Source organism: Diceros bicornis, chromosome 29 (genome assembly GCF_020826845.1).
Source record: "Diceros bicornis minor isolate mBicDic1 chromosome 29, mDicBic1.mat.cur, whole genome shotgun sequence".
Taxonomy (NCBI): Eukaryota; Metazoa; Chordata; class Mammalia; order Perissodactyla; family Rhinocerotidae; genus Diceros; species Diceros bicornis.
Genome location: NC_080768.1, coordinates 7,599,774 through 7,671,862, shown reverse-complemented (window position 1 = coordinate 7,671,862; position 72,089 = coordinate 7,599,774). Strand labels below are relative to the sequence as shown.

The 72,089-nt window shown below is 38.9% G+C and overlaps 1 protein-coding gene across 1 annotated transcript; it reads right to left on the bottom strand.

Moving 5' to 3' along the window:
* Positions 1–39,478: 39,478 nt before the first annotated feature.
* LOC131393904 (thiamine transporter 2-like) lies at positions 39,479–60,834 on the bottom strand. Its single transcript, XM_058524915.1, is given in 7 exon segments — positions 39,479–42,019; positions 42,807–42,948; positions 44,289–44,481; positions 46,028–46,223; positions 46,225–46,857; positions 48,565–48,716; positions 60,758–60,834. Coding segments are annotated over 6 exon segments (1,491 nt in total). The 5' UTR covers positions 48,715–48,716; positions 60,758–60,834; the 3' UTR covers positions 39,479–41,842.
* Between the last annotated feature and the right edge of the window lie 11,255 nt (positions 60,835–72,089).

Genomic DNA, 72,089 nt, shown 5'->3' with positions numbered 1-72,089 from the left:
TAGCATACCAAAGAAGCCTAATTAGTATGTTCCTCTTTATAAGAAGAGAGGAAAAATTTCTTTGAGAATCCCAGGGGCCCTCTGAATATTCTCAAATAAAAAAGTCAAAAGAAAGACTATATTTAGGATATGAATTTTGGCGAGCTTGTCAAAGATATCAAAATTTTTTAAAACACTTGGTCAAACAAGATCAAGGCGTTGCTGATCTTGTTGCCTTGAAACAAGGGTTGCTGTGAAACAATGCTTAGTTATCCATTTAACCAAAGTGAGACTCACTCAAAAGTAAGGAAAACATTTTCTAATCTCTTTCTCAAAAGCAGACTAAAAGTCCAGGACAATTATCCTTTTAAGAGAGAGAAACGGTCCAGCCTGGTGGCATCATGTTTAAGTTCGTGCACTCCACTTTGGTGGCCTGGGGTTCACGAGTTCAGATCCCAGGGACGGACATACACAACATTCATTAAGCCATGCTACGGTGACATCTCATATATAAAATGGAGGAAGATTGACACAGATGCTAGCTCAGAGATAATATTCCTCAGCAAAAAGAGGAGGATTGGCAATGGATGTTGGCTCGCAGCCAGTCTTTCTCACAAAAAAAAAAAAAACAAGAAAGAAAGGGAAAACCAAATTCTAATTTTTGTACCAGCTTACATCTGATATTAAAACTTATTCACTTAAATTTATTTTCATCCTAGTCAACTTGACCATACATAAAAATCTTTCTTAGGGTTCCTCTTCAAAAAATTTTCTATAACTATTTTTTGCATTCAGAATTTGTTCCATGACTTTTGTTTTATTTTCTCCCCCCTCCTAAAACTTTGGGACAAATTTACATTGTGAAGAAAAGAAAATTATTTCCATTATTTATACCTTCTTTACTGAAAATATACATATTTCTTTGAATACAAAGATATTTTCCTTGTTAATTTTTATTAGCTTTAATCTCTTATATTAATTAGTATCTTTGACCCTGATAGATCTTGATATTTAGTGAAAATTAAGAAGTAAGTAATTATAAACTGTCTTTGACATTAACATTCTGTGGCTTGGCAAATTTATAAATACTTTTTATAAGTTCTAGAAACATGCTACTTCTCAGTACAATTTTATTTTTTTTATTTTTATTTTTTTTTTTGTGAGGAGATCAGCCCTGAGCTAACATCCGCCAATCCTCCTCTTTTTTTTTTGCTGAGGAAGACGGCCCTGGGCTAACATCTGTGCCTATCTTCCTCCACTTTATATGGGACGCCGCCACAGCATGGCTTACCAAGCAGTGCGTCGGTGCGCGCCCGGGATCCGAACCAGCGAACCCCGGGCCGCCGCAGCGGAGCGCGCGCACTTAACCGCTTGCGCCACCGGGCCGGCCCCCCTTCTCAGTACAATTTTAATAGAATTCAAGACATATTTTTTAAGAGACCCAAATACTTTTAGTTTCTCTGTAATAAGAAGCCAAATGTAGATAAATTTACATATATTTAGTGATTATGTTTCAGTATTTTACCATATTTGAAAATGTCCTAGATATTCAGTGAATTTTTATCATTTAATTTCACCTAGCAAAACCTCACTTTCAAGTTATCAGAGTGATTTTAGAAGTTATCTTAAATATACATCCCATAACAGCAATTATTTTAAAAGGTTAACTCAACATTTTTTTTCATATCTATTTAGTTCAGTCATTCCCAATAATTATTTAGATTGCCTACAAAACTTCATGAGATATTAAGCAAAATTAGCCATCATTTTAACATACCGTTTTTTGCTAACCAGTTTTGTAATAGAGATAACATCAGCTTATTTGACCAAAGAATGTAGAATACAGGCTTCGTGTCTGCATCATGTCCTATGCTGATAACTCTGAAAACATGTTCATTATAATCAAACCAACAAACTTAAATAAGCTTTTATTTACCACAGATTTTTTCATATCATGTTAACTTGAAAGATATTTGGGTTAGTTTCTACTACATTTAGAAATAATTTACATGAGCACTTACTTTAAGGCAATTAAATAGAGCTCTTTAGAAACTATACCATCTTGAGGTAAAAATATCACACATATATTATATACATATAGACACATATACACAGAGACTTCACAGCTGAATTGTTTTAAAATTACTGCCATGAATCAGGTACAGTAAAACAAAGCTCCCTGGTTATGAATGCAAATTTTGTTTTAAGCCTCTGCTATTAATATTTGTGGAGAAGACACACAAGATGCTAGATTTTTGGTGCTAGGTGCTCTTATGCCTGATTTTCTTGCCTTTTTTTCCTTTTTTCTCCTTCAGTCAGGAATTGGTGATGGGCTAGATAACAGTTTCCAGAGAGGTGAGGCCATAATCCTTTCTGAGATAAAGGAACTGGGTGGAATTTGAATTGCCTCTAAAGCTGCTTGTATTTTTTGCCAGGGTTTGTGAGGTGAGAACAATTGTTCTACCTGTCCAACTTTATCACCCTAATTTGCTTTTTTCCCTCCGGGTGCTTAGTTTTATTTTAACTTAGGGAAGAAGGCCTGGAAAGAAAATTCCTATCAGGCTCTGAATATCAGCTTCCAGTTTGGATGAATTTTGCATTGTAAGTTGCTAAATCCTTTCAAATACCTGTCAGGTTTCACTCAAGACAGACAGTAACTATCTGGTGTTATTGAACAGTTCCAGTAATTTTTAATGCAGCAGTTTGCCGGAAAATCTTGCAGTTCATTAACTCTGGTAGTAGATTATGGGGGTGTCTATAAAGTCATGGCCTAATATCTTTTCCTTTAGGTACCTTTCATACAATTTTTTATTAACTTTTTGCAACAAAACTTTCAATAATGTTATTTTGGAATTTTGAATTCTTTGCTTTTTAAGTGCACTTTTTAAAGGATCTTGCTAATTGTAATGTTCCTTGCAAAGGCCAATGTAATTCCACTGAAGCTGGACCCCTAGCCACAAATGGAGTGTAACGCACATTTCTGTCTGACCATCTCTGGCCAAGAAATGGGGTGCAAATGCCTCATGTCTAACTATATTTTGGAACCTCAACCTGATGGTTATTAAGCTAAGACCTCAGGATATGAAACAAGCTTGGTAAGCTTTTTTTGTTTCTGTTCTTTGTAAATATTTACAGTTTCCAGAAGCTTTAGTTTGAGCAATTGTGTCAGAAGTTGGCTAGTGCAGCTCTCTAAAAATTTGTCTGTCGTCTGGCTCTTAAAAAGGAGCCCCACAGTGGCCATTGTAATTTTAAATTTTCTGTAGTTATGTTGCCAGCCATTTATGGCTATCCTTATTTCGTTAAGCACTTGCAAGTTTCAGCATAAAGCCAGCTGGTTTTCCAACATGAGGCCAGAAGGGAATTGGTCAGCTCTTAGCAGCTTGATTTCCCATTTTTCTCTTAGTTTCATTTTACTATAAAGTCTGAAAAATCTCTAGGGACAGTATAAGGAGCTGGTATTCCTTTTCTTCAGAACTTGTTTAAGTTCAGACTCTCATTTCTCTATCAAGCAGTTTGTTCAGACATTATAAACACAATTCTTTCCAATTTAAAGCCAAACTAAACAGGTCAGCCTGCCCCGTTCACTCCAAAGTTCTCCCCAGGCTCCCCTGGCCTAGGAAACTCCCCCAGGTTTCACTTTCCAGGGAATTCCCCACTAGGCTCCTCTTACCTAGGGTATATACCAGTACCCCCTTAGGACACCTAATCTTAAGGTTTTAAGCAGCTCATATAAATTCTGGACCATTGACATAAATTAAGGAGGTCTGGGTTTCAGGAGAATTCACCAGGGTCACCTGAAGAATGCAGTGGTCCAGGGGGGATCAAAGGGCCCCTATTAGTACCAAAGGTCAGTTCAGTGTACATTCCAGGTAGTCTCTGGTGGGTTTCTCTGAAGTCCTTCCATGATTATGACAAGAAATGTTGACACAAATAATCCATAATCAACCTATAAATGAAAATTGGGGTGAGTTTATTATGAGCCAGATCTGAAGACTAGCCTGGGGGCTTCTTTCCCCAAGGAAAGAAGGACACAAAACAAGTGGGGTGTACAGAGTGGTTATATACCATCTTGGGACAAAGAACATACATCACATATGATAGGAATGTCCCATTTACAAGTGTCATGAGATGCTTAGCTGGTACAGCAGATCAGTGGTCAGCACGTCAGTGGTCACAAGGTGAGCACAGCATATCTGTAATTAATCCTTAGTTCCCAGGAAGAGATGCTTATCCTTAAAGAAATGTTAATAAGGGAGGAAGTTAGATCCCTGTCTTCAGGGGCATCATTCTTGTCTTTGGGACATAGTAAATATTTAAAGCAGATGTACAACGCATGTTCAACAGGCCATGCCATGATCTTTTCAGAAAACAAGGTCAGGCCAAATTAGTTTTAAATCAGATGGTTTCCTCATATACTTTAAAATAACCTATTGCTTTTCATTTATTTATTAACATCCAATTGTTCCAGTATCATTTGTTGAAAAGACTATTCTTTCTCCATTAAATTACCTTTGCTCCTCTGACAAAGAACAGTTTAATCCATTTGTTTGGGTCTATTTCTAAGCTCTCTATTCTGTTCTATTGATCTATTAGTCTAGTGCTTGGAAAATACCATGCTGTCTTCATTACTGCAGCTTTATAGTAAGTCTTGAAATCAGATACTGTCATTTCTCAAACTTTGTTCTTTTAGTATTGTGTTGACTTTTCTGGGTCTTTTGCCTTTCCATATAAATTTTAGAAGGATTTTTTTAGTATCTACTAAATAGCTTGCTGTCATTTTCATGTGATCAAATTCCTCATCACCTCTCCTCAATGTCTGATCATCCTGGCCTGCCTTTAGCAAGAATCCTGTCATGTCAGTTAAGCCAGATCCGTCCACCCCCTGGTGTTTCTTCTTAGTTATTTTCCATCCACTGACCCCCACCCTGCTCCTTGGCTATAAATTCCCTATCTCTCTCCTGGACTGAAAATCCTGCTGTAGTAGTTCTTCTTGAATAATGTCTTCTTTATTGTTTAAATGTGTCATGGAACATGTTTCTTTAACAACTTTATTGATCTTTTCCAAGAACCAGCCTTGGGTTCCATAGATTTTCCCTGTTTTTCTATTTCAATTTGATTAATTTTTGTTTAATTTTTATTATTTCTTTTCTTCTGCTTGCTCTTATAGTGGAAACATTATGTATCTTAAGTTTTTCTTCTTTTTAATATATGCATTTAATCATATAAAATTTTCTCTAAGCACTGCTTTTGCTGCATCCCACAAATTTTGGTAAATTGAATTTTCATTTTCACTTAGTTCAAAATATTGCTTTAATTTCTCTTGAGACTTCTTCCTTGACCCAGGGGTTATTTAGAACTGTGTTCTTTAATTTCCAAATATTTGGGGATTTTCCAGTTATCTCTTCAATATCGTTAATTCTTTGTAGTCTGATAGCAGACATTATATGATTTCTATTCTTTTAAATTTGTTAAGATGTGTTTTATGACCAAAAATGTGGTCTCTCTTTGTAAATGCTATATGTGAGCTTGAAAAGAATGTGCTGTTGTTGGATAAAGAATTCTATTTTGTCAATTAGACCTAGTTTTTTATAGTGCTGTTCAGGTCAACTGTGTCCTGACTGATTTTCTGCCCTTTGGATCTGTCAGTTACTGAGTGAGGGGTGTTTAAGTCTCCAAATATAATAGGAGTTTTATCTATTTCTTCTTGTAATTCTATCAGCTTTTGTGTCATGTATTTTGACACTCTAGTTTTAGGTTCATATACATTAAGGATTGTTATGTCTTCCTGGAGAATTGACCTCTTCATCATTATATGATGCCTCTCTTTATCCGTAATACTTTTTCTTGCTCTGAAGGCTGCTGTACTGGAAATTAATGAAGTGACTACAACTTACTTTTGATTAGTGTTAGCATGTGCAATCATGTGTCACTTAACGATGGTAATACCTTCCGAGAAATGTGTCATTACATGAGTACATCATTGTAAGGACATCATAGAGTGCACTTGCACAAACCTAGATGGTATAGCCTACTATACACCGAGGCTATAGGATACTAATCTTATAGGACCACCATCGAATATGCAGTCCGTCATTGACCGAAACCATATGGCATATGACTGTATATTTTTCTCCATGCTTTACTTTTAATCCATGTTACCCTTATATTTAAATTGGGTTTCCTGTGGACAATGTAGACTTGAGTCTTATTTTTTGGTCCACCCCAACAGTCTTTGCCTTTTAATTTGTATACTGAAACCTTTGATGGTAAAGTGATTATTGATATTTGTGAATATTTTTTAATTTTTTGTTTATTGCAGTAACATTGGTTTATAACACTGTATAATTTTCAGGTGTACATCATTATACTTCTATTTCTGCATGTATTACATCATGTTCTCATGTTCACCACCCAAATACTAACTACAATCCATCACCACACACATGTGCCTAATTATCCCTTTCGCCCTCATGCCTCCCCCCTTCCCCTAATATCTACTACATTTGTTACTGTTTTCTATTTATTACATTTCTCTTTTGTTTCTTCCCCCCTCGTTTTTTGCTTTCTATTATTTTAATTGAGAATTTTATATGATTTCATTTTATACCCTCTCTTATCATACCAATTATATGTCTTTTTTCTACTTGTTAGTGTTACTTAGTTTTATCAATATACATTTTTAACTAATATAAGTACACCTTCAAATAACATCATACTGCTTCCCATGTAGTCAAGTACCTTATAGCAGAGTATTCCCAATTCCTTCTTATAGTCCTTATGACATTTCTGTCATCCATTTCATTCATCTATGCTTTGTAATCAGGCAATTCATTGTTGTTATTGTTATTTTTAACAAACTGTTATGTGTTAGACCAATTGAGAATAAGAGAAATGAAAGATCTTATTTAACCTTCATGTATTTCTTCTCTACATTCTTCCTTTCTTTAGGTAGATCCAAGTTTCTGATCTATATAATTTTCCTTCTTTCTGACACTCTTTCTAATATTTCTTGAAGTGTCTGACTACTGGTAAAAACTTCCCTCAGTTTGTGTTTGTCTCAGAAAGTTATTTCCTTTTCACTTTTGAAGGATAAATTTGCTAAGTACAGAATTCTAAGTTAGTGGTTTCTTCTTTCATCACTTTAAATATTCCATCCCACTCTCCTCTTGCTCACATGGCTTCTGATTCCACTCTAATTCTTATCCCTGCTCCTCCATGAGTAAGATGTTTTATTTTCCATTGGCTTCTTACAAGATTTTCTCTTTGTCTTTATTTTTTTGTTGTTTGAATGTATGCTTAGGTGTAAATTTTTTTGATTGTTTATCCTGCTTGGCATTCTCTCAGCTTTGCAGATGTGTGATTTAATATTTTCATTAATTTTGGAAAATTCTTGTCCATCATTACTTCCTTTTATTCTTTTACTCTTTTCTCTCTTTTTGGTATTACCATTAAGTATAAATACATATTTTGTGGAATCGTATCATATTTCTTGGACTTTTTTCCCAGTATTTTTCATCTTCGAATTCTAGTTTTAGAAGTTTCTTAAGATCACTGATTCTTTCCTTGGATGGCTCCAGTTTACTGATGAACCCATTAAAGACATTCTTGATTTCTGTTACAATGTTTTTTATTTCTATCATTTCCTTTTTCCCTCTCAATTTTTGATTGCGGTAAAATACACATAACATAAAATTTTATATCTTAACCATTTTCAAGTTTTCAGTTCAGTAGTATTAATTACATTCATATTGTGTAACCGTCACCACCATCCATCTCCAAATCTCTTTTCATCTTGCAACACTGAAACTGTGTACCCATTAAACAATATCTTCCCATGACCCCCGACCCAACTTTTTAATTTATTCTTAGTTTCTCTCTCTCTCTGCTTTCATTACTCATATGTTCTTGCATATTGTCAACTCATCCCTTTAGAACCTTTAGCATATAAATCATAGTTATTTTAGACTCAAGGTCTCCTAATTCCAAAATCTCTGCCATATCTGAGTCTAGTTCTCATACCTGCTTTGTCTCTTCAGAATTTGCTTTTTCTTGCTTTAGCATACTTTGTAATTTTTTTTTATTTAATGCCATACACAATGTATGGGGTAATAGCTACTGAGGTAAATAGGCCTCTAGTGGGAGGTTTTATATTAATCTGGCTTGGAGGTGGGCTGTGTGTGTTGTTTGCTGTAGCTGTAGGTGCCAGAAGCTTCTGTTTTCTCTAATGTCTTTGTTTTTGTCACCACTGTTCTCTTTGAGTTCTAGAAAAGCTCCTTTTTAAATAGAGTCTATGCTCTCAGCTTTTTCTAGCTGTAACTCACTGTTATTATATTGAAGCCCTGTTTGCATGGTGGTAAAGTGTGGAGGAGAGGAAACATTCTATAATCTTAGGATTAAACCTGTCTTTTCCTGGCCTGTGTTCTTGCAGTGTTACCTTCACAAGTATTTCTTAGTTTCTTCACCCAACTCAGTTGAGACAGGAAGGCTAGATGGAGCTGGGCTAAGGACAACGCCCTTCTCCCAGGAGGGACATGGCTCTGGTAAAGTCGTTTTGCCCAGAAAGTAAGCTCTTGTTATAGACAATTCTCTGGACATATTTCACATGATTACTCTTTGTTTCTCCTTGCCAGAGCCACTGGGCTTAATTTTTGGCTCTTTACCAAGATAGCCTGGCGGATTTCCTGGAGTTAAAACCAGGACAGTGTGCAGTTTCCCTTAGATGCTCAATGGTGCTCAGTATTTTCTCAGTCACAATTTACCATACGCAGCCTCTGGCAATTTGTCAAAATTAGCACAAGTGTTGCTACCAGTTTATGGCTCCTGAGGCTTCTACTCTAGGTTACTACATCTCAGCTGTGCCTCTCTCCAAATTTGCGGGTGGTGGTTTGCTCTGTGATCTCAGTTCTCTGAAAGGTCCAAGAAAAAGTGTTAATTTTTCCTTCATTCAACATTTTTCTTAATTTATGGGTGGGACGGGTGACTTCCAGATTTTTTGCACGTAGCAGCTGAAACTAGAAGTCTCAGATACATCTTAAGGACCCAACAAGTTACGTATTTGTTTTCTCCTCCACAAAGAAGATATTGGATTTTTTTTACAAGTTTGGTTTTTGAGCATCTATATTTGAATTTCTTTTGTATATTTTTCTGTGAAAAGCCACTTTCTATTTATTCTCATCAGAATTTGTCAGTTTTTCTGACTCCAAATCATATAGACAACCTTGAATACAGGCTATGTTTACTATGAGGCTCTTCAACAAATATGACTAAAGCCAGCCTGTGACAGGCTGAAAGCCCTTGGATCAGACACCATGGGGCTCTGATTTGTCTGCTGTGAGAACACCTCACCCCACCCAGGTCCCTCTCTCCCCACTGCACAGAGCAGACCCAGAGCTGGGCAGAGTCCTCTGATGTAGGACCTTTCCGAAGGGCAACCTTTGCTCTGGGTTCCCCAGTAAGAATGCTGAGATGTTCTGCACTGCAGTCTGAGGCTCTTCCTACCCACATCCACCTCACCTTTTTACAGGTGTCAGACTCACAACATGGTGGAAGTCTTTCCCTGCCCAATCTTACTCCTTCCCCCTTCATCCTCCATAGGCATTTCTCACATTAAATGTCTTTTCTTCTAATTCCTTCTATATCTGCTCCTTGGAGATATATATGGTCTTCATCCCACAGACTTTCTGTTCCAGAAACATGCTGAGATCCCTTGGCATTCATGACCTCCCCACATCCTACACCATTTCTCTTTGACATGATATGTTTATTTCTTTCCATGTCTTGATCTCACAGGGGTCCTGTGAGTGGCGAACTTTACCCCAATTGCCTATACCACTATTTCAACAAGAAGCTCAGACTGAAATTTACCCGGAGCAATGTAATGCTAGTTGAACTGAAACAGAACTGAAAGTACCTTCACCCAAATCAGAGAAGATCTCAGAGCTCATCTAATCCAATTCTTGTATCAGATGGGGAAATAAATGAAGTGACTTGGGCTAGGTTACAAACAACTCTTCCTAAAAGGTCTTGTCCATACAATAATCCACTCTCCTCCTGAGCAGTCTTGCTGACACTTCTGATGTCCCAACACCTGCCCCTTGTGCTGACTCTGGCGAATGCTCACCAATGCATGCCGGCTTTTGCTCAGCTTCAGCAATCAACAGCAGCACTCTGCCCATAAATAGAGCTGCTCCTCTCCTGCCTGGTTGCTATTCCCATACACCTGTTTCTGCATCTCTTCAACAACCCTTGCACCATGAGGAAACTTGTCCTGCTCTTAACCATTTTTCTTCTACTCTACAAAGGTCCTCCAGGTAGAAACAGACTCTCAGTGAGAAATATATGCAGTTGCAGAGGATGGGAGGTGAAGAAAAATCTTGACTAAGAATAAACATCCTGTGGGGCTCAGCAACATTCTTTTTATTTTTTTTTTGTGAGGAAGATTAGCCTTTAGCCAGCATCTGATGCCAATTCCCCTCTTTTTGCTGAGGAAATTGGCCCTGAGTTAACATCTGTGCCCATCTTCCTCTACTTTATGTGGGACACCTGCCACAGCATGGCTTGATAAGCGGTGAGTATGTCCATGCTCAGGATCCGAACCTGCAAAACGCGGGCTACCACGGCAGAGCATGCGGACTTAACCACTACACTACTGGGCCGGCCCCAGAGCAATCTTCTTAATCTCTTTACCCTGATTGAGACCATGAGTAAAATGCAGTAAAAGGCAGTCCTCACATACTCCTATTGCAGCAAGGCATGATAGCTCAAAATCCATAGGGATCTAAATGTCATTGGGGTTTCACTCACCATACTTACTACATTGCAGGAATATACAATTATTTATTGTTGATTTTGTAGAAAGAGATACCTTCTCCCCTTGATGGCCCCCATCTGCCTCCCTCTGAACAGCATTGATCTGCAAAGAAGGGGAGCTTATTCACCTGCCTAAATCGTATGACACCTTTTCATATTAAGTCAGGGGATTATAATTAAGAGGAATACAATGATTTCAGTAGGTAAAAGATAAATTTATTGATAACACAAATAGCAGGGGCCTTTGGAGTCTGCTGAGGAATTTTCAAAATTAGATGGAGATGTTAGCAGTATGCTGACTCCTATGTCAATCTATGTACCTATAAGTATACAATTTTATACTATTAGATTTGGAATGGACATGAGAGATCTAGTCTACTTCCTTCATTTTAAAAGCTGAGTCAAAGCTCTACAGAACTGTAAGGGAAAATAAGTTTCCCAGAGCCAATCTAGCTGTGCTGGAATTAAACCAATTGTTCTGACTCATAGACACCCCCATCCTCTCCCCAAGCTCCTCGGTAGTTTCCCTAGGCCCCAAGGGATGTCCAGCTTGCCCTCTTTGACCCCTTCTAGAGTGTGTCCCTGCAGTGGCCCAGATGAGTTATTTCTTTTTCTGAGTTTCATGTTTAGCTTAACTCTTTCTACCTTGTTCTTTCTTCCTGGGACATTTCCCATGGACACTTCTATGAAATTCTGCTATCAGCCTATTCCAGCTCTGTCAAAATATAATAGTCATTTATTTATCACAACACAGGTTCCCCTCAAACTCTGATCACAAGATTAAGGACCTATTGAGAAAGAAAGCCTGATTCCAGGGTCCCTCCAGAAACAGGGGGATGTCTTGTGGAGCTGGTTGCCACTGCCCACACCTGCCTGATGATGGCAGGGTCATATTGTCCTCTACAGTCCAATTCTGAGAAAGGCCCTCAGGACAATGGTGATGTGGAGGAGAGGTGGAAGGGGAGGCAGGTGATCATGCATCACAGTGATTGCCCTCCTCTCATCTCCTGCTGCTCCACCTTCTGGTACTTGTGCTTTTTACACAACTCCAGACCCTTGAAATGCCCACAAAGCTGGAGGATGGATGCACAGGTGGGAAATTGGTTATATATGAAAGAGACTCAGTGTAATTTGATCTACCCTAGAATGTATTTATTGCTCAGTGAACAGATTGAATTCAGAACCTGTGTTCTCTTTTACATTCTATTTACTCAGACTGTAAGACACAAAAACTGGGGTTTGGTCTTAGCATTGACACTAAGTTGTTGTAACCTCAGTTGAGTCACTTCCCTTCTCTGGGCCTCAATTCCCATCTCTCAATAGAGTATTATGAGAGCTTTCTTGAAACTGACAATCCAGCATTTTAAGGTCTGTACTCTCTTTCTGGTCCATTCTGCTTCTACCCTAAGTTTCATTGTCTCTGAGCTCACATAGGGTCCTCCTGTTCTTCTTCTAACTCCAGGCTGTAAAGCAGCTGGTTCCAATGATGTCAGAAGTCATATATCTCTTACCACGCTCCACCTAATCACCGAGCATAATGAATATTTAAGCTCACCTCACTCCTGTCTTCATTGCCTTCGACTCTGACCACAGGGTGTGCTTTTGAATGGAGATCGCAGTACTGTGGACGTCCCAACCGTGAGTCTCTTCAATATTCTGCCAAGTACATTGTTTTGTGAATATGCTTTATATCCTCACCTGTGCCTTGATCAAGGAACCCTCACAGCTAGGCATTGGAAAAAGGAGGCTTTTTTTTTTTTTTTTGCCCGGACAAAGGAAAACCATAGAGCCCCAGGTCAAGGATAAGCAGCCCATTTGAGTTGTCCTGCCCCTTCTGCTCTGTGGACAGTGGACAGATAGGGAGGGAGAGACACCGTTGCTCAGGTGCAATAAGGACCTTGGGCCTGGATCTCCACAAAAGGGGCCATGTGTAGCCTTCGCTGTGCACATGAGACCCTCCATTCCCAGAGTTCTTCTGACACCTTCCACAAATGTGGTCACTGCCAATTAAGGAGGCACCTGACTGCAGGACCTCCTCAAGCAAAGTTCTCAAAGGAGGCTCTTTTGATCCGCCATCCACCTTTACCTTCCACCGTTAACCACGCTTCTGGGCTCTCCTGGCTGAAAAATGCAACAAATTTGGTATGTGAGGCAGTTGCAGGTTTAAATAACTACATTCAACTTCAGAGAGCACTCCCTGAGACGTCGAGTATCTAACTCCACATCTCCTGCTTACTGCTCTGGGCCAAGTGCCAAAAGATCAGGATTCTGTCTCCTCCCCTCTCCTCTCCTCAAACCTACTCTGCCATTGTCTAGACCAGTCCATCCAATCATGGACTCAACAGTTAATTACCTATCACATGTGTACTTCTGTTACTAAATGAGCATATAATAGTGAGCATGGGACATAAACATTGTCCCCCTGCTCAGGGAACTTAGAATTCACCTGAGAAGACCAAGTTACTAAAAAGAAAATGTAGCTACAACTTGGGACAGATATTATTAAAAAATAAAACAAAAATTGCATATTTTTGGACAAGAGCTCTGGTGCACTTAACCACATGAGGAGGACAGGGACCAATTTCCCTGACATCATGACATTTAGGTTGACAGCCGAAAGTTCAAAGAGGTCATTCATGGGAAGAAAAGTATCCCATACAGAGGGAACAGTGTGAGTGAAAGCACCAAGATAGCTTCAGGACCTGAAGGGACCAGAGAGGTCATGGTTGGGAGAGTGAGGGCACCAGGGAACAGCATGAGTTGGAAGAGGTTGTCCAGAGTCAGAGCATGATCGCTTTGTAGACCACAGTAAGTGGCTTGGTTGGATTTAATCAAAAAGTAATCGCAAACAGTTGTAGGGATTTTAAGAAGAGCTGTGACATGAATCAATTAATATTTTGTTAAAAAATTAAGCTGGAAGAGAATCAGATGGTGGCATCAATCAGCTGGGAAACTGGAGGAGGGTGGGTGTGTTGAGAAAGCATATCAATTGTTCTTGATACTATCTGTTTTCTTTTCTGATTAAAAGTTCTGCCCAGCAGTTATATATGTCTTGTCAATTAAAATGGATAATAAACCAATATTAAGTGCAATTTTTTTGGCATATACTATAATTTAAAACATAGACCTCTGGGGAGAAAAACAAAAGAGATGCTATGTGATAAGAATGTAGGGTTGACCCAACTGGATATCTGTTGCAGGGTGACATCCAGCAGATGGCAGCAGAGAGCGGTGCAGCCACTGTCCTGAAAACTGGGGAAGAAAGGAGAGTAGTAAAACATTTGACTTGCCTTTCCTGTCCAAACTGTATTTCAGGGAAACCAAATGGTTTGGGAGGAAAAGCTTACAATTAGTCCAGCTAATAAATGAAGGAGGAGAGATAGAATGAGAATACTACTATTTTTCAACACCTAGGGAAAGAATGGTCTAGCCAATGAACGTCAATATCCACTAAAATGAACAAGCATGACTACCTGATAAAATTTGTTTCCTAATAGATATACACAATACCACCTAGGAGCCGTTAAACCGCATTGTGTCCTTTTGGCTAAAAACAGTACGAGCAGCCTAGGGGTAGCCATCACTCAGCATCAACAAGTGGTCAATCTTGTTTCATCAACTGAAAACCTCCCCCACTCCCAGTTATTTCCAAGAGTACTCAACATGCTGTAAAACTTCATCAGAAAACAGTTTGGAACATATAATTCAGAGAAAAGGACTCTTTTTTTAAAAATGTAACCATAGTGCTATTACCACACCCGGAAAAAATCCACACTAATTCCTTACTATAATTTAAGAGTCAATCAGTGACCAAATGACCTTGATTGCTTCACAAGTGCTTTTGTCAAAGTCAGTTTCTTAGAACCAAGATACTAAAAGGTCCACACACTGGATTTGGTTGTTTGCCTCCAAGGCCTCTTGTATGGATGGAGTTATGTACTTCTCTTCCACCTATAAAATAGTGTACTGAATATATTAGTAAAACTGGCAAAAGTTAATGACAAATAGAAAATATTAAGGGCAGTGATGGGAGAAAATATCCTACAAAGGAACCCCTTTCAGGTTTTCAGCACATTTCTCAGCAGAAACCTTACAGGCTAGGAGAGAGTGGAATGATATATTCAAAATGTTGAAAGACAAAAACTTTCAGCCAAGAATACTCTATCCAGGGAAACTATCCTTCAGATATGATGGAGAAATAAAATCTTTCCCAGATAAGCAAAAGCTGAGGGAGTTCATCACCACAAGATGAAGGAGGAAGTTTGGTGGAAAGGAAAGTAGTCCAGGAAAGAAAGGGAATCCCGAGACAACAGGAAGAGATACTGGAAAAAAGTGAAGGTGGCCAACTGTCTCCATGTTTTCTTAGCTACACCTAGCTGAGGGATTAGGCATCAGGTGTAAGAGTTAAAATGGCAATAAAGTATCAGAGTGAAGTGGGTGGAACATATTTGCATGTGAGAAGTTTCTAAAGGAAGCATCAAGTTGAGTGACTGAGAAGGAGATGGAGAAAACTAGAGCCATCTCTGCAAAAAAGCACACACAACTATGTCACTATTTTCTTTAAATCTCTCTAATGATGTCCTTATTCTCTTCACTCATTCATTCGTTCACTCATTCAACCAATACCCAGTAAACATCTGCAATGCCCCCGGTATTGATCTAGATACAGGAGATCTGGTAATGAACAAAATTCCACATCCTTTTGTAGCTCATGTTCTAACTGGGGAGACAGACAATAAGCAAGATATCTAAGTAAATTATGTGATATAGTAGAAAGTGATAAATGGTATGGAATAAAAAAAAGCCAGAAGGGAATACAAACTGTCAGGCAGGGGTTACATTCTGGGTGCGGGAGTTAGAGAAGGCCTCGCTGAGTGAAGACAATGGAGAAAGTGGGCCCTCCGTATGTTGTATTGGATGGAAGGTGGGCTGACCACCAAGGAGAGGAAGCACCTGCTTGGCATATTTGAGGACTAGCAAGAGGAGGCCAGTGTGGCTGCAGTGTAGGGAACTAGGGGTGTGGGTCACCTATGAGGCCAGAGGGGTAGCAGGGTCAGATAATGAACTCAGAGGTCAGAGGAAGATTTGGGCTTTCACTTTTAATTTGGAGTTTGTTTGTTTCTTTGTTTTCCTGTGCTTATAAGGAGGATTATATTGACAATATTGGGAGCAATGGGTCAATATCAGACCTGGGCTTTCCTGGGGAAATGACCTTGCAACTCTCTTCAGGTTTGTGAGATGAAAATGCCGTGCATGTATTATTTTCTGTCCTTTTAAGCCAAGTAAAAGTCACACTGGACAAAGGCCTATGTATCATGCGACTCTGATTGCCAATGTAAGTCTGTGACCACTGCTGGTGGCTTAGACGTATGTTTATTATGTCAATTCTAAGTTTTCATTTTTCGTTTGAACACTCGTAAACATTAGCAACTGCACATCCATTTCTGTATCCTTAGTCCCTCGCTGGAATCCCATCTGAGTATTTCTAATCATTTCATTGCACTGCATTTCAAAACCCTCAGCTTCATCCTCAGTCGTATTTGCCTCCAGGTTCCTGATTGTAGTTAACACCCACCATTCACCCAATCACACACGTGCCTCTCTTAGTTCAGACGTTCATCCCTTTCTGGGGGCCACTGCACAACCACACCCTGGGTTGTTCATCTGTTCTTCTCACTGCACCCTCTTCACTGCCTCCAAGGTCAGTTCCTCTGGGATCATGAGGCTAGCTTGCTGCTGGGTAGAGGATAGAGGAGGCAGTAAGGCAGAAGCAGAACACTTATTGCAATAAGCCAGGTGAGAGATGAGAGTGGCTGGGCCATGGAGGTGATAAGGGGTTAAGTTCTGAATCAGGTAAGATGGGAGCCAACTAGATTTGGTGACACATTGGATATGGGATATGAGAGCAAGAGGTGAGTCAAGGATGACACCGTCTCCTGGCACAAAGCCCCAGATCCACAGCGTGGCTCCTAAAGCCTAATGCACTCTGACATCCACTCTCCTCCTGACTCCCTGAGTCCCAGGCACAATGGCCTTTCATTCCTCAAGTGCCACATGACCCTTCTCCCTGACATTCCTTGGCACAAGGTGACCTTTTGCTGTGAATTTCTTCTATGCTGCCACGCTTCTTCATTTGACCTACTCGCCTTCAGAGGAAATTTTAATGTCCTGGCAAAACCACAGTCAAGTAACGCAGGATTATCAAATATCTAACTCCCCACACTACAAGGTGACTTCAGGAGTGCAGAGTAGATCTGTACCCTTCTCTGCCATGCTGCAGTGCCCACACATGTTATGCATCATACTCACTCAGTGAGTGTTTGTGAGTGGATGAAGGAACAGAGATGGAAGAGTCATTGAGGCAGAGGGAAATTGAGGAGGGGTCTCCAAGCCCTTCCCTGTCCTGTGTCCCTCTCCCCATAGGCTGGGCTGACTCCCTGTCTATGGTCTTCATGAGTGTTCCCAACTTGGCTAATCCAATCTGAGGAATTTTTTTCATTGAGAGAAGTTAGACACCATATTAACTTATCCTATCACTTCCAAACCTAAGTACCATGCTTTGCCTGTGTATTTCTAATATTCAGGACTGCAGTGGGAGTACTTTATGTGACTATAATGGAAAGAACAGGTAGGCTGTGGTAACCATCCCAAAGATATAAGGGGTAAAAAGCACAGATGGAATCACAGTTTATAATAAGGGGCAACTAGATAGGCCTTACTTCCCCCACCTACCCTATAGCTAATAATCCTATAGTCTACCTCCAATTTTACCCAGATCTTCAAGCACAGGGAGCTTCCCCAGCAACATCTGCTTTTCAAGAGTAACCCACTAACAAAAATAAATCTGAATAGTCAGGCCCCGGGTCTTCCTGTTGTTGTATGGAATATTGTCAGCTAGAAGATAATGGGAGGAGACCTCCATATGCAAATGGAGATATTTACTCCAAATGACAGTATAGAATACTCTACTCATCATCAGTAAGACTGCAGTCCTGAAGGAGATTGGAGTAGGGTCTAAGGACAACCTTAGTTCGGCCAATTGAAGTGACCCTAAACCTTGTGTAACAGGGAATTCCCTCTCTTAGGGCTTTGGGAAGAGGGGCTGATGGTGCTCCAGTTGGAATGCAGTTTCTTTGATGGACAGAATAGGAAATGGAGCCCCAGACAGTAGGGCCCTGCTGGTCTGCCCCTTTTCTAAAACAAATTATCATCCATCTATTCCTTCAAAACCAGCTCCCCCAAGCCTCCTGAGCCATGAGAAATAGGGCATGGAACGTGGCATGGAATGGGTTAGGATGGGCTGGATATCAACCATTGCTTCATTGCTTCATTGTGTGCCTTTGTTTCAGAATTTAGTCTTCTATTACACAAACTTGATCACTTTTCATTTCTGCTACACATATTCCAAGGAGCAAAGAGCAAATTTAGGGAAATTACGCACAGCAGTTACAAGGAAAATGGCATTTTTATTATAACTTTCGTTTTTCACCTAAGATGACATCTTTGAGATCTCTATATGCAAGCATTAAATGGCTATATACTATTTATTGTATGGATGTGCCATTCTTATTTTATCACTTCTCTATTGACAAAGAAGTTACTACCATTACTTTGACAATACAAATAATAGTGCAATAAGCATTTTAGTTCAATCATTTTTTTTTTTTTACTGAAGAAGATTCACTCTGCACTAACATCCATGGCCAATCGTCCTCTTTTTTTTTTTTTTTTTTGCTTGAGGAAGATTAGCCCTGAGCTAACATCTGTGCCAATCTTCCTCTACTTTGTATGTGGGACGTCGCCAAAGCACAGCTGGTGAGTGATGTAGATCCACGCGCCGGATCTGCAACTATGAACCGGGCTGCTGAAGCAGAGTGTGCAGAGCTTTAACCACTTGGCCATGGGGCCGGACCCTCAACCATCTTTAAGAAAATGTATAAAGTACTGAGAATTGACATTGTTAAGTTCTAGAGTACATGTATTTAAAATCTTAACCTGTACAAAGTACCCTTTAAAAAGAGGATATCTCTTTATACTCCCATCAACAGTATATTAAAATATCTGTTTCTCCACATCCTTTATAACCTCTAATATTATTAAAAGTTAAATAATTCTTTTCACTCTGTTGAGTGAAAAATAGTCACTTGTTTCTATGCTAGGAATATCCTTGATCACTGTAATTGAGCATTTTTTCATTTATTCATCATTTTTTCCCTTCTGTAAACTTTAATAATTTTGTTGGGTTACAAGTTCATTCTTATCTATGTATATGTGCTCTTTTTCTCTATGGGACATTTCACCTTATGTATTCTTTCCTTCATTGATTCCCTTCCCTCTTTCTGGAATGCCTACTGTTTAAACCCTAGTTATCCTAGGGTTGTCTTCCAATCTATTATCTTTCACCTGTAATTTCCACAACTTTCTCTTTTTGCATTATACTTTTCACATATATTTTTAGATCACCAATTTCTCCTTCAGTAGTACCCTTCCGTTTTTCACTTTTTTTGAATTTGCAAGTTAAGATATTAGATTTTTATTTTTAAATATTCCTATTTTTGCAAATAATCTTTCTCTTCCTCATAGTATGACTTTCTCATGTGATCCAGTTCTCATTTTATTGACCAAAGTGTGTCTTCTGAAATTTCATTAAGAATAGACACAAATTACCTTAAAAAAATTCTCTGCATTTTCTCCATTGAAATGGCACCTATTCCAGTTCCGTTTAGTCTCTCCTACTTTTTTAAAGTGCTGATTCCCCTACACGTCTAGTAAGTTTGTACTGGCTGCTAAACCCTACTTTCCCAAGCAGACCAGCTAGGGAGGTCTTCTTGTGGGGTAGGTAAGCGAGTGCTGATGGGAAAGGATGAGCGTGTTCCAGGGACAGAACCCACCTGTTGTTATCTTAGAATTTTGTGTCGAATGTCTCTACTCAAAAGAAGTTTCAGGGATATCTTAATAGATTTGTAGCGAGGAAATAGTGGAATTCACATAAACTTTCTATGAAATATTTAGAAGTGGTGATTATTTTTAGTCTCAAGTTAATTATTAGTAAACTGTTTGTAACTCAGTTTACAAAATTTTGAGCCCATCATTCTCTGTACATCTTTCTTTAGCTCTCATGAGCTAAGAATCTTTTCTGTTCATCACACTGAAAAATACACATTGTTTCCTCTTTTTTGTATCTATATGACATGATGGATGCTAAATAAATTCATTGTGGCAACCATTTCACTATATATGTAAAATGAACCATTATGCTGTACACCTTAAACTTAAACAGTGCTGTATGTCCATTTTATCTCAATAAAACTGCAAAAAAGAGAATCCTTTCTGATGTCAATTATGTCTCAATAAAACCAGAAAAAAAAATTAAAGAGGATGCTATGAACCAAAAAAAAAAAAAAGTCCTTTCTGATATTGTTACGTATGGGCATCTGGGATAAAATCAAGATTCCAGAGCTCAGAGTAATAAAACTAGCTATATAGACCTCTTTCTAGAATGCTACCTTTACAGTCTTCTTTCTGAATAAATCTGTTACATACTTAGTTCACACATGGCACACTCACACGAGGCTGACACCCAGGGATAGTGAAGGTATGATGAAGCTAGTACGTACAAAACCAGAAGCATTGCCAATTTATGTAACCTCTTTGTGAAGCAATTTTTAAATATGTATGTAAGAGATAAAATACTTGTACTGATTGACTCAGTTATTTTGATTCTCAGAAATTACTCTTCAATGAGTATAAAGTTCTAGTTATGTAAGACAGAAATGTTACTGGCACATGGGATTCTTGTTGTCCCCCAGGATAGAAATCAAGAGAGACAACGAACAGGAGTAGAAAAGCAAAAGTTTATTAGCTTGTGCCAAAGGGAGGCCCAAGGGAGCTGTGGGGAAAGGAAAGGGGCAGATGACCAGCTCATTGAGGAGCGGGATTTTAGGGCTTTTTATTAAGCAAAGCCTGGGCAGGAGCCTTGTCATGATATATAGAGGTGGGTTTTTTCTTTCATTTGCTCTGTCATTCGACATGCCACCACATGTGTTACATGTATCATTAGCATGCCAGCTCTCTAGTCTTGGGTGTAATTTTTACAATGGTAATGGGCTAGGGTCACCTTCAGACAACTGCTGGGTGCTAGGGTGCGTGCATAAGCCCAGGAAACTCCTGAGGTTGCGGAGGATTTTGGATCTTGATGGTCTCTATATGATTCTCAAAGCTTGCAGATTGGTTAGGATCCTTATCTTGTTAGACCAGGGGCCTTGTAGAGGACTTTATTTTCTTAGGCTGGTTTCTGTCTCAAACAGGTTCTAGAGATCTGCTGTATAACATTGTGCCTATAGTTAACAATACTGTAATATGCGTTTAAGAATTTTTCAGGGGAAATTTCAAGTTAAGTATTCTTACATTTTTTAAATTAAAAATAAAAAGATAAGAACAAAATTATCCTCAGTATATAAAAATTAAAAATAGAATTCAACTGGGGGGCTGGCCTGGTGATGTAGTGGTTAAGTTCACGTGCTCCGCTTTGGTGGCCCGGGGTTCGGGGGTTCGGATCCCCGGCGCGGCCTGAAGCACCACTCATCAAGCCCTGCTGTGGTGGCGTCCCATATACAAAATAGAGGAAGATGGGCACAGATGTTAGCTCAAAGCTAGTCTTCCTCAGCAAAAAAGAGGAAGATTGACAGAGGTTAGCTCAGGGTCAATCTTCCTCACAAAAAAAAAAGAGGAAAATTAAATTAAAAATTAAAAGTAAAATTATCCTCAGGAAATAAAAATATTTTCAGAAACTTTTTGAAAAAACTGAAATGTTCAAACTGAAGCAATACCTTAGCAAACTATGGTATATCTACTTAGAGGGATGTTCCACATCCCTTAAGTTAATAAACATAAAAGAAAATAAAAATCATAAAAATGCATAATATAAAAATTTCAAGGTAATTTTCTGTCTTGGAAATTACAGGACAAAATTTTCATATATTTGATATAAAATTAATTGTGAAAAATATGTCCAAAAGAAAAAAGATTTTAGGTGCCAATATTAAGATTTTTAAAGATTAAATAATCTTTAAAAATACACTGTGGAGTTGTCATATTACTCTTAAATTTTAAATATACATTTAAAAAATTGATATTCCTAAGGATAAGTATATATGCTTATATAAACAGAGACAAACTTCGATCCTAGGCAAAGACATTCTATAGTAGATTTAAGTTGGAACTTCCTGGGCACTAAGATTATAAGACATTAATGCATGTTACCCAGAGAGACTTTGGAACCTCCTTTAGGATTCATAAGAAAAGGTAAAAACTGATTTTTTTCTACAACTCTATGGTAATTTTTGCAGTTCTGCTTGAAAACAAGGGAATGAGCATGATGGCCTCTCATGGTCAGTTCTGAGCCAGCAACTCTACTACTTATACCTGTGTTGTCGTTTTCACAGAAGCCTGCTTAGTGCAGGACCCTGAGCGATGATGAGGCTTTATGGACACCAGTTGTACCCCTGGTGGGAAGAGATCCTTTAGCCAGCAGGTTGTTTCGGGTCATTACAGAGCCAGTCATAACACACCTGACTGCCTTACTTTCTGCTCTCCATGCCAACCATCCACACACAGTGTCCTCCCCTCCCAATGCACCCCTAGAAGCCTCCATGAGCTTTGATCTCTCTGACTTATCCATTCTCCAGAGCTTCCCTGTCGTCAGGAAGTTTACTTCCTCCTCAATGCCAAGGTCTGCTGGAGCAGGGAGGAGGCGGGGGGCAGGATCAGTCAATCATAACCCCATTTGGCCTCCTATGACTTTAATAATGGCCTCACCCCGTCATTTCTTCCTGTCCACACATTTGGTGGTCACTATAGACCTGTAGGCTTGGCCTGCTTTGACCCAGCTTACTCTTCTCTCTTTGTTCATAGTACATGACCTCACTGGACCCAAGGAATCTCTTAGAAATCAGAACAAAAATTAAAATTAATATGCCCAATCACTGCTTTTGCCCTCCTCCCTCCCCCTTTCGCCTCTCGTAACCACCAGTCTAATCTCTGTGTCTATGAGTTTGTTTGCTGTTGTTGTTTTTATCTTCTACTAATGAGTGAAATCATATGGTATTTGACTTTCTCTGTCTGACTTATTTCACTTAGCACAATATCCTCAAGGTCCATCCATGTTGTCACAAATGGCAAATTCCATTGTGTACATATACCATGTCTTCTTTATCCATTCATTCGTTGATGGGAACATAGGTTGTTTCCAAGTCTGGTCTATTGTGAATAATGCTGCAAGGAACATAGAGGTGCAAAAATCTTTATGCATTCATATCTTCTTATTCTTTGGATAAATACCCAAAAGTGCAATACCTGGATCATATGGTAGTTCTATTCCTAGTTTTTTGAGGAATCTCCATACTGTTTTCCATAGTGGCTGTGCAAATTTACATTCCCCCCAGAAGTGTATGAGAGTTCACTTTGCTCCATATCCTATCCAACACTTGTTATTTCACTTCTTGTTAATTTTAGTCATTCTGACAGGTGTGAGGTGGTATCTCACTATAGTTTTGATTTCCATTTCCCTACTAGTTAGTGATATCGGACATCTTTTCATGCGCCTATCGGCCATCTGTATGTCTTCTTTGGAAAAATGTCTGTTCAGATCCTTTGTCCATTTTTAATTGGGTTGTTTGCTTCTTTGTTGTTGAGTAGTATGAGTTCTTTATATATATTGAATATTTACCCTTTATCAGATATATGGTTTGCAAATATCTTCTCCCAATTGATGTTGTCTTTCGTCTTGTTGATGGATTCTTTTTCTGTGCAGAAACTTTTTAGTTTGATGTAGTCCCATTTGTTTATTTTTTCTTTTGTTTCCCTTGTCTGAGTAGACATGGTATTCAAAAAGATTCTGTTAAGACCTATGTTGAAGAGCATGCTCTCTATGTTTTCTTCTAGAAGTATGTGTACGGTGATAGACGGTAATTAGTCTTTGTGGGGTAAACATGATGTAGTCATTAAAAAAATCAAAATATAATGATGTCAACCTGAAATTTATATAATGTTATAAACAATGTTACCTTAATTAAATAAAATTAGTGTGTAAATGAAGGGAAACTGAGTTCATTAACACAGCATCTGCCTCTTTCTTGATAGACCAAAAAAAAAAAATCCCTGGAGTCAGTTGAGTAACATTAACATTACCTACAAGGACAAAAGAGAGAGGAATTGACGCTGGCTGCGGATAAACAACATTGAGCCCCGCTATGAGGCAGAGGGTGCTTCCCTCAGAGGGGTCTGATTAAATGGCTCTGTTAGGTCTAAATGCATCAGAGGGTGCTGTGGAGAAGCACGTGGCCAGTCCTTTTATGATTTTAGGAGAGCAGGAAAGTGTCAGAGAATCTGTTCTCTCCCTTGCGTCTGCTTTCTGTGGACGCCATCTCTGCCTCCACTTGACTCATCATTTCTCTTAGACCTCTGAGAACTCCCTTTGAGAATGCATTGCTACTTCCTACTTGTCTATCCAAGGCACCTATAATGGGCATCTGACCTAGACCATGTGGTGATCAGGTGACCTATCCAGGACCCTAACCCAGCTCACTTCAAGCCAGAAAACTCAAAGTGTTGCCTTTTTTATGTGACGCGCCATTGACCTTTCTAAGAGAACACACATTTGTTTCTCAGAGTATTTCCTGGCTGAAACCTCAGAGAGACAGGCACTGGTTGTGACAAGGATAACAAGCTCCTCAACAAGCTGTGAAGAAGGATGATCTCCCTAGTCTATGAATCCTACACGACTATGTAAGTGTGTGTGTGAGAGGAGGAAAGAGCACTTACTGGGAATGTGGAATATTGGGTTCTAGTCCCAACTCCAACAGTAATTGTGTTGACATTTGTGTAAGTCAGTCATGATGAGCTTAATAGTAGAAATGTCCTTCTAAGCTCTTTTTGACAATAAATTAGTTGTATTTGTATGAATGAAGAATTCATCCTGGGAAATAAGTAGCACGACCACAGTTTCCAAAGACAAATTAAACAGACGTCATCGACAAGACCTATTTCCATAAATTACCCAAGAACCTCAGTAGAAAAAGGAGATGTGATTGTAGGATCTTGGCATGCTGTTATGTGGTGAATTGTGTTGAGCCTGGGAGAGAAAGAAGACCTGTGAGATAAATGAGATAAGAATTTGGTGTAGGACTATGGGAGAATGATAAATTATTGCCCCAACTTCTCCCTGGCTTTGCCAAGGGTCTGGTGAATTATTGATAGCTGTACAGGGAGGCATAATATGGAGGATTATAGGAAGAACCTAAGGAATTGAGTGAGGATAGTGGAAAGAAAGCCCCAAAGGAGTTTCCAGGGCTAAGAGGAAAGGAGGCTGGTTTTACTGATTAGTCACTTTTTGTTTTTATTTGAAGCTACAGGATTAAAAGCAGAAGATAGACACTGGAGAAAGAAACCATGTGGATTCTAGGATGAGAGGAAGTCAGTGGGAAGATAAATCCAAGAGTACATTGTGGTAAGAATCCTTAGCCAAAGAATAAAAGCAACTGCCTCAAGCCAAAGTCAGGTGGTGAGGAACCCATTTTATTATTTCACTTGGTCTAAACCCAAGGTCTGTGTTGATGTAATTCACATGGCTGAGATTCAAGCACTGGATGTAAGCTTCTGAACAATAGAGAATCTGGTCTTATAGACAATCAAAACACTCCTCCATGGTTTTTTTGGAGAATGTGAAATAATTCCACTGGAAGAGTGAAGGCTGAAAATTCTGTTTATTTCTCTGGGCATAAAAAGGAGAACAAGAAGCTCTGTATTTGGTGAAATGGACATATGGTGAGGTAAGAAATGCTTCAATAAAGGTGAAGAGCCAGTTGGGACTGAGGAAATGTAAATACAAATAAAAATATGACTTTCAGATGGGAAAGGTGAATTTAACCAACCACTATATGCTTTTCACAGGTAAATGTGATTTCTGGAACCAGCAGAATGGCAAAGACATAGAGTTTTAACGCTGAAGGACACAGTCATGCTTTTTGTCCTCAGCATGATGAGCATCATTTTTAACAAGAACACATGAAAATGAGTTTCAACATGGCAAATTTAAAGAAAGAAATTAGCATCTGGTATTCCTTTTCTCAAAGAAAAGGCAATGTAGTATAGAAAAAAAGTAAGTTTTACGATATTTTTGAGAATAGCATTTGGATAACATATTTTCTGATTCCTTGAATATTTTACAATGATTTTCACTTATACCCATGAAAGATAATCAGCCATGGAACCAAATCCTTGCAACACAGTTTTCCTCTTAAACTTTCAAAGGCACTATTCCTCATCTAGCATTTAGCGTAGTGTAAGAAATACAGCAGGCAGGTCTGCTTTGGTTCTTTCATAGGACGCCTAATTTTTGTAGGTTTCTCCTTTTATTTTGTTTAGGCTTGAAACACTTCATTAAGGCATATTTAACTAGAATTTTCATTTTATTTGTTTTATCTGAAAATTGCTAAGACTGATTGGCTTATTCTGATAATTTTCTAATTCCTAAAATATTTTACAATTGTAATTTAACCTTGTTTATTTCTAACAATTTTTTAATTTTAATGTGATAAGGAGAGTTAACATGATATCTATCCTCTTGACAAATTTTAAGTGTACAATACAGCTTCATTGACTATAGGTACAACGTTGTACAGAGGATCTCTAGAGTTTACTCACCTTACTTAACTGAAACTTTGCACCTATTAATTGATATCTCCCTATTTCCCTCTCCGCAGCCTCTGGTAACCGCCATTCAACATTATTTCTTCTTTGAACATTTTCTGTCTTATTTTCAGGAATACCACGGCCTTTAGGTTGACTCTCCTTCCTCTGACTATCATCTCACCTTCTCCAGCAGCTTTCATGCCTGTGTTTTTTTCCTTCTCAGTCTGTAATGCCAATTCAAGTTTGATCCTCACATGATTAATCCAACTTCCACAGTATCAACTTTTCCTTGCTACCATAAACTTTTCTTTACTCTTCCAATTTGTTTTTTCACCATAGCCTGCTATTGTTTTATTTCACCCTGTTTTGTCCTTATAGACGCTTGTTTCTAATTAGTGATGCTATGTTTTTTTAAATACATGAGACAGAAGTGTCTTCTGATTCCTGCGGTGGAACTTTGTCATAGGACATCTCTTATGCTGAGTCTTCCCAATAATATCCCCTTCCATTTATATTGTGTCATTTTTCTTTTTTCATTCACTCTGTGTTGAGTTGACTTCTATCTCTGTTGGCAAACATGAGTATTCATTCAACAGCTATTTATTGAGCTCCTATTATATGACAAACACTATTGTAGGTGCTAAAAACACAGTAAAGAACCAAATATGGAAAACCCCTGCCTGAATGAAGCTTACATTCTAGTGGGATAAATAAATGAGTAATGGCTTCAGAGAGTAAATGGCTTCACTCACCCTTTATTTGAGAGCAGTAGAACCCTATCTCAGTATCACCTGTATGGCAGGTAGGAGGGATTCCCAGCCCAATTCTAACTGTATCAGGTAACTCATTTAGTGAAATAGTCTGAAATTGAAAATAAAAACTCTATAAAACATTGAGCAACAGCAGCACAGCCTTGAGATTCTTTCAGCAGACCCTAATGGAAAGTGGGCAAATATATTCTCCCTCCTTGTGCCACAGAATGCTGTGTAGTTTTGGCACTTTGAGCCTCCGATGCCTTTGTGTCTGTGTCTGTCAGAACAATAACAGCATCTTGTTTCAGGAGGCTAGAGTGGGGTTCTAGGTCACCACACTGTCTCCAATAGAAGGCTGTCATTTACTGAAAACACCTTATTGCAAACATACTGCTTGGAATTTTACTCACCTTATTTATAGTCCCCAAACAATCCCTTGAGGCAACTCTTATTGTTTCTCTTACCCGGATATAGAAACCAAGCGGAAAATCGATGGCCAAATTAATGCTTGGGTTTTTAATAAATGTGAAGTCTCTTTACAGGCTCTAAAGTAATAGAAAGAAAACTGGGTTAAGTTTGTTAAAAATGGGGCAGTGGGGAAATTTGCCCGTTTGTATAGTCTTTTATAGTGATTGTGGGTCACATATTTACTGAAATATAGAATGCTGACATCAACCAACTAATGCTACAGCTGCTCTTGCCAAGGCATTCCCAGATGCTTGGCTACCAGTATTAAGGGTCTGTGAGTTAAGTGAAAGCCTACGGTAACAAAGGTATGACAATGCATTATTAACACATGTTATAAAGGAAGAGAAATTTAAAATTGTGATCAAATATGTGGAGACAAAGAATATTGCACCAGGAACCAAAAATTGCCATGCTACGTGTCAGAATTGTACAATCCTTGTAACTTTTTACCTCCCTTAATTTTTCTGCTTTCTTAACTACTAATACTGGAATAATGATAGATGGCCTCTCTAGATTATGGAATTGCTGAAGAAGAGACAAAGCTTGTGAAAGTCAGTTTCTAACCATAAAATATGCACAAAAGCAAAATATGATGAAATAATTCTACAAAATAACAAATATTTTTCTATCTAATCATCATTATCTAATTTCAAAGTTCTGTTGCCTCATATTTATCACAAGGCCAAATAAGAAGCAGAAATATTATGGAAATATATATCATTTTGTAGAGAGTATAGAGTAGAGAGAACCAGAATAATGTCTACTCAAGAGAGCAAGACAGAGAACGACAAACAGCCATGAGGAAACAATGAAAAAGAAGAGTTTCCATCAGAGTTGATGGCTTGTAAAGACACTGTGTTGTGACGGAAAGTACGCTCAACCAGGAATTAGGAAACCTGGTTTCTAATTCCTGCTCCACCTCAACTATAGTTTTCCTTTGAGAGCTGAAGATTCTTCTCATTTTTCACAAGAAGGCAATGCAAAAATAATTATATATGTAATTCATATATGTTTATATTCATATTATAAATATGAATTAATATATATGAAAGTTATATTCACATATATTTAAAATTTATATAATTTATATTATATAAATATGAATATATATTCATCTATATTCATATCTCATCTACATCTATGTCTATGTGCATATGCATATCCACACCCACATCTACACATACATCTGTATCTATCCATCTGTCTATCTACAATAGGTTGTACACCAAAATGTTCTGGCTCTCTGTTATCTTGAAACAAAGGAGGATTTACCTTTTGTGTGATGGGGTGGGGCCAAAAGTCTTGATTGGTTAATGCATTTTGAGCAGAAGTGATGTGTCATTTCAGGGCTGGAGCCCTTAATTGCCAAGGTGAGAGTCCTCAGGGCTCTTTCCTTTGACATAGTGACCAGCAATGTTCGCTGTGATGGCTACTCCTTCTGCTGGGTCTGAGCAGCTGTGGTGAGCAGAGCAGCCCTGATGGGTTTGTATCATTTGAGCAAGAATTAAACCTTTGCTCTTTCAAGATGAGAAGATTAGGATGTGGCTGTCACCACAGTACAACCTGGTACATGCTGTCATATGCATAGTGTTGCTGGGTAAAATTCGAGACACTCAGTTAAATTTGAATTTCAGATAAACAACGTATAATCTTTTAGTATAAATATGTTCCAAGGATTATATGCATCATACTGATATAAAAATATTTACTGTGTATAAATAATTCAATCTAAATTTAATTTCTGGAATGTTAAATATTTTAAAAAGCATGGTTTTTGGAACCAAACCCACTTGGGTTTGAGTCAAAGGCTTCACTATATACAATCTGTGTGACTTTGAACAAGTTACTTCATTTCTTAGCCTCATCTGTAAGATGGGGCTAAAAACACCTACCCCACAAATATTGTTATGAGGAGTATGTGTTGGATAGTACGTTAAAAGTTTTGTTGTGTTGTTTGGTAATGAGGAAGTGATTGACATTATTTGCTATTGTTAGTATTGTCGTTCACATGGAAATAATTTGTAAACTGTAAAGGCCCCTGTAAGTATTATCTATCACCACTACTAGTTATGGGTTTACTGCCAACAAGTTAATGTCAATCTTGAGTAAATCTTTTTAATTTCTTTAAGCTACTCTTTTCTTACTTGTAAACTGGAGTATCTTGTACGTGCTGTGCTTCTTTCACTTGTGATATTATTCAGTTGTTACATATTTCAGAGCATCATTGGATATGAATCCATCTGGCCCTACTCTAGCCTCTAGGGTCATCCACTATGTCTTCATCCCAGTTGGATCCACAGTTTACTTGATGCCATGTGGGTAAGACATAGAAGGAGGAGAAAGAGAAGGAACAGTAGCCTCATGATGGGAAATGAATTATCAGGATTATAGGAAGAACTGGTCGTGTCTGGTGGTGGCTCTTTCTTCAGTGCACATCAGTGAGGGCTGGGGATCTGGGGAAAATTTTTTTTGAAAAATTCACTCGGAGAGGAAAAAGTTTCTGTTTCTAGTAAAGATTCTCAGTGAGGGCCTAGTTGTAATATGAGACGGTTTCATCTATGACACATGGTTACAGATCCAAGTTTCTGCCAGTCAAAAAGGAAGACCTTTATAGTAAGTCAGCATTTTTGAGTCTATTCTCACTTCTGCTTACTACTCTGATGAATGGTGCTTTTTTTTCGTTTGAGAAAAAAAATCATTAAAAAGCATAATTTTTGTCACAAATCATCCATTTATTCATTCACCACTATCGCATTTCTCTTCATTTCTCAGTTTCCCCTTTGGGAATACACACAAAACCTCCCTTTTTAGAAGTTACAAAAGAAGAAGAAATTTTGTAGATAGAAAGGAATTCTCTCTTCTTTTTTATCTCTCAATTTTTTTTTTTTTTTTTGGCTACCTATTTAAAAGAGTGAGATGCTTCATGCTAGGCAAGCTCTTGCATAGATCACAGCCAGGTGCATCTTTGGGGGACAGAGCATTTCTTAATACAGGTATTAAATCAATTCATTCTTGTGGGAAAGGATTAAATATCACAGAAGTGTATGAGGTCAAACCTTGACATTCTCCTCCACCACTTCGCTCTCTCTTTCTCGGTTTTACTTTATATTGTTTGTATGTTTCTCTTTTTCACTATACTGTGAATTTCTAAAGAATCAGGTCCTGTTTCATTGTCTCGCATTCTCAGCACCTTGAATAGTGCCTGGCATGGAGAAGGAACTCAAATATTTATTTAAATGAATGAACACTTATATGGAAGAACCAATACATGTATGAATGAACAAATGGATACATGGAGGAAATAAATGAGGGAGAGAAGGAAGAAAGAGAAGGAGGAGGGAAGAGAAGAGAACAGAGGGACCTAGACTTCCCTACTAATCTAACAATGGTCACTTGATGATGCAGCAAGTACCATTCTCCTATGCCCTGTCTCAGGAAAAAGGACATAGGAGGAGTCAGTGGATGACCAAGACCTCTCTATGCAGAGAGTTGAGTTTTAATCCAGATCACTGTTGAGAGTTTCAACCTACACTACGAGAAGGACTTTCTAGGAAACTTCTATGTCCCAGAAATCACACAAGAGGTTAGTTTCCTTCCTCAAGGGCTGGAATGGCTCAGAAAAAAATTGAAAATTAAAATTCAAATGAGGCCAAATTGTGCTTTTCTGACCTCATGAAACTAGAGGGTGTTAGGAAAACCTTGGTTATTTTTGGCATGAAAGAAAGGTTGTCTTATAAAAGAACCTAGAACTGTGGATATGTACACACAATTCCCCATTGAATTTCACTTGTTAAATGCAACTATAACTTAATAACTTTACATAATTTAATTAAATAATATTAAGCCTCCTTTAACCTTCACTCCAGTGAGAGGGACTTGGACAAATTTTTCTCGACCACCTATTATGTCTCAGGAATCCTAAAAATGATATCTTTGTTCACACACTTGCCATGTGAGATAGATATTTCCATTCTTTAAGCAAGTGAATGCAGGTTGTACAACTAGTGATAGAACCTAGATTTGAACTCTATCTATCCGTTGTCCATACTTTTACTTAATTTTCAGTCCTTCTTGCTGAGAAAGGAAAGATAGCTTTTACTGGATGACAAATGTAGCTATAGTGAGATAAGCTTGTGTGTGTGTGTGTGTCTGTGTGTGTCTGTGCACACATGTGCGGGAGCCAGAGTGAGAGTGAGAGAATGCATGGGGAGTTGTGTATTAAATGTATTATAAATTATCCTTTCCTCTAAGAAGGAAAGGATGTGGCATACATCATGTGACTAAAGGCTGTTGCTCCATGAGGAAGTTGACCAATCCTTCATCATCCAAACGGGGACATTTTTTAGAATGTAAGGGACTTATTATTGATAATTATGCTGGAACAACAGGCATAGACTGGGACTGTCTCAGACAACCTGAGAGATTTTGCCATCCTGTCCCTAAGAAAACCTCCTCCTTAACAAGCACAGGTTCCTTTGCTGAAGGTTAGGCAAAGCCTTAGAGCTGACGATTCTCTCTCCAATGCTCTCTCCACTGCCACTCTGGAGAAATGGCCCACAGAACATGGACCGAACACAAGAGTCTCCAAGGACTTGGTGATTATCAACGGCTCTGGCTTAACTTTCCAAATCATCCCTTGCCCATTTTCTTCTCTCAGCCCAGAGATTATGGCAGGATGAGACTGGGAAAGATAGCTCTACCTTCTTACGTTTGGAAGTCACGTCAACTTAATCAGTACGTGCTTCTAATTTTATGCTAAGGGTAAACACACTCTTTCTCTGAACCGTGTACTATTCACAAGGCTATACTAATATAGATAGCATTCTCAGAGATAATTATTAACCTGGGAGGAATCCTGAGAGGGCTTTCCTGCTTCCCATTTTTGGTGGTACAAACTGATTCACCAACTCTTAGGAAACCCTCATCACACTAAGGTAACAGCAAATCATTTTTGGAACAAGCTTGAGGTATCAATGAATAACTTCTTTGATATTTTGGCCCAGCCATGATCTTCTGGGTTTTGAGAGTCTGGTGAGAACCCATTAACTTGCTTTATCTTAGAGTGTTTCTGTGTGAGCACCTACACTAACATACTCCTCCCCACTCGGTCTGTCATTAATCTAGCCTTCCCAGACCCACCTCTCTTCCATTTTAAAGAATTAAATATGTTTCTGACATTTTCTCTCTGTCCAGACACAACTTAGGAATCAAATGGTTCCATTTTAAATCTTAGGATCAGCATTTGAATTTTTCACTAAGTAGACATCTATTTAGTTTAGTGATATTGACATAAAAATAGATTAAGCAGTTGCAGGAATCTATTTAAATAAATCACACAATGCTACACAGTAGCTGTGAGTGTTTTACTTCCCTGGATCAGTAATAGTACCTTTAGTAATAATAATTATTATTATAATAAATAACAATTATAATAATAGAAAAGAAAATATAGGCTGAAAGCTTTGTTGCACATTCCTATCTCCTACAGTTGTACTCGGAAAGAAATCCTCTCTACTGATTCCCTAAATATTGTGCATATATTCCCACCCCTTCCTCAACCACAGGTGGCTCTCTCCTGAAAACCTTCTAATTCGATTTCTTAAATAGTTAAAGAACAATTCACGCTTTCTGTTTCTTCAGGTCAGTTTTAGTATGTTACATTTTCCTATGTCTATTTTGTCTATTGTCAAATTTTTGGTATAAATTAATTCATAATATTCTCATCCTTTAATCTCTGCTGCATCTGGAGTCATATATCTCTTAAAACTGATAGCACTATGTGTGGAGGGGGTGTGATGTCTTTTTTTCCCTTTTTCTATGACCAATATTTCTAGAGGATTATAACTTTTATTAATATTTTTGAAGAATCTACTTTTGGTTTAGATGATCCTTTTTACTGTATATTGGCTTTCTATTTCAGTAATTTCTGTTCTTAGCCTTATTATTTCTTTCCTATTTTACTCAGATTACTAACTTTTTATCCTTTATTACCTTGAATGAGTAGTTTAACAATAATTAGCCTTTCTTCTTATGCAATATACACATTTTAGATCTATAAATTTTCCTTTGAGTATTGCTATAGATACATCACACAAATTTTCTTACATAATTTTATTACCCTTGAATTCTCTAATTTTTGATCAATGAGTTATTTAGAAATTTTTCTATATTTCTAAAAATAGGAATTTGAGAAGCATTTTTGTTATTTATTTCTCATTTAATTGCATTATGACCATAATGTGTAGCCTATATGATATGGAATTTTTGAAAAATTTCAAGACTCCTTTTATGTCCTGGACAAAATCAATCTCTGTAAATGTTTCATGCATACTAGAAAATAACGTCCACTCAATTTGTTATAAATATTGATGTATTTGCATTCATATATACCATTTTTACTTTTATTTTCTTGCTTTTCTTATATGATACTTGGTTTTTCCATTTTTGCCTTATTTTAGATGTAGTATTGGTGGTTGCTGTTACTGTTTTTCTCATTCTCTTTTTTTTCTTCTCTCTCTTAGTTCCGAAGTTATGAACTGTGTTTCTATTCTTATAGGTGACACTCTAGTAATTACAATAACAAATATGCTTAACTATCAAAGCCTGAAGTTAGATGATGTGCTTATTCTTCTCCCAAATAACTCAAAGACTTTAGAATGTTTTAATTCAGATCATTGTTTGTCCAACTTAAATGCTGTGGTTGTCAGTGTTTTAGGGCTATGTTTTTTTACCCAGTGGATGAGAAATTATTATTGTTATTTTATATGGCCACTGACTGTTTAGATTACTTGGTTACATTTTACTTTGCTCAGCACCTTCCTCAGCATCTCAGACCTTCCTTCTGAGATCATTTCCTTCTTCCTGAAGCACATCCTTCCATGGAAGTTTCTTTAGAGAGGATCTGTGAGTGGTAAACACTCCATTTTTTTCTGTCTGAAAATATTTTCATTTCCCCAAAACTCCTGAAAGAGAGTTTCTTTTGCATACAATTCTAGGTTGACATTTATATTCTACTGTCTTCTGACTTCCATCGTGACATCTGCCTTTGGTTTAATGATCATTTATTTGTAGGTAATTTTCCCTTTTTACTGGCTGCTTTTTTTTTTTTTTTGTGAGGAAGATCAGCCCTGAGCTAACATCTATTGCCAATCCTCCTCCTTTTTTTTTCCCCCAAAGCCCCAGTAGATAGTTGTATGTCATAGCTGCACATCCTTCTAGTTGCTGTATGTGGGACGCGGCCTCAGCGTGGCGGGAGAAGCGGTACGTCGGTGCACACCCGGGGTCCGAACCCCGGGCCGCCAGTAGCGGAGCGCACACACTTAACCACCAAGCCACAGGCCAGCCCATCTGGCTGCTTTTAGAGTCTGTTTTTCTTTTGTGTTCCTCCATTTCACTACAATGTGTGTAGTTTGAATTTCTTAGATTTTATCCAACTGGTATTTATTGAGATACCTGAATTTGAGGATTGGTGTCATATCGCTATGGAAAATTACCAAACATTATTTTTGAATATTATGTCTTGTCTATTCTCTGTATCATCTTCTTCAACTTCAGTTAGACACTTGTTAAGCTAATGTTTCTCAACAGAAGCACTATTGTAAATTTGGATGGGGAAATTCTTTATCACAGGGGACTTTTCCTCGCATTATGGACATTTTTACATTCCTAGCTCCCAGGTACTGTGTCATTGTGAGGAAATTGCCTTCATACATTTCCAAAAACCCCTAAGGTAAGCGGTAACACCTCTGCTTGGGAACTACTCTGATAAATCTTTCTTTATCTGCGTCTTCTCATCTTTCTTTTTTTTTTGGCTGAGGAAGATTGACCTTGGGCTAACATCTGTTGCCAATCTTCCTCTTTTTTTGCTTGAGGAAAATTAGCCTTGAGCTAACATCTTGTGCCAATCTTCCTTTATTATGTCTGTGTGTTGCTGCCACAGCATGGCTGATGAATGGTGTAGGTCTGCGCCCAGAATCTGAACCCATGAACCTGGGCTGCTGAAGCAGAGTGCACTGAACTTTAACCACTACGCCTTGGGGCCAGCCCCACATCTTTCATATTTTTAATCTCTATGCCTCTCTTTGCTGAATTCTGAGTAATTTATTAAGCTGTGCTTTCTGTCACTGGTTTTCTCTTCAACTGTGTCTGATAATCTGCTTAATCTTTCTATTGTTTTTAAATTCAATTATTTCATTTTTCATTTCTAGAAGTTCTAGAAATTTGTTTACTTTGTCAACTTGCCCACCCATGGTACAGATTTATAAGACAACAGGGAGATTTACGTATAATCTCTGGTTATGATAATGGAGTAAAGTTAAATTGCTCACATAGGGGTAGAACTTCTTCTCTGGCCTCAGTCAAGACTCAGTGGTCCTTCTTTCATGACACAGCCCCAAGTTGGCTCTCTCTGGCCAATAGCCTGGAAGATGGGCTGTGTCTCCCATTTGATCCTAGTCCTGGCTGTCTGCCCTCATGTCCTTAATTCCTCGATCAGTTTATTCCTGCCACAGTGACCCCTGGCAACCTCACCAGCCAGCACCACCAGTTCTCCTCTGTGTACCTCCGCAGTGCAAGGAGACATTCTGCGTCTCTTACACTCCATATAGGATCTGAGGGTCACTCTCTCAAGTTGAACAGGCCATCCCAGGAAGAGGATAAGATACCTGTCAACTTATTCTTTCTATCTCTATCTTTCTTCCTTTCCTTCTCCTCATATTCTACTGAGTCAGAAGGCATTCATACACTCCTTTCTTGTATGTCACATCTTCTGAGTTTTTTAAGTCTATGAGGCCTGGTTCTTAACATGTAAATGGGATTTTTAAATTTTTGGAAAATTTCCTTCTTAGGTTTAGCTCTTTTATTAAGCTAAATGCTTCCAGTAAGGATATAAATGAGAAAGAACTCTAAATTCTTTTCTGGATACTGGAATAAATAATAACAAGGAAGAAGCCACTTGTCATGTGTCCTGGGTCACTCCATCACCATCCTACTCAAGATGGTATGTAAGGGCCTCCCCCAGCAGAAGGTGGCATCAGACCTCCTTCACCTCCTGAGTTTCTCTCCTCACTTCACTTGAATCCTCTCTACTGACACCGTGGGGTGCTGTGGCTGTGGAAGTTGTGGTGGCTGCAGCAGTGGCTGTAGTGGCTGTGGTGGTGGCTGTGGCAGCTGCACCACCTGTAGAAGCTATTGGGTTGGCTGCTGCCCCTGCTGCTATGGCTGCTGCGGGGGCTGCTGCAGCATCCTTGTGGTCTGCTGCTGCCGCCACTCCTGTAGCTACAACTCATGTGGCTGCAGCTGTGGGAAGGGCTGTTGCCAGCAGAAGTCCTGCTGCCAGCAGAAGAGCTGCTCCAAGAAGCAATGATACCACTAGACAGTTGGCCTGGCCCCACCTCTAGGGTGAGAAATGCTAGGACTTGCTGTCTTCATTAATGAAACTTTCCTCCATCCGTCCTGTCTTCTCCTTCTCCCAGACCGTCCCACTTGCTATCACCTGGGTGTCCTGGGAATTTTTCTTTTGGACAATATCTCTGGCTTTGGAACTCTGCACCCATCTCTTTTAACTTAACAGTCACAAACATTTTTATTTGATAAAAATTTCACACAAACAAGAAATGGCCATTACAAAGACCCAGTCCAACACCTGAAGACCAGTCATGTCTCTGAGCCCAGCCAAAGGGATCATGACGCTGAATGTTCTATTTGATGGGTATTCATGCAACCTTCTAACTTGGTACTTCTCCCTCTCTGTGTCTGTGTGCATAGGGTTTCTATTACTTTTACCTTTTCTATTGCTGTTACTATTGTTTCTACAAAGCTGTGGCATAAATTTCCTAATAAAACCCTAAGTGATTCTGCTTTTATTCTGCTATGGCAGCAATGTGCACGCAAGAGGTTTCTACCTTCTTGAACAAATTGAACGACAAGCGTGCAATGACAGCAATGTCACCGCCAGGCCTCTGGGGCCACCACTCCCAGCTGCCTGTCATTTTTCCATCTCATGAGATGGGCAATTCCCTCAGGTATTTCAATGCCCACTACCCTGTGTGCCTCTTCCTGAAGGCCCTGTGACCCTGCTTCCTTGTCAGAAGTGCATCACCTGCCTCTTCAGCGACAACAGATGTAAATATTTCACTTAAGTCAAGGCTTAAATATGGGCAAAGGGCAAGTCCAGATAAGCCAGAACCATAACCTTTAAGTATTTTTTTCCCAGAAATGGTTATTCTCTTGCCATTTCTACTCCCTTAGTTCTGTTACTTGTCTATGAATTATGTTTCTGTTGTTGTTTCCGAGTCATTCTATGTACAAAACAAAACATTTAAGATGTTTCTCCATAAGGCATTCTTACCAGTCAGAAAATTCTACAGCTTTTAAGCAAACCTATGTTTTAATTTAAAAAAAAATAATGATCTTTCTCTTTAGTGAGATACTAAATAAAATTTTTTATTTAAAGATTTTTTATTTTTTTCCCCCAAAGCCCCAGTACATAGTTGTATGTCATAGCTGCACATTCTTTTAGTTGTTGTATGTGGGACGCGGCCTCAGCATGGCCAGAGAAGCAGTGCGTCGGTGCGCGCCTGGGATCCGAACCCGGGCCGCCAGCAGCGGAGTGCACGCACTTAACCGCTAAGCCACGGGGCCAGCCCTAAAATTTTTTATTTAAAAATTATTTTTTCTTCTGTGTTTTTTTCCTTTTAATTATAAATGGAACCTCCATTTATGGTATGGTATCTCCCTATAATTTACTTATGTGTATCTATTACAAAAAATGTAAAAACATAAGAATGGTTACATATAAAAAAATAAAAAATCTCCAGTTCTTTATTCTTCATTTGTTAATTTATTTTCCAAGAGGTTAAACATTTTTTTAAAATTAGCATTTTAATTTGGGGTGGGTAATTTACAGGTGCAAACATCAAAAGCCATGGAAAGATGACCTCTCTCTTCCATTTCCCATTACCACACAGCAGGTAATCACTGTTATTAGTTTTGTTTGTCCTTCTAGAAAAGTTGTATGTGTATATAAACCAATACAGATGTTTTTCTCCTTACTTTTACACAAATATGAGCTATCACATTCATTATTATTTTGGCACCTAACTTTTCTCCACTTATAATATATTTTAGAGCCTTTTATGCTATGTAAAGATCTTCCTCATTTTTTGTCTAGCTAATACTATTACAAGTGAATACACTGATGTACCATAATACATTTTCCCTATCCTCACTTCATGAAATTTAAATAGTTTCCAATCCTTTGTTCTTAAAAACAATACTGTAAGGAAAAACTTTTTATGCAAGTCAGTTCCCAAGCACGCAAATATATTGTTAGTGTATATTGCCATCAGAGATAGCTATAGGTGGAAAGATATATACATTTGTAATTTTGAGAATGTGGAATTTTCCTTTGTAGCAATGAAACTAATTTACGCTCCCACCAACAATCTTTGAGACTGCCTGTTGAGTCATTCCCAGAGGACAAAATGTACTGTCACACCTTTGGATTATTTTCTACTCTGACAGGTAAACAATGCTATCTCATTGTAGTTTTAATATACATTTCTCTTATGAGTTAATTTGAGCATCTTTTACACATCTGAGACATTTGTATTTCTCTTTCTCTGAATTTCCTGTTCACATCCTTTGCCCATTTTTCTATCAGGTTATTGATCTTTTTCTTATCAATTTGCATTTTTCTTTTTTTTTTAATTTTTTGTTTATTGCAGTAACATTGGTTTATAACATTGTAAAAATTTCAGGTGTACATCATTATACTTCTATTTCTGCATAGATTACATCATGTTCACCACCAAAATACTAATTACAACCCATCACCACACACACGTACCGCTGCATTGTTTCTTTATAAGTTAGGGAAAGTAGCTTTGATAAGTTGCAATATTTTCTCCAGATTATCACTTGTCTTTTGGCTTTGCTTATACTGTTTTTTTTTTGTTCTTGTTTTTTTGCTTGAGGAAGATTCACCCTGAGCTAACATCTGTGCCAATTTTCCTCTATTTTGTATGTGAGCCACAGCATGGCTGCTGATGAGTGGTGTAGATCTGCGTCTGGGAACTGAATCTGGGCTGCTGAAGCAGAGCGTGCCAAACTTAACCACTAGGCCATGGGGCCAGCCCAAATTATAGTGTTTTTTCTTCCATGTATAGTTTAGTGTTACACTGTCAATTCATCTTTTTACAATTTCTAGGTTTTATTTTCCTTTTAAAGCTCTTGTGGTCATAAAATAATTCTTACATATTTTCTTCTGGTATTTTTGTAGTTTCATATTTTACATTTGCATATTGATACATATACATTACATATTGATGGAGTTATTCGAACACTCCTGTGTCAAACTTAATTTTTCCTTTGAAAAAAAATTGTTCCAATCTTATTAAATACTCCCTCTTTTTCTTCATCTAGTATGAATGCCATCTTTATCATAGTCTTAAATCCCTTATGAATTAGGGACTAATTCAAAACTTTCTACTCTCTCCCATGGGACTGTCTTTTCATGCTTCTATGTTATTGAAATTAAGAGTTTACAGTAGGATTTCACTTTCTGCAAATAATTTAATCTCATTTTTCCACTTTAAAAAGCGTTCATCTTTAAAAGTGTTTTCAGGTATATTCATATATGTCCTACACTTTTATGAAATTATTAAGTAATTAAATGTAATCTTATAAATCATATTATTTTTGTGCTATTAGAAATGGGGTCTTTTAGGCCCATGTATCTTCTAGACAGTTTATCATGAAAGCTGTTTGTTTTGATATACTTATTTCCTATACTACTATCTTGGTTTTTAGTTGAGTCTCTCGGGTATAGGCTTCTAGCCTCTGGAATAATAATAATTTTGCCTTCTCCTTTCTAAGTTCTGACTTCTAATTTTTTTTTGCTTGTCTAATTGTGTTGGCTAATGCCTTCAGCACAACAAGTTAAGTAAGAAGGATAATACCGGTCATCTTTTCCTTGCTTTTGATGTATGTAGGAATGTTTTTAGTTCTCTCCACTAAATGAGCGTGTTGGCTTTGGGGCTGAATTTTATTTTCAGTCCAGTGATTGAATTTTGGGACTTGGAGAAAAATATATTTGAAATACAAATCTTGAAACAGCATTCTTTATTCCCAGTGACAGAATGCTCAATGCATCCTCTACTGAAGTTTCAAAGGAAAGACAATTTTCTGCGCAATTCATCAAAAAATTAGAAAGGCTCTTTAATATTTTTGCATGCATTATTTTATATAGCACAATCTCTACCATTGAAAAATTAAAGGTCCCCCTCATGAGTGTTTTCTTAGTATTTTACAAATACTTCTAGAAACCCCTTGGACATTTCTATTTCAGTTTTTCTGTTTTAGACAGACATCACCCTGACATAGCATTAAAACACCTCCCTGAGCTCACGGTAGAGAGAAAGCTCATTACCTCTCCTAGGGCCACTGGGAATTGACATGAATGTCATTCTGTGGACACACAGGAGTGTCTGAAGCTATTCCTGAGGTAGAGTTTCAACAACTAAGCTCAGCTGAGCACAAAATAAAAACTAATCATGAAAAAATTAAATGGTGATATTATCAAATAATAGTTTGTGAATGGTGCTATGTTATCAAGATTGAAGAAGAGTCCTTAGAAATGGGACAAAACCTTGTAATTATCTCAGAGAACTGTAAGTTATAAAGAAATATACGTAATGGAAGAAGAAAAATGGCTCATGTGACAAAAACACCACATGTGTTGCCTGTTTTGGTAAGGTAAAACAAATATCTAAGCCAAGCAACAGGGTCAGTCCAGTTAGTGTTTCTGCTCACAAATGGGGAACATCAACTCCAGGATGACCGGAGCTTTCTCATGGTTTCTTTCCACGCCTTTGCATGTTTTTGCAAGTGATCAAAACCAGAATTTTTCAGTCATTGCTATTCACTGGGGTTGCCAACATGGGTTGTTTCATTGAGATGATGGGCCCGGTTGACTGCATCTAGTTCAGCTGGGCACACAGATATCTGGTCTAAAGCTGACATTTCGTTGTGGTTTTGAAAAGGTACATTGGAAACCACGCTTGTAAAGCATATGAATTTATGGCACTTAGTGGCTTTGTGACCAGCATAGTTCTCGCGCAGAGGTTGTAATAGTTGACAAAAGATTAGAGCTTTGTTTCCATGATGACATCCCTCAGTTGCTCTGGGTGTGGTCCATATGGATTCTGACTTGTAGCAGAGCTCTGCACCTTCTTTTGGCATTTGGCTGCATAGATAATGTATATACTTCTCATTAAGAAAATTCCAGCAATGACTGCAAAATAACTCCCATAAACTAAAAACTGGAGAAAAACAAATAGAATTAATTAGACGCACATAAAATCTGTCCTTGTATGTCATTGGTAATACATAGTGATCCTGTTGATTTACTTAGATTATGGGGTAACTGGGACCCAGGATCTTAATATGTGTCATTTAGATTTGCACAATACTTTATTCTCTCTCTTAGAAGAACCAGGTATGAAAGTGTAAGGAATGCAGTGACTAAGGGTGTGGACTCTGGAGCCAGAGTTGCTTGGGTTCAGATCCTCGCTAATATCACCAATAGTGAAAAAACACTGATTGCCACTGATCTATGTGTCTATGATTGGAGGATGGTGCGATGCTATATGTAATGTCTCTATGAATGAATTGTAGACATTGAGTTTACTTCCTACCTGCCTTATCTCCCTTTTTTTCCAATTCATGTGTAAAACGTGCAATTGGGCTAATATTAAGTAGAGAAGTGAAAAGGGAACTGAGCTCTGTACCTCTCCCTAGTTGAATCTCAGTAAACCTTGGAACTGGATGGTGGGAGGAAGAGGAGACATATGTGGAACACAATGACCAGTGTTACCCGATGACGTTTTAGGAGCCAAAGGTAAATGCTGACCTATTGTGATTATTGTTCAAAAACTACTTGGTGTGATATAATATGAGAATTAAGGAATTACTTATTTTAAAATTTGCCTAGCCAAGGAATTTAAGAAATTTGAATGTTGGCAGTGATAAGGTTGAAAAAACCTTTGAAATTATCTTCTATATTCCCACCAACTACATGAGTAGGAAAACGGAAGTATTGCAGCGTACCTGAATGCTGATTGGCAGGTTGAGCCCTCTCTGATCCACTATGATCACAGTTATAAGGGTCCGAATCACCAGGGCAAGGAAGGTGTTGATTCCAAACACCAGGGCATAGCGTTCCACGCTCAGATTAACAGTGATCTGAAATCTACCATTAAACATCGAATAAGTTTTTTCACAAGAACATATAGGGGATTCTTATCTATAAAAGACAGAAACAAAAGAGAAAGCAGTGTCTTGTTAATAGCACCTTTTGTCTAAATCTCCTCCAGGAAGAGCAAAGAAAGTTAAAAAATACAGTTAAAGGCTGAATTAAAATACAGTTAAAGGAAACACGGCAAAATCCTTCTTATGAAATTTAATGCTTCCAGAAATTAAACCTAAATATTCTAATTTCTCATACCTTGAGAAGATTGGATGCTATCTGATTTTAGATACTGTTTCTCAGTGAATTTTTATGATAATGCAAGCAATATCCAATCTGAGTTATTTTTTTCAGTTATTCATTTTATGATCAATTATCTGCATTGACAGATTCAAAATTTGGTAGGTGAATTATTCTTTGGAAGATCCAGACTATGGCTGGTTGTACAATTGAGTGAATCTGTAATTAATTTATTTTTAATAATTATATAGGTTTTGAAATTTTATTACACAGCATTTATGAAAGACTGGCAATTGTATGTTATTTACAGTTCTTCCTTGTAATTCAGGTAAAAGACTTTGGGTTCTGAAAACTGTTAAAATGAAAAGAAATCACATCCTGCCTTAACAAAATCCTCACATTACAAAAAGAAACTCAAGACACATGAGTTCCATGCACTAAACTGACACATTTCAGTGAAAAAAGATAAACTTGCCAAAAATTTTATCTCTTTCCTTTATTTCATGATCTTTTCCCAGGGTGCTTATAGTTCTGTGTTTGTCAACTGCTTATCAAACATTTTTCACATACTAAAAAACAAAAAAATGTTTTAACTGTGTTTAAAACAGTTTTAAAACTGTTTTAAAAAATGATCTCGGGAACTTACAGTTTCTTGTAACTTTTACATCTATGTTTTCCAGTATCCAGTTTTTTATAACTTGAAAATATTTTGTCTCACAAAAAAGCATATGCCCAAAATTACTCAATCAATCAAGTGAAATTAGGAATGAAATTTAAACTCGATCATTCAACATTAGATTGCACCACCCCTTGTTATGGCAAATTGCTCGAAATAAAAAATCACAACCTGACAATGTATCATTGCTTTTGGTTTATGAACCTACAGAACTTTCTTTCCTTGATGACTAATCTTACCAATATTCAGAGGGCAAGGAGTTAAATGAAAAGATGGCTTAATTTTGTTGAATTTAGTAGGAAGCAGTCAACATTTAATATTGCAATTGATTTAAATCCTTCTGAAGTTCTCAAAGAAACTATAGGGATATAGAAAAGAGAATATGGTTTAGTTTTGGGAGTGGAAAAACATGGTTGGTAATACCCACACTGCTATGGTTATAAGGAGAATATAGCTGGTTTTGAATATTAAATAGCCAGCGTAGCATGCCCAGATGTTGGTTGTGTAATGCATGAGAAAGAGAGAGCCTGCATTGACAACTGAGAAGATCGCCAGAGCCAACTCTCCCAGAAGGTCCCAGTTGACTTTCACATAATCCACTGCAAAGGCAGCCACAGCCCCTGAAAAAGAAACATTTAGGAAGATGAAACATACTGACCTTGCACATGGGAAATATCAACAGCTCTCTTAAAAACTCAGGACTTAGGCAATTCTAAAAGACAAATATATTGCTTTCACAGTTTGCAAAAATAGTGTGATCCACCTAAATGTGGATTTATCCTTTTCTTAACCAGGTTTTCCTTTGGCTTCTCTCTTTACTTCCTATTCTTTCAAGCATTTAGTCCTCACACTTCCAATTAGCATCAACTACATGCCAAGCACTGTAATATGCAGAGAGGCCAGAAAGGTTCCTAACAACAGCAGAGTGGGGAGAAATTACACATAAACCCAGTCGCTTAATACAACATGCTAAGGGCAGAGATAGAAAAGGATGAAACAATTGCTTCGGGAGTACACCTGGCCTGTCCCTATTCATCTTTATTGATTTTTCAATGATGGGTAACAAATGCGTTGCATTGGCTAGTTTTAGTCTTCATTATTAACCTTTCTTAATTTTAATCTTATTTCTAGTCCATCTTAATGTCTTCAAGATCTGGCCTATTTTACTTGAGGCTTTTGGTGCACAGACCTATATTGATTTATAGAGTTTAAGAGATTGAATAATTGACAGTAATTAGGGTTACTAATACAGTTCTCTTCAACAAAATGAGAAGTATTTATGTTTCAAATTACTGACATTGGATTAATTAACTTTTTCACATGTGATCTAGGAAAGAACCATTACTACAAAGGAAATAAAACGATTTCCCCCTCTAGAATTTGGAATGCAGGAGAAATAATTTCAGTGAACCAATTCCAGCACAGTCTTGGTTTTTAAGAGTTAAAGTGAAGCCTCCCAAAAGGGAGACAATAATAAAACAGATGCCACATGAGTTTTCTGAAATTTTTGTAAATGAGGGTGTGGAAATTTCCAACTCCCTAGAAAATATCTTCAAAGTCTCAGTTGAATTTAAGTTTCCACTTACCAGGATATAAATATTTATTGTAGAGTAAACTTCAAATGCAGATTTCCCTGTGATATTAGAATCCTGACTCTTATGGATCTTCCACTCATTTAAATCTCATAAGAAAGTGACTTTTGAAAAATTTTGGTGTATAGCCTAGAATTACTAAAGGTGGGTGCCAGCTAACTCAAATTGTTTATTAACAAAATCTCTTCCAGTGATAATCTGGAATCCTTAATAGTTCATTTTCTAAAATAACAAAAACTCTTTACTTATATACAAGATGCGTATTTTCCTTTTGATATTAAAAACAATTCTGGAAGAACAGGGGACATTTAACACTTTTTCTCACAATGAAGTGGAATCTTAGGAATTTGGCTAGAATTTAGCTGAGCTCTTGAGTTACCTATTGTAAGTATAACACATTAAATAGAATGTGTTAAGGTTCTCTTTTTTTATTTCCCAGTGCCTTCCATCCAGGAAAAACATTAATGTGCCTTCAGAACACAGCTAAATTTTCTACCATGGAGAAGTTTAGCAACTGGAAAACTGAACTTAATGGGGGTAGTCCATCAAGGAAGGTAAATCAATGTTTACTTACCTCCAAAGGTTGCGATAGCCTCTATTGCCCCATTATAGACGGAAGAATTTTGGGATGGTGCCTTGTAATCCCACAGGATTTGAACATAGTTGAAAATCTGGTTAAAATCTGCTGTGGAAAAAGCCCACCACAGGGACCAGTAAAAAAGACGCTTTGAGGAGTAGCCCTCTTTCAAATCTTGGAACCACTGCACAAAAAACTTTGAAAGCTACATTTTTTGGCTTTGGGCTCCTCAACCAGCCATCATCCAGGTTCCTCGAGATGGTAGGTATTACTGAAGTTGGTTTCTCCTCCCCATAACCTGCTGCTTCACCCTCATGAGGTTCATCTAACGCCTCATTCACATATGACGGCTTCTCTACTTCTTTTCTGGGTTTTGCATGAAAAAACATGCTTTTCTGGGGCATTGGTATAAAAAATGAGAGAAGGAAGGCCATGGAGACAGACGCCAAGGATATGACATTGAGGTAAAAGTAGGATAGATTGGCCAGAGATACCAAGAGCTGAGCCAGCACCGAGGCTGCCGTGTAGGCCACCAGCGTGATGCTCCTGCAGTAATCGCTCACTTTCTGATAGTGTTCTGGGCTGACCACGCTGTAAATGTAGGCATAGTAGGCCACCTTGGTGGCGGTAATGATCCCATAGAAGAACTCCACAACCTGCATGGTCTTCACTCCTTGGCCAAACAAGAGTAGCAGCCAGGTAATGACAAAGCTAATCCCTTGTAAGATGATGATCGGCTTGTAGCGGACGTAATCGGTGAAGATAAACACGGGGAGCAGCAGCACCAAGTAAGAGTATGTCCACACAGGAAAAATCTCATTTGTGATCTGCAAAGTTGAAAAATGGATCGTGTGACCACGAAGCACCAGGAAGTGAGAAGGGTTACCTTTCTCCAGTACGTACATTACTAAGGTACATGTGGCTTGCCCAGTATCAAATTTCGCAATCCAATAGGATAGAATATTCTTCATATTATGGAAAAGCACAATAGAAAACTGATTTTCAAGGAAACCACTAGGAAAAGAGAGCCCCCCCCCAAAAAAAATTTATACACTTACATGCATTCCAGCAGAAGAATATATTGGCTTAATGTGCATCTGAACTATATTAAGTTTAGATATTATGTTTCAGTACATTAGTTAAAAATTGCTCAACAGATATTTCTGCGTTTTTAAGGCTCTTAAAAAATACCATTCCCTTCTTGTTCAAAGATTAACATTAGATAAATCTGAAAACCTTTATCTTTATCTGATCCATCACTATGTCAAAAATATCAGCCCTTCCAAAGTCTGGATGAACATATACATGATGATAGCAAAGAGTAAATAACCTTGTAGAATTATGGAAAGAGAACAGGTAATGCATTTAATTTCCTTCCTGGCCAAATTTGCTGGGCTCTCAACCTTATTCAATATTGTTTCTTCAATTCTGGCCTCAAATTAATGTGGGTCATCTCATGGATTTAGTCAGAAACGCACAGGACCTCAATGTTCATTCATAAAAAGAAAGGACTGAAGCAGCTGCTGATCTCTGGGGTATGACGGGTGTGGGTGCAGCTCAGTTGCACTAGCCTTTGGTCTGTGCCCCTCTGATCTCTCCAACAGCCTCAGTGTGTCCAAATATCAATGATGAGGGAAAGCTGAGTGGTTTGAAATGGTAGTGAGACTGAGCTGCAGCTTTGAGGATGGGGACATTAAGTGGTCCATAGCCATGGCAGAAGCAGACCCCAGTAGGTTCACTGGCTGATTCAGGACCTGTATCTGTTGTTTGTCTTAATCATGACATGCTTCCATCTGGGAAACTTTGAAACAGAGTTTCGCTAAGTGATTTTACAGCACAGCACAACAAGCTTGCTTTTCTGTCCTTACCACCTCATCACCAAATAAACCAGCATCAATTAGCCTTCCAGGTAAAGCCACCCTCAGTAGTGTTTTCATAGCTCTGGCTGGAGATTATAAAACTAGCCCAGGGTAATTTTCCAGCTGGGTCAGTGCATTTTCTTGTTGCACTTGTTATAAAAAAGTGTTAGATCTTTTAAGTAAGAGAATTTGGCCTTCTGGGGAAGATAAAGCTGAGAGATAAAGCTACTAATGTCTCACCTGCTCATATATAGTTTTTCAAAACTGAGTAAGTGTCCTAAAGAAATGTTATAATTCTTTATCAGATTCTGCTTGTACCTCAGCAGCCCGAACGTTTATTAGGATACAATCCTATGCCTGGACACGATTTTATTTTAGGATTAGTATAATAGAATCAATGGAGACTTGAAAGGTTCCCATGTAGTAAGACTAACGGTAGACCCCTATAAAAGTTACAATATCTATTTCACATGTAGTGTGTTTTGTTTTCCCATTTTTGCAAGTGTGGAGAGGAAAGAGTAGTTTGAACAGTTCTATTAACAAATACCATGAAAATGGGATTCATCGAGGTCAGTGTGTTAACCTTATTTCAAGTTGAATGAAACCCTGACTCCATGTCCTTGTTCAAGTCCGGTAAAATTAAACACATTAAGATATATATGTACATTAACTTACCTCTGCGCTAGTCAGATTTTTATCTGGTCCAGATAAATAAGGGATAAGGAAGGGATCTGAGGGTCTCATCATGGAGAAAAATCCAAATAAGCAGAGGATCATGGTGGGATAAATCCAGGAACGGCTTGGTGAAGTTCGGAAACAACCCATGGCTGATCAAATGGAAACAGAGCCAAAATTAACTCATTTTGTCCTTGGATGTAATGAAAAACTGATTATTTCTAAATGCTTTATGAAAGGATAAAGTTTCATTCATCTGCAGCCGAAATGGAGAGGTGAGTGATGAAGAACTGCTCTCAAGTATCTCGTAGGTGACCCAATCAAACCCTCCTTTGTCAAGGAACTTCTTATTCATTAGTGCTGGGAGTAGAGTCACACTTCACTAGTGTTCTCCATCACAAACATGGTAATGAGTAGCTACGAATAAATGGTAAACAGTAGGCCAATGAATGTTTGAAAATAAGTATAGAACATTGGCTAGGGAATTACTGGTGTACATATGGTAGGTAAGGTACTTCTAGGAGGTCAAAATCATGAGAACACAGATTAAGTTGATCAAATCTATTATCTGACAACTATGTTTGCACTATGACACTAAAATCTTTAACATATTGAATGGCATGTGTGTATTTACACATTTATCTCTCCATTAGACTATCCCTGCTTAGTATTGTGCTTAACACATCATAGACATCCAGGATATTTTTGTTAGGTGTCTCTAATCTAAGAATTTATAATTCTTCAGTTAAAAAAATTAAACTGGATAAAGATCTGACTTGCCATCTTTTCTATATTTTTCCCCTTTTCCGTACTGGTGCTAACTCTATGTTGAGAACAGAAGCCATCCTTTCTTAGACTGTTATTTCAGTTTTCTTTGCGACTGGCCCCATTTCTTCCCTAAACCTGCAGTTTCACACCACTCAATGGGGCAGGTAGCTAATTAACAGTTCATACTTTTTTCCTAACTCAGAAATAAAATCCCTTGAAATTCAAACTTCAGACAGAACACTCAAGGGAGGATCTCATTTGTCACTGCGCAGAGAAACAAAACAAAGCCAAAAAACCCCCTTATTTTATGGTGGCGATATTTGAAAACATCTTGCTTTTTCATGTGGATTACAAAGTGTATAAAGAAAATTCACTCTCATTCTTTCATATTTTGGGTCAAGCTTTACTTTGCAAAGTGTATATGTTTTTGGTGGTCTTGGAGGTGGTTAATTTCTTTGAGCTAATTTACAGGAAAGAAACCAACTTGCTGTGAGAATGATGCTTTTCTGCATATTATCTCATTAAATTCTCATAATAACTGTAAAATACATACTACTTTCCCAAACTCCCAGGTGAGTATATGGGAGATCCAAGATGTCCAACAACTGGCTTCAAACCACATGGTCAAGATTTGAATCCAGATCTCCCTGACTCCCATCAGGGATCTTGCACCTGCTCCACCCTGCCTCAGTCTGGTGGCCTTTTTCCCTCAACTGCTGGTATTAACCTAATGTCAACCTCTCCCCAGTGAGGGAAGAAAGTGTTTTCATGAACACATTCTTACTAAATATTATGGCTTAACACATAGAGCTGCCACGGGTAATTATAGTTTGAAAGTGGGCCAGAGAGAGGAAAGATGATGCTCACTCCAGAAAAGCAAGCCACCAGGGTGGAATTCCAGATATCCACGGGGAGGAACTTTGCTAGAGGCTAGGGAGGTAGGGAGAGCCTGCTGGGTCACACCTCGGTCTACCACCCACCCTACCTTCTCACAAGGTCGCCCCAGATAGCTGCACAGTTCCTCTCTTAGGTTAAAAAAGGTGAACACTGTTTCCATTTATGTCAACAAAACCCTTGATGAAGCAGTGCATAAACAATGGAAATCTGAATTTGGAATTGGATTGCAGCAACTGTGAGCAATGCTGACAATGTGAAAACTTCGCGGAGGGCACATTGGGTTTGTCCTCCACCTCCTCCCTCGGCCCAGAATACATGGATTTATCTTCTTCCTGAGTACTGCTGGAGTTTTCTGGGGCCTTCTTTCTTTGTGAGTAATGTTCTTGTAGAAAAGGCTAGCCCAGGTAGGCAACTACTGAGGCTTGGCTGTCTTTCAAAGGGGGGTTTTAATGGAGTGGCATCTGCTGACTCTACTTCTAGAACATTCTCTCCATCTATGCTAACCATGGTTTGCTCACCAAGTCCAAGTCATCATCTTCTCCACAAATCTCAGAGACCTAGAACTATGTCCACGATCCCTGGGCTGCTAAGAGTCGCCTGGATTACTGAATTCTTCATCTCCTAACTGTTCTAATACTGCTTCCCGATTGGATTTAGTTGGGACGGTAGAGCAGAAATAGACAGTATATGCCCAATTCGAGTGTAAGCAAGAGAGCAGTGCATTTTTTCTGTTTGGATCATTGCTCTATTCTTGTGCCTAGAAGAGTGCCCAACACACAGTAAGTCTTGTAGAAGGAAGGGGATGAATGTCAGACCTCCCCACTAAGAACTAGTAAAGCTCTGTCTCGGTTTCCTGAGTGCACTTCCCAGCTGCATCAGGTAAAGACCAGGGAGGCCTTCGACTCCATAAGTGCCCTGTTGTTCAGTTACTCATCTGTAAAATGGGATAACAATGCCAACTGCATGTATGGGCTTTTTGGGAGCATAGAGGGCCTTGATACTGGAAAGGACTTGGCACCACGTTGGATATGGAATCATGGCTCAAACACATTATTTCTCATCCTTTTGCTCTCTTCATTGTTGGAGGACTCAACAGTGATTCTGGCTTAACGAGGAGAAAATGAGGGAGGGTGTCTGACCTTAGCTGAAAACAACTGAGAAATATTTGGGGAGCTCATCCCTGCACCCCAGGATGCTGGGCTTCCTTTCCTTACTCCTTTTTCTAGCCCCCTCCCCTGGAAACAAACACATGCTCCAAAGCTAGCATTTTTGCCAGAGGAAATGAAAGAAGGCGTCTAACCAAACATTAGCGGGAGTCCTTTAACCCAGAGGGACTGGGAGAGCAGCTGAAGTTCCTGGTTTAACAGCAGCAGGAGCTTTCAGAGACCACGTCTCACTTGTTGGCTATTCTTCAGCCTTCAGGGCCACAGCCACTGTCACTGCCCACTCTCTGCTGGGAGACTTCTGAGACTCTCAGCTGCTAATGTCTGGCTCTTCTCTTACCTCCCCCCAACTCAGAGTCTCATTGTCCAGCACTTGCCCCACTGTGTAACCCTTTCTCACCCTGGCCAGTTAACACAGACTGTGTGAACTTGACTCGCACATCGGAATCACCTAGGAGCTTGTTAAAAAGATAGATTCCTGGACTCCATCCCTAAAGTGTGATTCAGTAGGTATAGTAAGGCCCAGGAATCTGCATCTATACACTGAGTGATTCGGCCGCAGGAGGCCCAAGGACTACTGTCCCTTATCTATCCACTGGGCTCACTGGCTCCATGCCACAGCCTTGGATCTTAACAGGGTGGTGAGCAAAGTGAATGGAAATCATCTAGAGAACTTTTTCAAAGCTACACACAGACCCATAACTCTGAAATTCTTTTCTGGCCCTCTAGGCCCTGGAGAGTCCAGGATAGGTGGAAAAATCCTCTGGTGATTCTGATGTTTCGGATATGCCTCTCACACCCTGCCCAACCCGCTAACCCCTTCACGTGCACACATCGCTCCCTGTGCATCACCCATTCTGTCCCAACCAGCCTCAATCCTTATCCAGGAGGGGCCCTGGAATGACTGTGTTTAGCATTGAATGAAGGTTCTGGCTCCTTCAGTTACCACAGCACACAGGCGTCTGACATCCTCCAGCCCAGCATGACCCTTCACCCACCCTCTGAAGGCAGTGATTATTTTCCTTACATCAAGTCTGCCACTTACATAGTTAAAATGATAACAACCTACCAGCTATTTTGTACTTAGTTCCTGCTTTACACCAAGCATTAGACTAGCCACTTTATATAATTATTTGTCTCTAATCCTTAGAAAAACCCTAATTATATATATTATACATATATTTACATATTTTATATTATACAATATAATTATATAAATATAACAAATATATTTATTATATAAATAATAAATATTGTTATATTAAATAAATTTAATTATATTTTATAATTATATATTTTATAATATATTTTTATTATACATAATATTACAAAATTATATATTAGTTATATATATATAAAATGTCCCCAGTTTCTCAGACACGGGAACTGAGCCTCCTCAAAGCTCATGGCCAGCCAGCTAAGAAAGGTTACAACTGAGCTCAGGGTCTGCTCTGTTGGCTTCAAGTTCACATCCTCCCTCTGCTCCGATGGGTAGCTAGCTACCTCCTACCTCCATGGCACCATTCCCATCATCTCGATGTTTTCCTCTCCTCATTTTCTTGTCAGCTACCCACAAAGGCACTGTCAACGTGGGCTCTGAGATTCCCACTGAACAAACTGGGAACTGCCAAAGTTGTTCTCTCTCCTGCTGGAGAAGCCTGTGGCTAATGATCTCATAATGCTTGGAATTATTGATCAGCATCTTTTATTTTTATCGTATCATTGAGAAGATGCTGCTCTTTTCTGTCATGGTGACTATGATTATGATAATCAAATCACTTATGCAATCTCTATAATTTTTACATTTAGAAAATTATTTTATTTTTTCTTTGACAATTTTGTGAGGCAGACAGAGGAGATGCTCTTGTCCTCATTTTATAGATGGGGAAACTGAGGGCCACAGGCAATAAGATCTGTGTGGTTTTCACATTTAACCATTGTCAGAGCCTGGACTTGGACTCAGTTTTTCTAATTCCAAGTTCAGTCATCTTTCCTGTTACACCGTGTTGAGAGTGCCTGGTTATATCCTCAAAATTCCAATTCCAGTTTATTTTAGAATACTGTTTTTCAGATTTTGGGTGTCAAAACCATTTAGTGGGTTGCAAACAGGATTTTTTAGCAAATGTTGCAGAAAAAAATATTAAATATCAAAGTACACTGCAGAGTAGAGCTGTTTTTCTCTGAAACTTTTCTTGGGTTATCAATATATAAATATAGAAAAATGATCACACTGTGCATCACAACTTACTGTAGGACACAGTTACTGGGTTAGAAGTTGCAGAGGAAAGAACAGGACTAATATCTACTCATGTGCCTCATGAGTACACCTGTCTGGGAGGGCCACAGCCTTCACGGCAAAGCATCGTTCCGGAACAGACTGTTCTCTTGTTATTTTTCAATCTGTCATTCCATTTTGACCTGATAATATTATCCTCCTCCTAAAGAATATTCTAAACTTCCCTTCATTGAATCTAACTTGAGGACATGAACTGGGTTGGTACTTCTGAAAGCAAGATATGTATCTTCCCCTCTTTATTTTCTGTGATTTCCAAATAACATAATCCTTTTAAAAAGTTGCTTCTGGGGCAGTAATTCACACATATTACTCATATGCTTCATCACCATTTTTAAAAAGGTATAGGAACACTCTGTGGACAGTAGGCTAAAAGGGAAAAAAAATAAAAAGGACATTCTCCAAACAAAAGTCAGCTCTCAGGCTATCATGACTTGAAATCTACAGTGAAGATGTTGGAAGCAACAAGAGAAGCTCTCCTTCTAGCAGAGACTTGGAGCAGCTAAATCTACCACAGAGCTTACCTTGTTGTGCTGGGTCCTGGAGGGGAGGTCTTCGGAGGGAGTGCTCTAGCTAGCAAAAGTAGCTGGAGGAAGGGAGTGCTGAGCATTAGCTTCTACTATGATGGTCCCTGGCGGGTTGAAGTCTCCCTGCTCCATCCCTCTAGCCAATGAGAGAATACCTGCCTCTGATCCAGTTGCAATAACTGCACACACGTGCAGCACATCATGTGGGCCCTGGGAGTACACGTCCACAAGCACTCTCGGGGTTACCAGCCAACCCATGTGACCTTGAAGGAGTCCCAAAGACCACCAACACCTTTGCATGGAAAGTGACCCACCTAAATGACTTTGGAAATGGTGTGTTCCTTTCTCTTTTTGCTGGTTGAAGAATAACAATTATTTTTCATTCAAGTTCACAGCAGTCCCACCAGGGGCCCTTCAGTATTCTATTGTTAAGTCTCTAGCTTCTCTCAACCTCTAATCTGGGTCCTTTTCTACAAAGCCACATATTTTTATGGCTGCTTCCCTTTCTTCAGGGTACGTTGGGTGCTGTAGCCTTCTTCAAAATAATAACCCCCTTGCTAGCACATCTAATCCAACTTCATTTTAAGGTATGCATAGATTTTTCTTCATCTCCTAAAAACATTAAGATTTACTTGTGTTTCCACTATGATCAAGTTGGGCTGGGTATTTAGAATATTTCTAAATATATATTTCCATTTGCGTAGAATATGTAATTTTAAAAAGAACTATAGAAACTGGCATACGCCAGTGGGCTTTCTGGCTCTTGATCCCTAGGTAGACTTCTTAGCTAAGGAGGACTTTAACTGATCAGATTCCTCCACTCACTCCCAGAAGATGGAATTCTTTGGAAATGAAGAACCAATGAAATGAACCAATGTAGACATGAAAGCCAAAGCTTTCAGAGCTGTGGAGCTCCCTGAGGTAAGGGACAAGATGACCTGGTCAAAGCAAAGATCTCCCCCAAACCTGGTTTTGCAAAGGTTCCCCGCAACAGAAAGCCCAGAGTATAAGGAACTGGGTCAATGGAAAGGAAGCATTTTATCAAATCTTCTTCTATGCTTGTTTAGAAGATACTTCCAGAATTAACTAAGATGCCAAAAATTTCAAAGGAAACTATCTAGAGTCCCCAGTCTCCATCCAATTCCTGTCCACCCCTCCCAACTAAACATTCTAATCGTCTCAGAAGGGTGCCTGACAAGACAACCAATGTCTGAGATGTGGGCTGGCCTCATGTTCACATTATTCCCCAGAACATTTATTGCAGTCAAAGCACCTATCTCAAATACCAGAGCACTAGATTGATAATTTAAAATAATTATGAATCTCACAGCCTCTAAGATTCCAAAGGACTTGGACAGCTGGGCAAGAGAGATGACATTTGCAAATGGTTTCACTTCCCAAGGCCCAATGCCTTTTCAAAAATAGAGTTAGCGTCGGTATTTATTACATTTTCCCAAAGAAATCCACCTTTCAGGTTTTCAACACTGCCAGAGACAAGCCCTTCATAGGACAGAAGCAAACCAAAAGTTGGATTGCTGAAAACTAAAATATTTACTTTCAGCTGATATCAGAGTATAATAACTAATTAAGCCTTTTAGTCTACTTACTACTAAAATAGAAGAGAATATAACTTGGAGTAAAACATCCAGATAAAGCAAAGAGCTGCAGTTCGCTTATGGCAAGGCAGGCTGGTGCCAGAGGAAGGCACAAGGAATTCCGGAGAATTGCTTCATTACTACACTTCTGTTGCAAAATCAGGATTGGAAGGTGGTTTCACCAATTTCTAGTGAGCTATTGTATTTTGGCTGTGACTTCATCTTGTTTAAAATGCATTTAACTGATCTCTACCTCACTCCATACACAAAAATCTATTTGATATAACAAACTCTAGACCCTTAGAGTACCACCAAAAGAACACAGATTTTTGTGACCTAGGAATTAGCAAATATTTTATCAAAATGACAAACAGACTAAACTTACAAGGAAAAAAAAGATGAATTGAATTTTATCAAAAAAAAGTATCTGTTCATCCCATTAAGAAATTGGAAAACCACAGAGAACATTATTATTCACAAATATTAGAATGCCTAAGTATCAAAAGACTAGCATACCGATTATTGGCAAAGATTTAAAGCAATTGAATTCCTATACATTGCTTGTGAGAAGGTAAAATGGCACCAAATTCTTTGGAAAACCATTTGGCAATCTATACAAGAAAGTTCACATATCCAAAGTAGTGAAAAAACGGGAAGCAACTGAAATGTCTATTAAATGGTGAATGAATAAACAATATTGTATATTTAAGCAACTAATACTGATTCAATCAGCAATAAAAAGAAATGAACTATTGCAAAAACTTGGGTGAATATCAAAAACATTATGCTGTGGCAAAGAATCCAGACACAAAACTGTATGATTCCATTAACACATATAAAGTCCTAAAATGAGTAAAACTTATCTATAGTGATAGAAATTGGTTCAGTGGTTGCCTGCGATGGGAGACAGGGGAGGGACTGACTGCAGTAAAGCACCAGAAAACTTTGTAGGGTGACGAAATGCTCTATATCTTGATTGTGGCAGTGGTTACAAACTTACATACATTTGTCAAAACTCATTGACTATACACTTATAATGTACATTTATTACATGTAAACTATATCTCAATAAAGGTGTCTTGGAAAAAAGAAATGAATCACTGATACTGTCAGGGACTAGTGCCCTGAGGAACTCAAAGGTGAGTCTGAAAGGATTTAACTGTTGTTATGTTAAGGAGACAACCAGTAGCCACCCTGAAGCTGACCAAGCCTCCCTATAAGAGCTATGCCCATGACCTTACCTTATTTTTAATGTGAAGATCTCTTCAAGAGGAGATTAAGCCTCATTACCACAATCTGCAGTGTAGTCGCCTCTCCCTTTTGAATATTCATTCCCTAACCAAATGAAAGTTCCTCCTTCCCCTTGTTTGGGGTTGACATGACTTTGGAAATGATTCCTCATGGACTCCTATTTGCTGCAAATACACTTTACTTTGTGAGACAACTTCCACTGGTGTAGAGTCTTATTTAACTCACCAGGAGGTGAGCCCACGTGGTTTGGTAATAATACATGGGACAAAACAAATGAATCTCAAACATTACGCTTTGTAAAAAGAATCCAGACACAAAAAGGCCGTCCTATATGATTCCACTGCTGATAGAAATCCAAACAGTGGTCATCTCTGAGGTGGGGGTGGGAAGATTTGGGGGTGATGAAATAGTCTATATCTTGATGGAATATAGTTACCTGGGTAGATACAATTATAAACACTTAAACTTAAAATCTATACATTATATTGTATTAAATTATATTTCAATTAAAAAAAAATACATCCTTCCCTCCTTCTCCTACTTCAAAGCATTTTGCTGTGTAGGAATCCCCACAGCCCTGGACTTTTTCTATTGGCACAATGACTAAGATTTTTTCCAAATTCCACATGGGGCAAGGCCTCTATGTAATCTGAAAGTGGCCCAGCATCTTTGAAATTCGGTCTGTCCTTGAAAATTGAGAATGGAAACAATGCCTATAAATCAAAGCCAGGACAGACCAAGAAACTCTGGAAGTCTGGCCACATAGAACATTCTTCAAAATAATACAGAGATAATCAGTACGTGTTCCTTCCGTGCCGAGTTCATTTCCTTGTAGAACCAAGTCCCATTTCCTGCCTTCAGATCCAACTTCTGCTTGTTCCTGCTGCCAGCTGCTGAGAGTCTCAGTCACAGTTGCCCCTTCTCATTGGAGTCTTGAGTCCTCCTCCTTCAGAACTGAGCAATCAAGAGCAATGGCTTTATACACCAAAGCCCAACCCCCTCTGATGGATTTATACACTAGAACCCACTCTCTTCTGCAGCCACCCCCTTTTCGAAACCCATTAAAAAAAATAGAGAACCAGATTCAGATCTTTCTGAAACACAGATGATTAGGGAGATAAACATCAAAAAACACTTTTCCCCGAATGTTAGTACTAAAATAATGTAATTTAGTTTCTCTAGAATTTTGTATTAAGAGACAGAATTGCACAAAACCACGAAGTAGTCCTATCACCTATCACTCAGTAATAATCCTTTTTGTAGCCACCCCACAAAAAAAAATAAACCCAAAACCCTAGAATCTTTGCTGAAATGAAGTACTCCACAGAACTTCACAAGATATGAATAAGGCCCAGATATTAAATATGTAGGCCAGAATAGTTCTGCTTTTGGTTAAAACCATTGCAAGAGTAGATACAAGTGATCTTTAAAATGCATGCTTCAGACTCCATTTTGTCGTATGTGGCACCATTCCTTTTTGCTTGCATGACCCATTGCTGATGAATTAACCATGCCCTTCCAGATTGTTTACCCTCTGAATGTCTATGGTTAGATCAATCTACTCTCAGGTGCAGCTGGAGAAATATGCCTATCAAAACCATAAAACTGGCGGACAGCTTACATAGAAAGTCAACTGATCATGTCTAGCCACTGAAATGCACGTGGGTAACTGGTTGAGTGAACACGGGTTGGGGTGGGGGTGGGGAAAAATGTGTGCTTCAAGGAAGAACCATGCATTGTTTGAGTTATTTTATACCTCTGTAAATTGTAGTAACTGATAGCAATGTGCAATAATTCTTGTCTATAGACATGCAAATAAGTTCTGTCCAATGATGGGAACTCTTCCCCTGTCCCCCATGGAAAACCAGTTTTATCTCTATTTCAATATTCCTGATCTATAAATGTACCCATTCTTTGGATTCTCCTTTGATCTGGTTGTAACAGCCTTACCAGTTTCCTCATTAATGAGTTACTAAAATCTTTAACGCATGTTCATTTTTATATCTGATTGATAGTCATGACTTTATCCTTTTCCAACTGTGTCTCTAGCCTATCCAAATAACTGCCAATTTATTCCTTTGAATCTAAATGATTTGGTAACAGTTGTTAAATTACCGAATCAGGGGCCGGCCCGGTGGCGCAAGCGGTTGAGTGCGCGCGCTCCGCTGCGGCGGCCCGGGGTTCGCTGGTTCGGATCCCGGGCGCGCACCGAAGTACTGCTTGGTAAGCCATGCTGTGGCGGCGTCCCATATAAAGTGGAGGAAGATAGGCACCGATGTTAGCCCAGGGCCGTCTTCCTCAGCAAAAAAAGAGGAGGATTGGCGGATGTTAGCTCAGGGCTGATCTCCTCACAAAAAAAAAAAAAAAAAAAAAATTACCGAATCAACTTTAATATCCTGACATCTCACTGCAGACCTTCCCAGTCTTCGTTTTTTTTTTTTTTTTTTCTCTGCAGGTTTGGGTTTGTGGTGGCCAGTGTGGTCCTGTGGAAAGACCATGACTTAGAAATCTGAAGCTCATGTTCCTCTTGGCCCCTCCTGTTTGTGGCACATACTTAACCTCTCCAAGCCTATCGTTAAAATGTGGATAATCACAGCCACCTCACAAAGTTGTCCCGGGAACTACTCAATCTGGTTTTCAGTACATATTATGCACTCAATATAGCTTCCTTCCCATCGACCTCACACAAGCTCACACCGAAAATTCAAACAAATGAACACAGTGGGGCACTCACAGATCAGAGCAATTTCAGAAAGGTACACAGTGGATAATTTCACCTAAACTGCTAAGGGCCGGCAGGCTAAATAAATTCATCTTTGAATATTTATGCTTGAATTGCGTTTCCCCTTACCCAACCTTAGAAAACATGGTTGGTCCATAACCAATTATGACCAAAAGAAATTAGTGTTTTTGTCCATGTCAGCTCTTGCTAAAACAATTTGAAGAAAAAGCTATTTGGAAGTTAGTTATGTCTTGGTCTATTTAAAATATGTACTTTAATGAAAACACACCTTTTGCTTTAGGAGACACGGATGTGTTCCAATACCTGTCAAGCAAAACGCTTATGTGTGAGTATTTTTAGAAAACATTATTTCCTTCACCCTTTTCAAACTTGAAGCACTCTGTAAGCTCAACGCTTCTGCATATTTACAGTAGCAACACTGACTTGACAAATACTTGTTAGACATATTATTTGATGAATTAGGTATCCTTTCCAGCAATATTATTGTAAGGTATGGTTATGTTTTCTTTTAGTATTAATTAAAGTAGTCTCAATCGAGCCCCGGGTCTCTTAACTTCAAAGTCCCCTTTCTTTTCCTCGCTAGGACTTTTCACCATTCTTGGATTGGGATTTGGAATTCTGTGATTAGGTTTCTTTTCAGTTAAAATCTGTGAACGCGGGTGTAACCACGGGGGATGCTGGCCCTTTATTTTGGCCTTATTTAATCTGCTTTTTCAGATGGCTGAAAGAATGCTAGCCAAATGTACTTGGGCGAGCCTCAGCACTGCAGCCTGCAGCACGAGGAACGGCCCGCCCCCTGCCTCGGGCTCCAGGATGCAATCCGGGCCGGTCCCAAGAAGCCCGCTGCAGCACAAGTACCCGCCGGCCCGCGCTCCGGAAACTGGGGCATGGGGAGGGCTGCAGCCAAGGGATGATGGCGTTTCTTCCATTAATTCACCTACCGGAGCTCCTCTTACCTGTAGGAGCCGCTTTCTGCTCCCCAGATCGCTCACACGCCCGGATAACAAGCTCTTGGGACCACCAGCCCTTCTGTCGCAGGAAGCCTAGCTCTAGAGGTAGTGGCGGGGCGGGGGCGGGGCGGAGCCCGGAGGCCCTCCCCAATGTTTTGCATATGCTAATTTAGGCTTCCATAACCTTTAAACTGGAAGCCAGAATCCGTGGTCTGTGAGCAAACACCATCAGCTTTGTACCTGGAAGGAACAGCTTAAAGTAATGTACTGATACCGCAAAATCAACGTAACAAAGTAGGACGAACTGAGTGCAGTGTCCAACATCTGCTCTACTTATAAAAACATCCTTTCCTATAAGTCCACTCATTTATCTGAAAAACTTATGAGAGAGGTACAGCTATGATCCCCATTCTGCATATGAAGAAAGCGAAGCAGAAGGAAGTAAGACTAGCAGAGAAGCCTGGATTTTTTTCGGGGCATCCTGGCTCCAGAGCCAATGTTTATAATCATTATGTATTTTTTTTTAAGGTGGGGGGGGTGGGGTAGTTTCCTAGCACTTTGAGAATTTTCTAATGCAAATAGTTCATATATTAAATATTGTTTATTAAGTGGGGTTTTTTTTAAAGCAGTATAAAGTTCTCATTGGTTAAAATGGAATATTTTTTAAAAATTTTCTTGTTTATTTGTTGGTGGAAATGGAAACCCTCCCCCAAAATAAACACTGCTTGGTTTCTAAGGGCTACTAGCTGTTAATCAAATTGATTAAAATTCCCCTAGGTGTCTTGGGTCATTGTCTTATTGATTTGGATTTTCTATTCTCACCCTCCTATGACTTGTGGAAAGTCCGCCTATAAATTTTCAAGATGCATCTCTGGAGTTGGAGTACCCTGTTCATTGTGCAACAGAGTGCCCTTGTAAATTGCCAGGCCCTCCCTGAGAACATGGCGGAATTTTCTTAATGGTTGAGGGTATCATAATTTCTTCCACACCTCTCACCAAGAGGGGACCTCAATTTGGACCTTAAAAAGTTTACCTGACATCTCACAGGCATAGTCTAAATCCGAAAGAGATGATAAGGAATTTATTCATTCGTAGAAAAGCAAACATATTTGCTGATGAGGTGACACAAGGTCTGGATTTGGTTCTGAAAGACTCAGTGGTAGAAGGGGTGTGGGTGACGTCACAGACGACGAGAGATGGGCCATGTGTTGATAATTGTTGACCTGGATGTTGGTTCTTGGGAATTTATTGTACTATTCCCCACTTTTGTGTATGTTTGGGATTTTCCATAATAAAATCCTAACCCCCAAATGTGATGGTATTAAGAGATTGGGCCTTTGGAAGGTGATTTGGTCATGACAGTGTAGCCCTCAGGAATGGGATTAATGCCCTTAGAAATGAGACCCCAGGGAGCTCTCTCTTTTTCTTTCTACCACATGAGGATGCAACTAGAAGTTGGCCATCTGCAACTTGGAGGAGGGCTCTCACCATAACCTGACCATGCTGGTACCCCCATCTTGGACTCCATCCTCCAGAACTGAGGGAAATAAATTTCTATTGTTTGTCAGCCACCCAGTCTGTGGTATTTTGTTATAGCAGGCTGAAATGAGACAGTTGTGATCAGGTGAAATAACTTGACCAAAGAAGAATCATTGGGCAAGCTTCAAAGAGAGACTGAGAAGGCTGTGATAGGCTGTGAAAAGGTGGAGTCTTCCTACCCAGCCTGGAAGAGACAGGAATTGAGGGAGAGGAGGCATCAGATGAGCACCAGGCCAGTTACAAGAGGGCAAAGTTTGCTGGTGGCATTCTCCCAGCTCTGTTTTTATGCCTCTCTCCTACTTCCTGGAGCATCGCTTTTCTATTCCCTACCACCTAAGTCTCTTGGAAGCCCTTTTGAGCTCCCTGGGATACTCAATATTGTAGAAAGGTTATCTCCCTGGGCTTCTTCCCTAGGCCTCCAGTCTTCTCATCAGTGACTTGGGGCAGCCAGGAGTCTGAAGGCAACCTTCTGGTCCAGCTATGGCACCCACCCTTCCCCCCACCATCATCACTTGCATTTCTTTATATTCCTTTCTCCCTTCCTGAAAGGGTGAAAGATAGAATGCTGGTTTATGTTGAGTAGCAAAACAGCACGGACTTCAAATGGTTTTTTTATGCTTTGCTCTTTCTACTCCACTTCTTAAAAAGGGGGCAGCATTTTGTTTTGTTGGTATTGCTAGAATTGCCTGTGGTGTTCTCGCTATCGATTGCCTGCCTTCCTGTGGGATTTGACACAAGAGAAACTAAATGAGAGCACAGATAAATTTACTCCAACGAACATTTTCCAAGGACTTGCTCCCTGTCAGTATGACGGCACAGGTAAGTAAGAAGGGGAGAGCCCCCCTGTCCTCTTTCACCAGCCACCCCAGGTCCTTAGCCCCTTCGGGATCATATGTCCCAGGGATTCTCTCCAAAAATTTAAAAGGAAAGAAGAATTTCATACAAAATTCTTTTGCAGACTTTAAGGGACCATCTCAACACTTGCCTCCTTTTCCAGAGTGCTGTGATGAGGGATACCCCACCTTTCCTGTCTATAGAGCCCTGGGTCTCAATGGGCAGCAATTTTGCCCCCCGAGGGATATTTAACCATGCCAGGAGACATTTTTGATTGTTATAACTGGGAGAGACACTGTCATAACTGTGGGTAGAGGCCAGGGATGCTGCTCAACATTCTACAAGGCACAGGACATCTCCCACAGCAAGGAGCTGTCAGTAGTGCCACAGTCAAGAAACTGCTCTAGTGCTTAACATTTCCAAGGCATTTTCCCACCTATTATTGCAAAACAACGTAGTTGCCTGAGACTCACCTGAAAGAAAATTATCCCTCACTTGGTTGATAAAGATGCATGGAGTCTCTGACATGTACGGAGTACTGTGCTGGAATGTTCTGTAATGGGACGTTTTGTGCCATTATTTGCTCTGTGATTTAGAGCAGGAACTAAGGCCGGGGGTAGGGCCACCTATATCAGACACGTGAAATGTGCAATATGCGTCATGTCAGTTGATTTCAAACGTGTCTTGAATATTAATTAAAAAAATATGTACACAGTTAAATAATTCCATGATACCCTCTCCCATCCCACCTCACCCTCTAGGCCACTCTGCAGAGGCAGCTCTGTCATCTTGAGAGCTGTTTCTGCTGGGAGCTGCCCCCATATTTCTTATTAATTCCTTTATATAGCTATTTCTTTATTGCCAGTGTTAATTTTTGTTAAGATGGTGATTTAACTTTCTTATACTGATCCCAATAAGTTTATATCACTATTTTTAGTAAAATCTGTAGCTGATGGTAACTTAATCCTAACAGTATAAAATACAATTCATTATAGAGTCAAAATAGTCTGTTGTGATTATATTTCCTTAATGTACATTTTTTATTTTTCTAGAGCATCTGTCTTTTTTTTTTGCTTTTGTTTTATTTATCTTCATCTATATACCATTGTGAGCCATATTATTTTGCATGTAGATTTTCTTCTTAGATAAAAATTGATAAAAACTTTTCAAGCACCCAAACTAATTTTTCATTCTAATTAGGAAATGCTTTCTTATTTTAGATGCAATAGGAATTGTACCAGAAAGAGATGAGTCATTGCAAAGATTTACTTGTGCTTTCTGAGTAATCAGAAATCAAAATCAGCTTAGCAGCAAGCTGAGACTGGAGAAGAAACTGAGTTTTGCACTTTATAAATGTCCCAGGTTATTGGCAGAATTTAGTATTGGCTGCAACTTTGGAAATTACAGTGATTAAATTGAATATTTTACCTGGTGTGTTATGGGTATGGCCTTGAGAGCAGAAGTACATCCAGTCACCCTTATGCAATTTAGGACATGGAAAATCCCAGATAAACCTCTCCTGGCTTTGGGGCCGGAAACGTCTTCTTTTCTTGCTCGGTTCTGGTGGGGCATTGTTGGGGTGAGGGGCCAAGCCTGTCTCCATATGGGAACAGACTCCTGGTGCTCATTTTCCTGCCCCATGGAACTTTCAATCTGCCAACTTTGTTTTTTCTGAGTCAAGGGACAGTCTCAGGCCAAACTAGGAACTAGTTCCTCTAATTGCATCACCCCGGGCATATTCAGCTCCCAGGGATGAAGGAGGGCTTGCTCAAACCCAGCATCCTGAGAGAGATCGTCATGGTTTTTCACAGCACAAGGAGGGCTTTGGGCACTAAGGAAAGATGGACAAGTTGGGCCTGACCCTCCATAGGTTATCAGGAGATGGTAACATTTCATGTCAAAAGTCTTATAAAATTTACCATAATCCCAATGTGACATATGATGAGGCAGATAGGTGCTCCATTTCTCTTCATCAGAAAAAGGATGGGAGGATGAACTCGTGACTAGACACATCTCCTCAGAGTCTGTGAAGCACAAAGCAAGAACAACACTTGTAGTCTCAGTTTACTTAGTAACTCAGGCAACATTCAGGGCTACATAACTTCTGTGCTTTGAGAGCCAGGGGTTTATTTGCTTTTCAGAGATGTCAAAGCCAAGAATTTACCTTGCCATTTGGCTCTTGTAGTGAAGGACTGAGTGGACCTCTAAGTCCTCCACACGCTTTCCTTATAGTCGGTGGGTCCCAGTTCTGAAGGAGCCCACGGATATTCAGGCTGTTGCGAGGTCTCCGAGTGTCACTTGGACCGTCATCATTCCTCTGAGACCCAGCAAAGCACATAGTGGTGACCAGGAATGGACAGAGCCCTGTGCCTGGTGCTTGGGGCATGGGAGTTCCTGAGGGAAAATGAATTGCATTAATCTTGGTTCCTTCCTCTTTAGCTCTAAATGACCTTTGAGAGAGACAAACAACTATTTATATATATATATATTATAATTATCTATAAGTAATATATTTGGTTGTTTACAGACTTTGTAGGAAAAAATTCTATAATCCAGGGTCAGTTTTGATAAGTGCTGTAATACGACAGTAGAGAAAGAAGTAGAATCTAGTCATGGTCTACTGTATCTCTTCATTCAAATTGTCATATTTTCAAGATCTGTGGTTTGCAGCAGGGCAGAGATGTTTTCAAAAGGCAGCTGTTGATGCTATTGTCTATGCAAGACCGGTGATGACTTTCCACATGAGGAATTTTCTGTTGGGGTGTGAAGAAGAGGGCTGGGCCAGGATGCTGTAGGAAGTTCTGAAGGAGCTCCCAGCTAAGGCTCTAGGTGTAATCACCAATAAGTCATGTCCCTTGTTGTGACTTTGTTTCCCTGTGTGGTAAGCAGGCTTGCATTGAGGAGCACATTCATCAATCCTGACCCTAAAACTGTTTTTTCCCGGGGGAAGTAAGTATAAGGAAAAACTGAATGTGGAAGATAGCCTAAACAGCTATCCCTTAGTATCCACAAGCGATTGGTTCCAGAACCCTACGAAGATACCAAAATCCATGGGTGCTTGAGTCCCTTTGTGGGCCCTCTGTATCCATGGTTACACATCCATGGATACACAAGGCTGACTGTATATGCTTTTCCTAAATTAAACTCTTTAAAAATGTCTATATATACATATATATATATGTTTGCTACATTTCTTTCATCTTTTAAAGGAAGAGGAAAACATTATGGCACCTCACTCTAATTATTTCAGCATGCATCTCCTAAAAAGAAAAAATAATTCCCTCATAACTTACGATAGCATTTGCATACATTAAAAATGACAATAATTCCTTAATATCATTTAATATCTAGTCAATATTCACATTTCCACAATTGTTTTACGAAAGTGCTTTACAACTGTTGATTTCATTCCTAGTTCATTTTCAATCTAGATTAACACATAGAGTTAGGTTGTTATGTCTCACTTTTTAGAGTAAGCATTCTTAAAGGAATACCACACTTTGGTAAAGCACTTTGAAGAAGTTGAAGTAAATTAGTTTCCACCTTTCTATGTTTGATATCAATCTCAACTCTTACTGGTGAAAATTATTCTAATAAAAGTAATACATTGTCGTTTAAATGTTCATCCATAGAAGAGGGTGAATTTTCCTGCAATCATTTTCCAATTCCAGAGAACCACCAATAGCATTTTTTATTGATATAATTGATATACAAAGTTCTATTATTTTCAGTTGTACAACATAATGATTCAATGTTTGTATATGTTCTGAAATGATCACCACAATAAGTCTAGTTAGCATCTATCACCACACTGTTGCAAGTATTCTTTTTGTGGTGCTCACCCAGGAACTGAACCCAGGCTGTCAAAATGGAGTGTGTTGAACCTCATCACTGGGCCACCGGGGCTTGCGCTATTATGAGAACTTTTAACACTTACTCTCATAGCAACTTTCAGACCTACAATTCAGTTTCATTAACTAGAGTCACTGTGCTGCAGTACGTGTACAATACATCCTTTTGACTTATTTACTTTAAAATTGAAAGTTTGTACCTGTTGACTCTCTTCAACTATTTCTCCCATCCCCCACTTCTGGCAACCATCAATAGGTTCTCTGTATCTATGAGTTCAGTTTCTGATGTTTTTGTGTTCAGATTCCACATATAAGTGAAATAATATGATATTTACCTTTCTCTGTCTTCCTTATTACACTTAGAATAATAGCCTCAAGGTCTCTCCATGTTGTCACAAATGGCAAGATTTCCTTCTTTTTTTATGGCAGAGTAGTATTCCATTTTGTATATACACCATATCTTCTTTATCCATTCATCCATCGATGGGCACTTAGGTTGTTTCCATATCTTGGCTACTATGAATAATGCTGCAATAAACATGGGGGTGCAGATATCTTTTTTTGGGGGAACATGGGGAAGATAGTCTTTGAGCTAACGTCTGTTGCCAATCCTCCTATTTTTTCTGAGGAAGATTAGCTCTGAGCCAACATCTGTTCCCATCTTCCACTAGTTTGTATGTGGGATGCTGCCACACACAGCTTGATGAGCAGTGCATTGGTCTGCACAGGGGAGTCGAATCTGTGAACCTGAGGCCACCGAAGGGGAGTGTGAGAACTTAAACACTACGCCACTCGGCCAGCCCCAGATATCTTTTTGTGTTAGAGTTTTCATTTCCTTTGGATAATAACATTTTTTTCTGTATACTTTTCCACTGTCCAGATCCCAGTACATTTGTGAAAGCCCCATTAGATGAGGATGCAAAATTGGCCATAAATCTGAAAATCACTGTGGAATGTATCACCCATGGATCACTGGTGATGACTACTCGAAAGAGTAGGTAGCATCAGCGTCATGGCTTAAGGACATGGGGCTGAGTATTCCCATCAGGAATTCCTATGATTGCAGCTGCTTCTGTTCCATTGGCATGGTCTAAGGGTGACTCCTTTGTGGCTATGTTTATCTTGGAGACAAAGCCTAGGGGCACCTTTATCCATCAAAGGTAGAGTTTTTATCTTACTTCAGCAAGGAGAGCACACTCCAGCGAAACTATGGAAGCCTCGCTGAAAACCAGAGATGCAGTTATTACAGGATTCAGGAAAGGGTTGAGTTTAGCTAAAATCTGAATGAATTAGTAGTTTCCCAGGCTCAAACCAAAACAATGCTGTGTATAAAATGGTTACCATGAATCCTGGGCTGAAAGGGAGACTCATGGTCCTGTCCTTAAAGAAAGGTAAACGCTGTGTCCCCAAACCCCTTTTATCCATAGCTGAGTAGGAAATTGAGGCAATGTCTCTGTGGCAAAGTGCCTCATCTCCACAGAAAAGAGTGGGGTGTCCCATTCCTAGAGATTCACTTTTTAACAGTGAAGTCTTTCTCATCTACAACTGTATGAAACAAGGTTTCTCAGCAGAGAGTCCTCGATGGTAACAAACAAAAGCAGTTTTTACTGGTTCCCATCTCTTGTGGCCAGGGCTGGATTCTTGGGTTGTGACGGTCACACAGGGACCTGCTCTCAGACAGTCCCCCTGCTTGGTTTAATGCTCTGCTGCCACCACTGACATTCATAATAGTTTTTTCTTTAAACTTGTGTTTTGTGAGTAAAGTCCAGTGGAACAAGTGAACCTGCAACTGGGCAGAGCAGATATGCTCAGGGTGCACGGTGAGCTCAGGCCCAGAGACACCAAAGTAGGATCTTTGGGTACAGTTGGCCCAGCTTCCCAGAGCGCACATATCTCTGCAGCACCTGGGGCACCCTGTGGCTGAAGAGGTTCGGTGTGACCTGGGTTGGCAGTGATAATGGCAGCCAGAGCGGCAGCTGCCTGGGCACTGGAAGAAAGGATGATCTCTCCGTGGAGGCAACCCCAAGTCCTCTGTGCCCATCCATCGTCAGAGCCATTCCTGGCACATCTGCACAGATAGTAATTCCAGGCCTTGTGCACCGGCACAGGAATCGCGGGAACTCAGGCAGTAAACTGTCATCAGTAAATTATTGCAAAATAAGAATGTGTGCATGGACATTGCAAGAAAGCATACCAAGGGTTTTTTAGACATCTTCCAAGAGTTTTGAATTCTTTAAGGAGTTGTCAGGCTTAGAAATAGAAATTAAACCAATGAAGATAGTCAGACTCAACAGAAAAGAGCGCTATTTTCATATGAGGCTTCAGATGAATCAGTGATCAACAATGAAGACAATTTTTCAATTAATTCTTCCTTGTTATTGAAGACACAGCAATAGATTGCATGAACAGGCCTTATTTAAACACAAATCATGCAGCCACTTTCAGTTTCTTGTAGGCCTCCCCAAGTTACAGGAAATGTCAAAATCCCATGGTATAAATTTGCATTTAAAATTAAATACAAACTTACCGAAAACTGATTTCTGTAACGAGTTAAGTCTTTTTATAAAAATTCTCTCACAAGAATCACCAGCTCTATAGAAGTCAATAAAATGTTTAAAAATAAAAAAGAATCACTAGCTCTGAATGTAACAAAACTTACCTTTTAAAATAATTTCTCCCAATGTTGTAATAGTTCACAAAATACTCTTAACAGCTCCAGTGACAGCTGCATCAGCAGATTCTTCTCAGAAGAAAAATGAAGTTGCTTAAAGTATAAATTTTGATGATCTAAAATGAATTTGAAGAAATGTGGGCCAGATAAAAATTTATAATCTATCAAGATATCCCATTTGTCAAGTATTATTGCTTATTCTATTAAAATTATGACATTGAAAATATTTTTTGTGATTTTTAAGTGGATGTTATTCCGGTATAACTATTATTCCCATTACTTTTTATATGTAATAAAATACTTTAAAAAAAGGAGTATTTCTCAGCGTCTTTTAACAGCCCTTTTCTTTTCCTGCCCTTTGAACAAGGTGTCCCACATTTTTATTTTGCAGTGAGCCATGTTCAGTAGCTGGCACTGCTTATGGCCACTTTTATAGAAGTTATCTCATTTAATTCTCATAAACATCCGGGCCAGGCAGGCATTATCCAATTTTTACAGAAGATGATCCTGGAGTCTAGATAACTTAAAAGTCATGTCCAAAGTCACAAGCCACCAAGGGGCAGAGATATATTTCAGAACAAAATCAGCTTCTCTTCAAAGTCTATGTTCCTAATTATCCCCACACAGTCCCAGGGTGTTCAGAGAACGTCCCCAGACCTTCTCCTACAGCCCCAAGGATAGACTAATGCTCTGTCAATGACAGCCTCTTGTGCTGCTACTGTCATTCTCTTACCCTCAGGAGATACTTGGAGCACTAAAGGAACAAAATCTTTTCAGTTTGTTCAGTGTTTCCTTTGCTGTGCAGAAATGTTTCAGTCTGAGGTAGTCCTACTTGTTTATCTTTGATTTTATTGCTTGTTCTTTTGGCATCAAATCCAAAATATCATTGCCAAGAACAATGTCAGAGAGCTTTTCTCCTGTGTTTTTTTCTAGGAGTTTTATTGTTTTGGGTCTTATGTTTAAGTCTTTAATACTTTTTGAGTTGATATTTGTGTGTGGTGTAAGATAGGGTTCCAATTTCATTCTTCAGCATGTGGAGATCCAGTTTTTCCAACACCATTTGTTGGAGAGGCGATCTTTTCCTGTAACGTATTCTTGGCATCTTGTCAAAGATTAGTTGACCATATATGTGTGGGTTTATTTCTGGGCTCTTGCTTCTGTTCCATTGGTCTCTGTGTCTGTTTTTATGTCAGTACAATACTGTTTTCATTATAGCTCTGTAATATAATTTGAAATCAGGAAGTGTGATGTCTCCAGTTTTGTTCTTCTTGCTCAAGAATGCTTTAGCTATTCAGAGTCTGTCAAGGTTCTGTACACATTTTAACATTGTTTTTTCTATATTTGTGAAAAATGCCATTGGATTTTTTAAACTACCATTATAAGTTTAATTCATACTTTTCATAGGAAAAGGAATAATAACTTGGTTGGAGCCAACTACATTCCTCACTAACATTCACTTGATAAAACTGGAAATAAAGTTGAATATTAATTTGATCATAAAAGCACCTCTTAATGCTTCAGAATGTATTTTAAGTAAGCTTGGAAATCTGCATTTATTAACACCATTCCTTAGTTCTTGAATCTATTTATTTTATCCTATTTTTAATAAAAATTACATATATTTAAAGTGTACAAAATGATGATTTGATATCCTTATACATAGTGAAACGGTTACTACTCTGTATCTAATCAGCATATCTTCTCCTTACGTAGTTGCCATCTTTTGTCTGTGTGGTGACAGCACCTGAAACCTACTCTCTTAGCAAATTTCCAGTATTCAGTACAGTGTTATTAACTACGGTCGCCATGCTACACATTAGATCTCTAGACTTATCCATTCTTCATAACTACCACTTGTTCCCTTTCTATTCTGCTGTTATTGGGTGGAACTTTCTATACATTTCAATTACGTCACCTTGGACGATACTGTTGTTCAAATCTTCTATGTCTTTACTGATATTTTGTCTACTTTTTCTTCTGATTACAAACATAGAAGAGTTCAAATGTCCCATTGTACTTGTTGATTTATCTCTTCCTTGTCTCATTTCTATCTGTTTTTTCTTAAGAATTTTAAAATACTGTTATTAGGTGCATTCTGATTTAGTGTTAATACATGTCCTTGGTGAATTAACCAGGTTATCATTAGGACAAATGCCCTTCTTTGTCTCTGGTAACACTCCTTGTCCTAAAATCTGCTTTATTTATAGCCAATTAGCCAATATAGTTAATTCTGCTTTCTAATGATTAATGTTTCCATAGCTTATCTGTTTCTATCCTTTTATTTTTAATCTACCTTGGTCTTTACATTTGATATCTCAAGTGAGTTTTTCCAGACACCATGTATTTGGATCTTACTCTTTACTGAGATGACAATATCTCCCTTTAAGATAGAGTGTTCAGTGGGGCTGGCCCCGTGGCTTAGTGGTTAAGTGCTCGCGCTCCC